Genomic DNA, 72,089 nt, shown 5'->3' with positions numbered 1-72,089 from the left:
TCTATACAATGTGTTTAAATCAATGTATAACTCATCTGCCACTGGATCTTCAATAGAAAAACAGTAAATTTAGGTCACAGTAATTAGTAATATCACAAGCTAACCACCTCCTATTGGCAATTTTATTAAAACTTTTACATAAATAATTACATTTCTATAAATATGTAACTTTATATACTTGTAATTTCTATTATTGTAGCCCACATGTAGATTAAAGATAATTAATGTGCAGTAATAAAAATCTGAGTTACTAACAAAATGCTTGTATTAAGCATAATTATATGTTGGACCAGTGGTCATAGACCCACATGATTCAATTCAATTAAATTTTATTTATATACCACCAAATCACAACAACAGTCTCCTCAAGGCGCTTTATATTGTAAGTTACACCCTACAATAATACAGAGAAAAACCCAACAATCATATGACCCCCTATGAGCAAGCACTTTGGTGACAGTGGGAAGGAAAAACTCCCTTTTAACAGGAAGAAACCTCCGGCAGAACCAGGCTCAGGGAGGGGCAGCCATCCTTCTCTCACCCGAAAGTTCTTTTTAGAACTTTCTGATAATAATGAATTACAGTAGTCCAGCCTAGTTTTTCAGCGTCACTCTGAGACAGGATATTTATAATTTTAGAGATGCTGCGCAAATGGAAGAAAGCAGTCCTAGATATTTGTTTAATATGTGCATTGAGGAACATATCCTGGTCAAAAATGACTCCAAGGTTCCTCACAGTGTTACTGGAGGCCAAGGTAATGCCATCCAGAGTAAGAATCTGGTTAGATACCATATTTCTAAGCTTTTCAGGGCCGAGTACAATAACCTCAGTTTTATCTGAATTAAGAAGCAGAAAGTTAGCAGCCATCCAGGTCTTTATGTCTTTACCGGTGAGTCGTTTGGTACCGGGCCGCGAGAGTTGAGGCTCAGGTGTGAAATGTATAGTTTTCAGGGTTTTTATCGGTTTTCAGCGTTATTTAGTTATCGTTTTTATCGTTTACTCGGTTTTCTTTGGTCTTTTCGCGTGTGTTATGAATAAATTTTATTTTTTTCGGTACCGGTACTAGTTTTATTTTTGTTGTATTTATCCGCGACACCTTAAAGGCCGGTCCATGAAAATATTGTCGGGCATAAACCGGTCCGTGGCGCAAAAAAGGTTGGAGACCGCTGGTGTTAACATTTTAGTTAATACAAGATTCATTTACTGTAACTAAGGGCTCATTTACTTATTTAGACACATAACAGTAACAGTGATGACATTATAGACAAGAACAACTGATGAATGTAAATGATACACTCACTCATATAGCTACTAAAATGTCCAAACGTATTAAAAGTTGATAAAATCTCACATTCACGTTCACAAAGCAGTAAAAACAGAAACAAAGAAATCAATATTTTACATATAATTCACAATAATCAATGCATATCCCTCGTTATACTACAGATAAGTATGAATCCCTTATTACTAGGAAGTGATAATCCATGAAATCATTAATGTACTTATTAGCACTTATTATGTGTTTCCTTTGACCAAAATTCAATCCTGTCTCAGCGGCCTGGAAAGAGGTAGAAGCGCTTGGTTAGAGTGCATCTGTCTTTGGTTGGCATCTGTCTCAGTTTCTCAGAGGGAAAATCTTCAAAGCGTTGCATGACCTGTGTGATGAAAACATAACCAGTGACTGCATCTGTTTGCCTGCAGCACTATCACCAAACGAGTTTTCAGGTACTTACTTTTCTGAAGAGCTCGTCGATGTCGTCCTCATGAGAGCACGTGTTGAATACCTCCTTGATGAACTGGATCAGAAAAGACCCACGGTCTTCCTGTCTGTATGAAACAGTGTCTGCAGGAAATCATGTGAAAACTGAGAATGAGACTATGCTTGTGTGTTATTGGTGCAAATTTCAGATGCTTATCTTAATAATGTCAGAAATCTTTTGCATAATAAAACCCATCAGCAGACAAACTGACCTGGGGTGCTGGACAGAAGTGAAACGAAGTCCTTTTCTTTGTGCACGTATCGAGTAGAGTCATCCACAATGCTGTTTTCATCAAAGCGGCTCTGTGACACATCATCACAGACCACTTTTGCACTGTCACTAACCATCACGGAGCCACCAGATTCTGCAACACACGCAGCATGCTTTTAATTCAGGTCCAAACTGTAGCTACGAGGACATTTGTGGATGTTGGTCAGATGAAATGATTGAAAGTCACCTCCTCTGCAGGCCTGGATGATGATGATCTTTGGTTTGTTTAGCAGTGCTGAGCATTTCTGTGAGCCCAAGTACTTGTAAATATTGTCAACAGGGAATTCATCTGGTTCCACTTCTTCTCTGTGATTGACACCGAGGACAATTCCCCGTTTCCCGTGAGACATAATCACCACAAACACACTGTCTGTCTCTTTGAGTTTGGGATGTTTGGAGAAATTCATCAGAGCCTCATCGATCATCTGATTGAACACAAAAAGTCCCAGCATCAGTTATTTTGTCACTCAGCCGTAATTTGCTAGGAAAGAATAAAAGATTAGTATTTAAATACCTTTCCAGTGAGATCTTTGTATTTGACCACTTCATAATGCAGAGATCGGAGAAGTTTATCCATGTTCTCCTCGTCAACTTCAGCTCCTTTTCGGGTTAATCTCTCATCAGAAAAATTTCGATTAGTGATTAGGAGGGCCACTCGACTGCTGATGGACTTTTCTGCCACAGGGTAAATCTAAAAATACAAATGTAAAGACAGAATATTTACTGTTATAAATGTAAAATTTAAGTGTATAAACTTACAAAGTATTCCAAATTTGAATCTTGTTTGTTAAAAGTGTTTGAACAGTCATGACAAACATTTTTATCGTTCAGCTTTGTCCTCCAGAAAGAGTCAGTTGTGGCGATGAGTTTGGACGACCAGCTTTGCTCCTTCTGAGACGCTGCAGTTGGAAAAAGCAAAAGCACTGTTCAGACTTTATTCTGTACGATTTCCTTCTTCCAAACAGGGTGAACTCACCAGGAGGCTGACCACAGGACAGACCCAGCTCAGAGTAAAGTGTAGGATCTCTCTTCTCCAGGTGTTCGATCATCTTCCTGCTAGCTTTATCTCCTTTCCTCTTCACCATGTCGATGAGAGCACGGGCCATGTCTGCTTTGTTGCTGTTGTCTTCGAGCACAGAGTCTGTCTCTCCATCATTCAGCAAACCCTCTTCTAAAAGGTCATCCAGGAGCTGTTTAAGAAGGGCTTTTGATACCTTTTCAACAAACCGTCCTCTCACTCTGGCAAGCTCCTTATCTAGAGGGAAGAATGAGATCAAATAATCATGTCAAAATCAAAATCTATCACACATTAACACTTGGAAAGTGCATGGATCATGATAACTTCTGTCTTACCTGCCATCTTTCATAAACTTTACTTCACAAATTTGCAACCTGTGTCCTCCAGCATGTACAAATGATTGTGTGTTTGCCAAGATGTTTTATCTATTAATAGTTGTGTGGAAACCACACTTCCATGGAAGTGGTTGTAATCAAGTCAAACTTGAAATGCAACATAAAATATTTTCTTTTTCTTCTGAGCAGTGGTCTCTTAGAAATGAAGTCATGACAAATATCTTTGTTTGCAAAGAACACATCTTTTATATTTTCTAAGAGTCATGTTCCTGAGCACCTCCTGCACTACTTGTGCTTTCTGTATGTTACCATTTGCAAACCTTTATGTGTGCTCATGTGTGCTGTTTTGGACAGCACTGCCTGATTTCCTAGGAACAAAGAGATGCCAATAAGTGGTTATAGAGCCGTTAATGAAATGTAAGATGTTTTTAAATTCAAGGATCAACTAGCTTTTGCATTTTTAACATTTTTATTTAAGCCTTAACTTGTATTGAACAAGAGTTCATAAACTCTTCTTCCTGTTTTAGTGCATAGGCAAGCTGCTGCTTTTGTGACAATGTTTCTTCTTACTTTCATAGGTTCATCTGCTGCACGTTAGGCATATAAACTCTCCAAAATTGCATTTATAACTTAATTTATTTTCAATTTATTTTCAGATAGTTTCACTCCTAACTTACACGCATTTTGTGTATACTGAATTATGATCAAAACAGCTTGCTTTAAAAAGAAGGCAGACATAAGGAACAGGAAGTAAAAGTGAAACTTGGGCTGCTGTCAAAGAAAACAGAAAGATGAGATAAAAGCAGTTTACCGACAGTATCAACATTTCTGTGTCCTTTGAATTACCACAACATGTCAAGTCATGTTTGAACTTGTCTGAACATTTCAACTCTACGATGTTTTAATGGCCAATATTATACGTTAATGACAAAAAATTAACAAAAAAACATAACCAGAGAAAAATCACCATCTCTCTTCATTTCATATAATAATTTTCTTTCCATCTACCGTTCCTTTGCTGAGTGTTTCCAATACACTGAACTATGCCTGTAGGGTTGACTGCATCAAGACCACAGATATTCTTATCATTGCAAGATCTCGAAGAAGAGAAGCAAGTTCAGTAAGTTTCAATTCACAAGTAATCCCCCTCCCTTCACCTGCCTTACTTGGAAGTGTCTGCTCTGGGAAACTATGAAAACATGCCTGTCTACAGGTCCTTCTCAAAAAATTTGCATATTGTGATAAAGTTCATTATTTTCTGTAATGTACTGATAAACATTAGACTTTCATATATTTTAGATTCATTACACACAACTGAAGTAGTTCAAGCATTTCATTATTGATGATTTTGGCATACAGCTCATGAAAACCCAAAATTCCTATGCCAAACAATTAGCATATCATGAATAGGTTCTCTAAACGAGCTATTAACCTAATCATCTGAATCAGCGAATTAACTCTAAACACCTGCAAAAGATTCCTGAGGCTTTTAAAAACTCCCAGCCGGGTTCATTACTCAAAACCGCAATCATGGGTAAGACTGCCGACCTGACTGCTATCCAGAAGGCCATCTTTGACACCCTCAAGCAAGAGGGTAAGACACAGAAAGAAATTTCTGAACGAATAGGCTGTTCCCAGAGTGCTGTATCAAGGCACCTCAGTGGGAAGTCTGTGGGAAGGAAAAAGTGTGGCAGAAAACGCTGCACAACGAGAAGAGGTGACCGGACCCTGAGGAAGATTGTGGAGAAGGACCGATTCCAGACCTTGGAGGACCTGCGGAAGCAGTCGGCTGAGTCTGGAGTAGAAACATCCAGAGCCACCGTGTACAGGCGTGTGCAGGAAATGGGCTACAGGTGCCGCATTCCCCAGGTCAAACCACTTTTGAACCAGAAACAGCAGCAGAAGCGCCTGACCTGGGCTTCAGAGAAGCAGCGCTGGACTGTTTCTCAGTGGTCCAAAGTACTTTTTTCGGATGAAAGCAACTTTTTCATGTCATTCGGAAATCAAGGTGCCAGAGTCTGGAGGAAGACTGGGGAGAGGGAAATGCCAAAATGCCTGAAGTCCAGTGTCAAGTATCCACAGTCAGTGATGGTCTGGGGTGCCATGTCAGCTGCTGGTGTTGGTCCACTGTGTTTTATCAAGGGCAGGGTCAATGTAGCTAGCTATCAGGAGATTTTGGAGCACTTCATGCTTCCATCTGCTGAAAAGCTTTATGGAGATGAAGATTTCATTTTTCAGCACGACCTGGCACCTGCTCACAGTGCCAAAACCACTGGTAAATGGTTTACTGACCATGGTATTACTGTGCTCAATTGGCCTGCCAACTCTCCTGACCTGAACCCCATAAAGAATCTGTGGGATATTGTGAAGAGAAAGTTGAGAGACGCAAGACCCAACACTCTGGATGAGCTTAAGGCCGCTATCGAAGCATCCTGGGCCTCCATAACACCTCAGCAGTGCCACAGGCTGATTGCCTCCATGCCACGCCGCATTGAAGCAGTCATTTCTGCAAAAGGATTCCCGACCAAGTATTGAGTGCATAACTGAACATAATTATTTGAAGGTTGACTCTTTTTTTGTATTAAAAACACTTTTCTTTTATTGGTCAGATGAAATATGCTACTTTTTTGAGATAGGAATTTTGGGTTTTCATGAGCTGTATGCCAAAATCATCAATATTAAAACAATAAAAGGCTTGAACTACTTCAGTTGTGTGTAATGAATCTAAAATATATGAAAGTCTACTGTTTATCAGTACATTACAGAAAATAATGAACTTTATCACTATATGCTAATTTTTTGAGAAGGACCTGTATGTGTCAGGCTGGGTCTTAGGCTTCACCTCCTTCTGAAAGTCTCGGGCATCCCCAGGTGTGGGGGCTATTTCCCCCACCACACTCCCTGTCAGTGGCTGGTGCCCCTACCTGCTGGGGCATTGTAAGGACTGAAAATTAAAAAAGATCCTTTAAAAAAAATCTTCTAAGCTATGACCATCAAGTGGAGCAGTATAGCAAAAGCCCTAAACCAGTATACCAGTTGTCACCTCAGGGCAATTTATATTGTAGGCTAAAGGTCCTATGATATAAACAAACAAACAAGCACAATTACAGTCAGATGACCCCCTTTGAACAAGCACTTAACACCAGTGGATTCTTTTTTAACAGGAAGATGTGGCGACAAGGGCAGAGATGAGAAGAATTGAGAGCAAGACACTGTAGGAGAGAGAGAGGCAGAGTGTAGTAACTCCTTAAGTTAAATGCAGCAGTGGTGTATGAATCCAAAGAGAGAGAAAGGCAGTGAGTGGAAAATAAAAGCAAAGCGCATTTTATTTTTATTTCTTTATTTTTGTATAGCATGAAAACACAGCAACAGTTATGTCAGGATACTTTACATGTTACTCTAGAATAATAGAAAAAAAATAATACAAAGAAAACAGAGAAAAGCTAACAATCATATGGACTCCTATGCAAACAAGAGGTTTAGCGACAGTGGGAAGGAAAAACTCCCTTATAACAGGAAGAAAGCCCTAGCAGAACCAGGTTGAGGGAGGGGTGTCCATCTTCTGCAAAGATGGTGTGAAGGGAGGAAGATAGGACAAAGACATGCTGTGGAAGAGAGTATGTCTGTCCCTCTCTGACCCTGTTTCTGCTGGACGTCTCTTCCAGTTCGTCCATCCAACCGTCTCCAATTGCCACATAGAGGATATTTCATGTTGATGTGTTTTGTGTGCATGGGTCTCACATGAAGCTAGAAATGTCATCAGGATTTTTTTTTTTAACAAAGGAGACAGACAGATGGCAGCTTTGTTTCATTCTTTTAAAATTTTTATTATCATTGTATTTTCCATCTGTTTGTAGCTATTTTGCATCTTATTGTGGCCATTTTTGTCTAACTGTGAGATCATATCATCTTTTTGCTTCTAGGTTTGCATCTCTTTGTAGTTCTTTGGAAATGATAAAATGACCTAACTCTGAGCACTAAAAACATCAATTGAAATGGCAGCAAAGTTGAGTTACATAACTGTAAAAATATCTCAGAGGCCTGGAAAGAAGTAGAAGCGTCTTGTCAGTGTGCATCTGTCTTTTGTTGGCATCTGTCTCCTGTTTTGAACACTGAAGTCTTCAAAGCGTTGCATCACCTGTATGATTAAAATGATGTACGACATTATCACAGTAATAATGTACAACATTATCACACTAATGACACGAGAACAAAGTAATTACTGCTTGACTATAGCAATACAACTTTCCACATGTTCCAGAAACATAAGTGACAGATATGGCACTTATTGATTCCTGTAAGCGTAACTTCCAGGAGATGAAAAATGCTTTGAAAGCCTTCTTTTGGGCCATACTCTGCAAACTTTTTAACCTTTTATTATTTTACTTTTAATACTGTACATGCACTATTTCCCAGTGATAATTGAAGTGTAATTTAAATATTGCTTTAACGTAACTGTCCACATAAATGTCACAAGCAGTATCAACATAGTTGTGAAGTAATGAGACTTGCTTCCAATAAGTATAAAACAATTTACACTTGCAGCGCTTACTTTTCTGAAGAGCTCCTCGACGTCGTCTTGATGTGCAAAGGTGTTGAAAACCTGAACAATGTACTGTATGAGGATAGACCCTTGATTCCTGTCTCTATATGACACAGTATCTGCAGAAAGAAAATTCAGAGACAGAAATTGGATACAGGTTTTTTTTTTGGGGGGGGGTGGGGGGGGGGGGGGGTGTTATCATTACAGATTCATGTGTGTCATCACTGTGTGTGTGTCACTAAGTTTTAATAATTGCCTAGCTACACTGACCTGGAGTGCAGGAGAGAAGAGAAATGAAGTCTTTTTCCTTGTGTACACATCGTAGAGTGTCGTCTTCTAAGCCCTCTTCATCAGCACATAGGGATGGACTTGGCTGTTTCACGTCATCACAGACCAGATCTGGCTTTGCACAGTCACTAACAAGCACACCTCCTCTCTCCTCTGAAACATATGCAATGTACTTGTAAGATAAGAAGACTCCAGCAAATCTATAACTTAAGCCTTTTTTTGTAACTGTAAGAACAGAAGGTGATCACCTCCTCTGCAGGCCTGGATGATGATGATCTTGGGTTTGTTCAGAAGTGCAGGACACTTGTCTGAGCTCAACTGCTTGTAAATGTTGTTCACCTCATACGCATCTTGTTCCTCATTATCACAAATGGGTTCTTTGCAGTCGACACCAAGGACTGCTCCTAGCTTCCCGTGAGACATTATAACCACCAACACACTGTCTGTATCTTTGAGTTTTGGATGTTTGGAGAAGTCAATTAGAGCCTTATTAATTGCCTGTAAGAACATAACAAAAAAAAAAAAGTCAAGGCATAACTTCCTGTATCTCAAAACAAACCAGACATAAAATTTTTCCCCAGATTTTCCCTTTTAATAAAAATACCTTTCCTGTGAGATTTGTGTATTTCACCACTTCATAACCCAGAGCAGAGAGCAGCTTCCTCATGTTCTCCTCATCTTTCTCAGCTCCATTTCTATTGAATTTCCCATCAGTAAACTTCATGTTAGTGATCAGCAGAGCTACGCGATTTTTAAAGGCGTCTTTGGTCACATGGTAAATCTGCAAAACAAAAATAAAGGGAAAAAAGTTGAAAAATCTATCTTGTGTCTCAACATTAACTTTAATAAGAAAACACTTTATTTCTTATTATCAAACTGAGATATTTTGCATGAGGTTTGTGAATGACTCACACTTTTATCATCCATTTTCATCTTCCAGAATTTCTCAGTCGTGTGGATCAGTGTATTTGACCATTCTGGTGGCTCCCGAGGATCTGGAGCTGAGGCTGACAAAACAGATTATTGCTTGAAATAATGTATTTTATTCTGTTTGTACCTGTGTGATCATTACATTATCTTCTGCACTATATTTTTTAATAAAAATATTTTTTAAGGTTTCTCACCTGCCTGAGAAGGCTGACTGCAAGACAAACCAAGCTTTTCGTAAAGAGAAGAGTCTCTACTTTTAAGGTGAACGATCATCTTGCTGCTGGCTGGGTCTCCTTTTTTCCTCACAGTGTCAATGAGACAGCGCGCCTTATCAGCCCTGCTGTCATTCTCTTCAAGTATTGACTCGCTCTCCATATCATTCAGCACACCATCTTCTACGAGGTCGTCAAGCAGCATCTTTATAACCGCTTTGGACACACTCGTCAGAAAGTCTGACCGTACCCTGCCAAGCTCCTTATCTAGAATAGAGAATATGTCATTTTAGAAATGTTTAGAAAGATTGCTGACCTTTGAAAACTTTTCGTCTCAAACTAAATGGGCGATGTATACATGTTGCTGTTTTTATTTAATATATCGAATACGTTGAGGGGGGGGGGGGGGGGGGGGGGGGTTGCTCGGTTTGAGCCTTTTCAGCTGTATTATCGTCTTTGGACGCTTCACTTTGTGGTGGGGAGCAGTAACGCATAACACATGTCAGCATCACTACAAACTGCGGTTTTCACAATGACTCTAAAAGTTGAATAGTCTTTTTTTTTAATTAAAAGCAAACATTGCGATCTATGTACAGATTTATTGCTTTGTAACAAAGTAAAATATATTAGTTGTATCTAATAATCCGGCATCTTAATGCAGTTAACGGTGAAAGACCCACATTTACAGAATGATCCCCTGAGATATTAGCGCTAATCTACAACATTTCATGTGCATGAATCACTTCAGCATTTCTAACGCTGGTTCCGTACAAAGAGTGAATGTTTGCGCACTACGTAGGACATCCTGCCTTGTTATAACGCCCGGTATTCTTCGGATTGACGGAGGAAATGGCTGATATGTCCTTCTTCCTCATAAAGTGCGGAGTAAAAACGAAGCTACTGTTTTAGTGCATAACGAAACCATTACCGATGCCTGTCGTCAACATACAAATTTGGATATTTTAATAAAGAACAAACAAAACAAAACAAACTTTATATGCTATCCTGTCGCACTTTGGAAATGTGTGACCTCCCATCTTTAGAAGTTGTACTTAAAGAACAGCCTCCGTGGATTCAGTGTGTATACATAACGCAAATAGTTGTCAACAAAGAAACTTAAACCCTCGCTCTCTCATCTCTGAAAACCTTCCACTAGAAGATTTTTTCAACAACAGACATCTGGGCGGGAATAGTTTTCCGGGGTGCAAAACGAAAGTATGGATCCAATCTGGCATAAACATAGTATGAAAATAACAAATGTCGAATCACACTATTCAAACTTTTCTCTGACAAACACTTTTGTTGCAAAACTGTCGAAAGTGTAAGAATACATATTTTCCGCCGCTGTCTTCCGCAAAACGTTCGTAACACAATCCAGTGGTGGTAAACACTTTATGCCTATTGTGCTGCATTCCTGCTCGCTGGCTAAACTCATATATGACAACGTAGAACAAAATGCATTTAGTCCGTGTGCTCTTACCTGCCATTGCTCAAAACGTGTGTGGCCAACCTGCTTAAATTGCTGCTGACTTTAACCTGATTATGCTTGCGTAATGTTTGCTATCAGAGATGAACGATATAAGGCTCCTCCTTTCCGCATATGACCTACATAGTAGTACCGCACAGTGCATAAATTTCTGTATAAAAGTCAGAGCAGGCCTGTGGTGCTCCTACTTTGATGTGAGTAACCCGGATCATTAAACTGTACCTTATAATGGCTAAAACTATACAGTAACATTATAAAACACCGTGGCACCCATGCTAACCATTCACTTGGGAGCCATAACAAACAAAAAAAACGAACAAACAAAAAACATAAACAAAAAAACCGTCATGCGCTATAAAGGGCCACATGTCATTGTACATGCAAATGAATCATACTATATAATAAACACACAAGCTCATTTACTGTCGTTGAGATTTAATTCAACTAGATTATAAAATGATCTTAACGTAAACAGATTGTAATTCTCATCCATCACATGCAAAAAATAATGTACAGAGGAACCTGGAAACATTACAGTTTTATGTTCATGCACATTTGAGAGCACAAATAGATTGTTTTTCTGATTGTCACGTTGGCAAAATATAAAAGCATCATATAATAGTGCTCTAGAGTGTAAAAAAAAAAATTAAGATACAGTATTGTATCTTTAGATGTGATCATTCATGTTGATATTATTGCTTTGAAAAGTAATGATGATGAAAGATGAGCATGTTCACTGCACATCTCTTTATTTCACAAAGTCTCGGCAGTAGGGATGAGTGTTCACGAGGTTTTCGTTTCCTCCTGTGGATAAAAACATAAATACGAAAAATCAGGTAACGGTAAAAAAAAAAACAAAAAACATGGTGCCAAACAACAATGCGTAGAGATTAAACATAACCTAAGTGGCATCAACCAAAGTCAAAGCCTGATAGATCCTATTTCTGTATTTCAGTGTCAAAGTACAACATCAGTTTGTGACTCTATAAAATCAGGGTTAAAGCCTCCTTTTGCTCATATGTGTTGATAAGCTCCACTGATGTATCCCATCTCACCTGGTCAGACAGTCAGACCCAGCTCAGCGAAAAGCATAGGATCTCTTTTTTGAAGGTGACGAATCAACTTGTTGCTGGCTAGATCTCCTTTTTTCCTCACAGTGTCAATGAGGCAGCGCGCCTTGTCGGCTCGGTTCTTGTTCTCCTCAACTATTGACTCTCTCTCTCCATCATTCAAGATGCCATCCTCCAAAATGTCATCCAGGAGCTGGTTAAGAAGAGGGTTGGAGGTCTTTTCAACAAACTTACTCCTCACCCGCACAAGCATCGAGCTTGCGCTTTCTAGGAGAAAGAAAATCCCATTTATCAGGTTTAAGATGATTCAACACAAACTCACGTAACAACTTGAATAATTTGCTCTCATTTTGACTTCTTAAGGTGACTTCAAGTGGTAAAAAATTAGTCAACACGCTTGTACACAGATTGAAACACATCTGTGATTTAGAAAGCTCAGTTCTCAGCTGTCTGACCAGTGTTTGTTTGAATTTTTTGGAAAACTGCAAGTTTGAGCAGTGATCTCTTTATAAAGCTCTGTTTGGTTTGCATTAGATTTTACAGGTGTACCTGATTTGAGATTTAATTAATATTTTAGTGCTGCATATTAAAAGCACTCCAGTGGCGTGCTTCCCATCTGAAAACACAAGATATTTCTAAAAATATTTCCTTTTCGAGATAAATGCAGCTAATTTATAACTAAATGTAACTTTTAAAATCTGTGTTGATATATTCTGGCCAGTGATCTTCATCCCGCGCTGTGTGGATATGTAAACCGATTATTAAAAAAAGTGGGTGGGCAGTACAAAAGTGAAACTACAAACGATTTCGCGCTGAAAAAAGGAGGGAAAAGAATACAAATAAAATAAAAAGCAGAACAATTAACAGTATCACGTCATTTCCTCTAAGGGCATCACTTGGGCCAATGCGTTTTGTGAAAACACAATCTCTGCGGATACTAAACAGGATTTAGATCGGAGGAGGATCTCCTTTGCTTTTCACTCTGCAGCTGTGCCAAAAAATGACAGCAGAGCTTTTAACCGGTGGTTTGCCTTACTACCAGGTCAAGTTTGATTTCATCCTGAGCTCTGGCAACGAATAATTAATGACTAAGAGAGAGAGAAGAAAAAAGAGAGAAAAAATGAAGTTTTCAATTAGCAGTCAGATCCGTGTTCGCTATAGCCATTCTCCAACTTCCTCAACCCGTGCTGCTTGTTTGTATTAATTGCGTGTGATTTAAAACTTCAGTTATGTGTTCATGTGTTCACATTTGAGTAGCTACAACTTGCTTTAGATGACAAATCGCCTTACCTGCCATTGCGCCAGAACCTCAAATCACTCGAGTTAACCTCCAAACAGATGAGCGGCGTCCCAGCACGCATAGGTATAGTACGAGTCAATACAAGTTCTTTCGAGTGCTTTTTTGCCTCAAGAGGTCGCCAAAGCATAGCGTTCTTCCTCACATACGTTACATTTTACGGTAGTGTATGTTGGCGCAACGTTGCATCCGGTCACATCCCTACTTTTCTACTGGTACCTATTCATAAATGCAGCATATACACTGACCACTTCATTTGGTACACCTCGCATGGCTGTTTGCTTTCTATTTTGGTGAACATTTGACATATTCGAAAACTTTTTGGAGGAAGGCGTGGAGTTAGGTTTTTTTTTTAAATTTTTTTAAATGGATAGAGATGTTTAATTTACGTGTGAGATGATTTTAATAACGAAACAACTGATTCCAGAAGTCAAACAAGCCACCATTTCTTTTCACTCAAATGGTGACAACATGGGTTTGAAGTATTTTGGCTCCATCTAGTGGACAGATACATTCAAAACATCGAAATGACTTTAAAGGAATACATTTCTACATTTTGAACTGGTTAAAGATAAGTTTTTGTTTGTTTGTCTGTTTGTTTTTTAAGTATTCATTAAAACAAAAAGTAAAAATATTTTCTTTTGCTAATGAAGCAGCTTCACACAAAGCATACAGGGAGTGCAGAATTATTAGGCAAGTTGTATTTTTGAGGAATAAGTTTATTATTGAACAACAACCATGTTCTCAATGAACCCAAAAAACACATTAATATCAAAGCTGAATGTTTTTGGAAGTAGTTTTTAGTTTGTTTTTAGTTTTAGCTATTTTAGGGGGATATCTGTGTGTGCAGGTGACTATTACTGTGCATAATTATTAGGCAACTTAACAAAAAACAAATATATACCCATTTCAATTATTTATTTTTACCAGTGAAACCAATATAACATCTCCACATTCACAAATATACATTTCTGACATTCAAAAACAAAACAAAAACAAATCAGCGACCAATATAGCCACCTTTCTTTGCAAGGACACTCAAAAGCCTGCCATCCATGGATTCTGTCAGTGTTTTGATCTGTTCACCATCAACATTGCGTGCAGCAGCAACCACAGCCTCCCAGACACTGTTCAGAGAGGTGTACTGTTCTCCCTGCTTGTAAATCTCACATTTGATGATGGACCACAGGTTCTCAATGGGGTTCAGATCAGGTGAACAAGGAGGCCATGTCATTAGTTTTTCTTCTTTTATACCCTTTCTTGCCAGCCACGCTGTGGAGTACTTGGACGCGTGTGATGGAGCATTGTCCTGCATGAAAATCATGTTTTTCTTGAAGGATGCAGACTTCTTCCTGTACCACTGCTTGAAGAAGGTGTCTTCCAGAAACTGGCAGTAGGACTGGGAGTTGAGCTTGACTTCATCCTCAACCCGAAAAGGCCCCACAAGCTCATCTTTGATGATACCAGCCCAAACCAGTACTCCACCTCCACCTTGCTGGCGTCTGAGTCGGACTGGAGCTCTCTGCCCTTTACCAATCCAGCCATGGGCCCATCCATCTGGCCCATCAAGACTCACTCTCATTTCATCAGTCCATAAAACCTTAGAAAAACTAGTCTTGAGATATTTCTTGGCCCAGTCTTGACGTTTCAGCTTGTGTGTCTTGTTCGGTGGTGGTCGTCTTTCAGCTTTTCTTACCTTGGCCATGTCTCTGAGTATTGCACACCTTGTGCTTTTGGGCACTCCAGTGATGTTGCAGCTCTGAAATATGGCCAAACTGGTGGCAAGTGGCATCTTGGCAGCTGCATGCTTGACTTTTCTCAGTTCATGGGCAGTTATTTTGCGCCTTGGTTTTTCCACACGCTTCTTGCGACCCTGTTGACTATTTTGAATGAAACGCTTGATTGTTCGATGATCATGCTTCAGAAGCTTTGCAATGTTGAGACTGCTGCATCCCCAAGATATCTCACTATTTTTGACTTTTCTGAGCCTGTCAAGTCCTTCTTTTGACCCATTTTGCCAAAGGAAAGGACGTTGCCTAATAATTATGCACACCTGATATAGGGTGTTGATGTCATTAGACCACACCCCTTCTCATTACAGAGATGCACATCACCTAATATGCTTAATTGGTAGTAGGCTTTCGAGCCTATACAGCTTGGAGTAAGACAACATGCATGAAGAGGATGATGTGGACAAAATACTCATTTGCCTAATAATTCTGCACTCCCTGTATAGACACAAAGCACAAATTATTTACACTCATGGGAAAAAGAAGATTTTCACAAGATTACTCACAGTACACCCTTACTTCCATATGAATTCAGAGGATATGTAGCAGTCAGGTGCTCTTAATCAGATTCACTTGATTGATCGTCAGTAAGTCTGAGCACATCAATAAAGACAGACATTTGCTATTCTGGCGCATTCAAGTGTGCGTCAACAAAATCTTGCCTGGAGTGGACATCACAGCATCACAGTCCTTAGGACTTCTTTTTTTTTTAACCTCATTCCATCCAGATTGAAGAAATTTTAATAAGTAACTGAGTTGTATAGTATTATCTTTCAGAGAAGCCAGTGGTTACCTCATTGATGCAAGGGTATGTTGTGCCTGTGGTATAGCTTGTATGGTAGTCTTTCTTGGTTTTGTATTATCTTTGTCTGTATACGGTGGCTGGGAAGTGCAAGTGATTACATCCTTGCATTACATACTTTAGGTTCATTTTCTGCAGGCAGGTTTCTGAAAGAGAACAGGCAGATTTAGAATATAACATGCAGCGTTCTATAGATGGATGCATTAAAAAAAAAGGAAAAATTACATGTATGTGCTCACTTTCTAAACACTTTGTTACATTTATGATAAATGGATTAGAAAGTAGATAAAACACATTTATGTCGGCCTTGGCTCATAGTTCTTGTCTTTAAATTAACTTTGTATGTTTCAGGTACTGCACTCTCAAAGACTGAATGAACCAGCATTGCAGCCATGGGTCATTGTGAGCATCACAGGGAAGGTTGAAGCCGCCCACTGCACCTGTATGGCCGGAGTCGTGGAGACCTGCAGCCATGTCACTGCTCTTCTGTTTAAAGTAGAAGCAACAGTGTTGATCCGTGGCACAAGGACTGTTACAGATGAACCTGCATACTGGGTTTTGCCTGGTAATATGACCAAGATACAGCCAGAGGTTGGCCATAAGATAGACTTCTCCTCTTCAGCTGCCCAAAAAAAGGCTCTCGATCAAAACATAAACAGACCATCCGTATTGAAAGGTAAAAGGAGCCGTCCTCAAAAAAGAAAAATCCCGCCTGCTACTGTGGAGGAGTTGTCACTGCTATTGGATACTTTGCTGGAACGCAGTAAAGCTGTGGGTTGTGGGAATGACCCATAATGTTTTATCTAGGGGTCTAGATTTATGCCTGTAGTGCACTGCTGTGTAAATAATTTGCATTTACTGAATATGTACTGACTGAGTACCACTGTTCAAAAGTTGAATAAAGAAACAAACTAATTTTTGCCTTTTTAAAAAAAAATTAAAACCACTTTATAGAAAATGACAAAATGTTTACACAAAATCATGACAGCGTTTACGCGATATCACCCACTACTAACACTACTTAATTTACTGTATCTTTTGAAAAATTACCGCTATTTATACAGCACAAGACTTAAGAATATTTAACAAGAGCAAGTTTCATTTTTCCCTGGTTTTACTACCACACTGTTCACCAAAATGCAGCAAACCTTCACCATCTTATCCAGAAGGGTCACCTCTTCACCCTCACACGGAATAAGTAATCTGATTGGCATGGTGGTATGTTTGAAGCAGGGATTTCGGAGTGCTCATTGTGTAGCACTGGAACCCAGTCATGATGTGTTTAATCCATTTCATAGGCTGGTTTGCCTGCAATAATGCCAAATAATTAGCAACTCTATAAATACAACATAGTTCTGCCAAATCACTCATTAGGATGTTTGTTCTAATTTCCTTCGCAAATAAAACTAATAGGCTATAAAGAGTCTTTCTGTGTGGAGTTTGCATGTTCTCCCCGTGTTTGCGTGGGTTCTCTCCGGGTACTCCGGCTTCCTCCCACCGTCCAAAGACATGCAACTTGTGGGGATAGGTTAATTGGATAATCCAAATTGCCACTAGGTGTGAATGTGCGAGTGAATGTGAGTGTGAATGGTTGTCTGTCCCTATGTGTTAGCCCTGCGACAGACTGGCGACCTGTCCAGGGTGTACCCTGCCTCTCGCCCTATGACAGCTGGGATAGGCTCCAGCGCCCCCCGCGACCCTGAAAAGGATAAGCGGAAGCGAATGGATGGATGGATGGCTATAAAGAGTGATATGAACATAGAGGGCCAAAACTTTCACTGGCAGCTGGTAGAAATAGAGCTCACTCTCTCTGAGGTTGAAGGCGTAGCCCCAAAATCTGCCAGAGGGGCCAAGGGGTTAACGGATGCTGGCTGAACCCTACAAAGATGGATTTGTGTGACTTGCGCTGGAGTCGCAGAACCCCTGTAGCTGGTTACAGGGGTCTGGGCGAGCAGGATCAGGTGGGCAGGTCTGGGATCCATGTTCTTAAAGAAAAGAGAGAAAGTCTTTTTTTCTTTTTCTGGAAAAAAAAAAGCTAGGGTTGATAACTAATTTATCAGTTAAATTTAAGCCTAAATGTTAGATTATGCAGCCTGTATGTCTTGCCATACTGAACGTTACAAAAGCACAAGTTTAACTAAGCACATTAGTAAGGTTTAACAGATTTTTCACATATACACACTCACATACACACATAGGCGCGTCCACGGGCGCAGGCGCGCACACACCCGTGGACCAGAACAGATGGCATTTTTTGGCCATAAAAACAAGTAAAAACTTTTTTCTTTTGCTTAAAATGAGAAAAGTGTTATTGATGATAAAAATTATATATTTATAACAATTAGATATTTTTTTGAAAATTAAAGAGTTATGAAATATGATAATTTTTATTAATATGATATTGTTTATTAATATGTTATTTTTATGGCTACCATATGTTTTATTGCTTCCTTTATTACTTCCGTGGTCATAAATACTTTTATTGGGGGTCATAAATCACTTATTTGACATAAGGGGTTTGATATCGATCTTAAATATGATCAACCTATCTCTAATGATCGGCTATGTACCACAGGCCTTCAAGCTAGCTGTAGTTAAACCTTTACTCAAAAAGCCATCTCTAGACCCAGCAGTCTTAGCTAATTATAGGCCAATCTCCAACCTTCCTTTCATATCAAAAATCCTTGAAAGAGTAGTTGTCAAACAGCTAACAGATCATCTGCAGAGGAATGGTTTATTTGAAGAGTTTCAGTCAGTCAGAGCTCATCACAGCACAGAAACAGCTTTAGTGAAGGTTACAAATGATCTTCTTATGGCCTCTGACAGTGGACTCATCTCTGTGCTTGTCCTGCTAGACCTTAGTGCAGCATTCGATACTGTCGACCATAATATCCTATTAGAGCGATTAGAACATGCTGTAGGTATTACAGGTACTGCACTGCAGTGGTTTGTATCATATCTATCTAATAGACTCCAGTTTGTGCATGTAAATGGAGAGTCCTCTTCACACACTGAGGTTAATTATGGAGTTCCACAGGGTTCAGTGCTAGGACCAATTCTGTTTACATTATACATGCTTCCCTTAGGCAGTATCATTAGAAGACATAGCATACATTTTCACTGCTATACAGATGACACCCAGCTCTATCTGTCCATGAAGCCAGATAACACACACCAATTAGTTAAACTGCAGGAATGTCTTAAAGACATAAAGACCTGGATGGCCGCTAACTTTCTGCTTCTTAATTCTGATAAAATTGAGGTTATTGTACTCGGCCCTGAAAAGCTTAGAAATATAGTATCTAACCAGATTCTTACTCTGGATGGCATTACCTTGGCCTCCAGTAACGCTGTGAGGAACCTTGGAGTCATTTTTGACCAGGATATGTCCTTCAATGCACATATTAAACAAATATGTAAGACTGCGTTCTTCCATTTGCGCAACATCTCTAAAATTAGAAATATCCTGTCTCAGAGTGACGCTGAAAAACTAGTTCATGCATTTATTACTTCCAGGCTGGACTACTGTAATTCATTATTATCAGGATGTCCAAAAAACTCACTGAAAAGCCTTCAGCTAATCCAAAATGCTGCAGCAAGAGTCCTGACAGGGACTAGAAAGAGAGAGCAGATTTCTCCCGTTTTGGCTTCCCTTCATTGGCTTCCTGTTAAATCCAGAATTGAATTCAAAATCCTGCTCTTCACATACAAGGTCTTAAATAATCAGGCCCCATCTTATCTTAATGACCTTGTAGTACCATATCACCCTATTAGAGCACTTCGCTCTTGCTCTGCAGGCCTACTTGTTGTTCCTAGAGTATTTAAAAGTAGAATGGGAGGGAGAGCCTTCAGTTTTCAGGCCCCTCTTCTGTGGAACCAGCTTCCAGTTTGGATTCAGGAGACAGACACTATCTCTACTTTCAAGATTAGGCTTAAAACTTTCCTTTTTGCTAAAGCATATAGTTAGGGCTGGACCAGGTGACCCTGAATCCTCCCTTAGTTATGCTGCAATAGACGTAGGCTGCCGGGGGATTCCCATGATGCATTGAGTTTTTCCTTTCCAGTCACCTTTCTCACTCACTATGTGTTAATAGACCTCTCTGCATTGAATCATATCTGTTATTAACCTCTGTCTCTCTTCCACAGCATGTCTTTCATCCTGTCTTCCTTCTCTCACCCCAACCGGTCGCAGCAGATGGCCCCGCCCCTCCCTGAGCTTGGTTCTGCCGGAGGTTTCTTCCTGTTAAAAGGGAGTTTTTCCTTCCCACTGTTGCCAAAGTGCTTGCTCATAGGGGGTCATATGATTGGTGGGTTTTTCTCTGTATCTATGTATCTAGGTGACTTATGTTGTGATTTGGCGCTATATAAATAAAATTGAATTGAATTGAATTGAATATCCCTCTTTCTGTGCAGCAAGCAACAGGCGCACCTCAGAAACGGAGGGTGCCCTTACTCGCAGCAAATGAGCGGGAGTAAAAAAAATGCATATTTTCCCCAATCATGCTGCACTTTCAGAAGTTTTACAAATGAATATTGCAGTGGAGGTTCTTTTTTTTCCCTTTTCTTTTCTTTTTTTTTTAATCAACCCTGACATCATGCCCTGGCATGATATTAGGGTTATTTTTAGTCACAAGGGAGGCGTGGTCTTAAAAGTATTTAAGCAGCTGTTTGCCTCTTCTTCTGCATCTCAGTGTCAGATAACCAAAAGGCTCCCAGATGATTCCGTTTTGGACTCTCGGATTTGGTAGGTGAATTTCCCACCTTTACTGAAATAGATTTTGAATAATTTGAATAATTTATTTTTCTTAACTTTACAGTAATTCTTATCTGCCTGTTCTTTCAGTTTGTTTAATTATTGACTTCAGCACTGCTCATGGTAAGTAGGTTTTATTTTTATTTATTTATTTAATGAGCTCAGAATAAAGGGCCACTGATGTTTGTTGTGAGCTTGCCTGTGTTAAAGAAAGTGGAGATAAAACAAAGCACCATGTGTAATTTAAAATGTAAATCATATACTCATTAAATTAAAGCATTATTATTTTAAAAATAAATGCTCTTTGTTTATGTGTAAAGCCTATTTAATCTATTTGAAATATTAATTTAACTAAATCTGAGTAAGCGGTGAGTGGATGCTTAGAGGGGGCTTTTTTTTTTTTCTTTTTTTATGAAAGAATTTCATGAAAGTACACAGAAAAGGTTTCCATAGCCAGGTACCAAACTATTATTATTGTTGGGTTTTTGCTTTGTGTTTTTCACTTTCAGCTGTGTTTGCAAACCTTTGTCGGGAATGCGCTGCCTGTGTTTCGTCATAAGATAATAATTTACAGGGGCGTTATAGAAAAGTGAAAGGTAATTGATTTGGCAGAGAGTTATGCGTGTATGCGGTAAACTGATACTGTACTCGTCTCTAAAGAAGAACTGGGGGGCGTTTTTGTTTTTCACCTTTTAAAGTCTGAACAATGCTGAATGTATTATATTCGTTTAGAACACCTGCTGACATATTAACACGTTTTAGCTTGTTAATGCCATGACTCACACCTTTGACTTTGCATCTGTTGGCAGAGCCTGCAGTTGGAGAAAATGCAGCCTCCAAAAACCACTGTTCTCGGTAAGTCGACTCTTTCTCAATTGTTTCTCAAAAGTTGTGTTAAAACAACCCCCCCAAAAAGTGATGTATTTCGACCATTATTAGGTCAAGCACTGACCTGGCGGCTCAGGGAACCCATGACGATTATGATGTTCCTCAGAAGAATAGGATAAACAAATAAGGGGGGTGAGGGGGCGGGGGGAGTCCAGCATCAATAAATATATAGTGTTCAAGTTAAAAGTTTAACTACTAAATAGACAAACAAGTAAATTATACATTTCACATCACATTGGTGTAAAGTGACTGTTGGACCAGGACTGGTTCATAAAGTATTTCTGAAAATTTCTCTGGAGCACATTTCAGTAAACTAAAGTAATCTAAACACAAGACACTGGAAATAGGAAACTATCAGAATCAGGGGCGGAGCGGGGGGGGGGGGTGGCTTACTGGGCTTAAGCACGGGTTGTTTTTTCAGAAGCCCAGGGTCTTTTGGAGTGTAATCTTTTCATAGTTAGATGCCTGGCTGACACTGTATAAAACAAAAACTTCACACAATATTCGAAGCACATAGTGCACACATCGGGAATTTATGACTGTGCGTAAATCCCCCCTAATATTGGTATGATCCGAGCTCAGACACTAAGCGGGGCGGGGCAGCTGCTGCCTGCGAGTGCGCTGTTAGAGAAACGCAGCCAGGCAGACAGAGGAGAACTGAAGTTCGACCAGGTACCAAAGAAAATCATTCGTACTGTACAAATAATGTAAATATGACGGTGTATCATGAAAGATTGATATCCAACTGATCACTTGACCAATATTACGTTACTTGCTCTTCGAGTGAATCAACAAATAATTAATAAATCAGTTTCAGTAATGTACTGATATACAAGAATGGACATAAGGGGCTTCTTTCAAAGAAAAAACTCTGGTAGTATTTTATATATTATGCTTTGGATGTTGTTCAGTATATTTCTGTGCAAAACAAGAGGAATTTCAATACACAGCAGTATATTCACAGTTTAAACCAGATATTTACATACACTTTATGGAAAACACAAGAACATTTTTTTACTGTACATCATCAATTTAGAGTAAACTTGTTTTGTTTTGGTTAAATAAATATTGAAATATCTTTTGAATTAGTTAAATGTCAGAATAAAGAGAGAGAGAGCTGTCTATTTTTATCACTTTCATCAAATTTAGGAGTACATATACACTAAGTTTATTGTTAATTAATAAGAAAACTCCAGACGATTCCATTCTGAGCTGAAGAAGCTTCTGATAGGTTAGTAGAGTCCATGTGAGTAAATTGGTGGCACACCTGTGGATGCATATAAGGCAAAACACAGAGCCTGTTTCTTTGAAATGGGAAAATTAAGAGATGTCAACAAAAACACCAGGAAAAGAAATGGTAAATGGCCTGTATTTATATAGCGCTTTACTAGTCCCTAAGGACCCCAAAGTGCTTTACATATCCAGTCATCCACCCATTCACACACACTGGTGATGGCAAGCTACATTGTAGCCACAGCCACCCTGGGGCGCACTGACAGAGGCGAGGCTGCCGGACACTGGCGCCACCGGGCCCTCTGACCACCACCAGTAGGCAACGGGTGAAGTGTCTTGCCCAAGGACACAACTGTCCAAGCCAGGGCTCGAACCGGCAACCTTCCGATTGCAAGGCAAACTCCCAACTCTTGAGCCACGATCGCCCGCTAGAACTGTGGAGCTCCATAAGTGTGGCTCAATTATGAATACAATTTGGTGCCATTTGCAATTAAGAAATACAGATAGTTTCTCTCTTTACTCTTAAAGTTAACAAATATGTTTTTTATATTTATCAATCTAAAAAAAATAAACATTTAGTCTGATTTGATGTTACAATTAAAAAAGTGTTTTTATCTCAAGAGTAAGTAAATATCTGGTTTCAACTGTATATTTGATGATTGTCAGCACAAAGAGGGAGAGAGAGGAACAGAGATGGAACAAGAGCAGGTGAGACACACATGTTAGTCAAATGGTTGTTTACCAAAAGTATCACCGTATCATAGGTACTCATGTATCTAGTACCTAGTGTTTCTTTTTAGGTTTGTTATTTTTCAAATTCTATATTTATTAAGTTGTGCAGGCTTGTTTCAAAGGAGCTTGCAAAGAAAAGCGTCTGGACTTCTTTAAGTTACTTGAAGACGTTTCACCTCTCATCCGAGAAGCTTCTTCAGTTCTAAGGTCAAATGGTGGAGAGTCCCAGATATAAACCTAGTGGGAGTAACTCCCCACAGAGGGACAAAAGGACCCCCTGATGATCCTCTAATCGCCTGAGCCAAGGTGTGAAACTGGGTGTGGGTCACAATCAGCCAGAGTTTCGGGTGAGTTCATTGTGAAACCTGGCCCCACCTTATCATGCGAATTCCTGAGGTCAGATGGCTCAGGATGTGAGTGGGCGTTAAGGGGTCTGGGAAGGGATCTCAAAACTGGATTATAGATGGCAGAGAGTTGGTGTCGTAAACCACCGCCTCTGTTCAAAGATGGTCGCTCACAGTGGACATAGATGGCTTCTTTCACTCCTCTTTCAAACCATCTGTCCTCTCTGTCCAAAATGTGAACATTGGCATCCTCGAAAGAGTGTCCTTTATCCTTAAGATGCAGATGGACTGCTGAGTCTTGTCCTGTGGAGGTGGCTCTTCTGTGTTGTGCCATGCGCTTGCAGGCTTGTTTGCACAACAAGGCTAAATGTTTGCACAACAAGGCTAAATGTTTGCACAACAAGGCTAAATAATTATAAAAACTTTTTTCAATCTAAATATTGTACTTTGGTAGAATTAAAAAATAAGTGTAGTGCAGGTCTATGATGATTTTTAGTGCTACTATCATCTAGTTCTGATTGTGGTTCTGTCTTGGTTAAGTCCTCAGTAGTCCTGGTTTTGAACTGTTGTAGTCCTGTTTTAATTCCGGATCAGTTCTGGGTCTGGTTGAATTGGGGTTTAGTCCTCGTGTCTTGATACAGCCCCGACTTTGTTCTGCCTTGCTGCTTAATTAAAAAACTAGTTTAAGGTGATACGTGATATGTGATATATATTTTTCCTATATGAAGTCATTCTTTTTTGAACAAAACTCAAAACAGAGCCCATTAATCTTTTTCATTCATTTCTACCCCCCCCCCCCCAAAAAAAAAAAAAAAATTCCCACATGCATACTACCCTTTATGGCTAAGCCCCGGGTGTTTCAAATGTTTGGCTCCGCCTCTGCTGCAAACAGGCAGAGATGTGTGTTATGAAACCCACAGGCATCAAACTCACCTGACTGAACAGAGAGCAACCTTAGTTTATTGGCCAATCTTTTACACACACACAGCAACTTCCAACATGGCAACCTATCCACCTCTCATCCAGCAGTCCACCTTTATATACTCTTAGACCACGCCTTCTCAATTCAAACTGGCCTATGACAGAATCCCTCCAGAGAGGAGGAAAGAAAAACAAAGAAGATTAGTTTTCCTAAAATGATCATTTACTTGTCAAAATGAAGCAGACATGTCATATATACATACAGAATTTAAAGGTCATTTCACATTTCAAATTACTTTGAAGTTCTGCAAATGGTTGAGCAACCAAGCACCTACTCTTCCTAGCTCACATCCTATAAAAAAGCTGCCTTTTTTATAGGATTTTCGGGCTTCCTGAGAAGCTAGAATTATGGGCAGGTTGTGGGGCATCAAATACTAATTTCACTTAATGTTATGTAAATCAATTTATGACATTTATGTAAAGTTTGTTTTCTGGATTATTGACTTAACCCTTCATGGTATACATTCAGCAAGTTGCTGGGAACATTCTTCAGAGATTTTGGTGAATAATGACTTGATAACGTCAAACATTTGCTGCAGATATCTCTTTGAAAGAGATCTCTTTCAATCACATCCCAAAGGTGCTCTGTTGGATTGAGAACTGGTGACTGCGCTAGTCATTTAAGTACAGTGAGCTTGTCATGTTCAAAAAACTAGTTTGATATGGTTTGAGACTCATCAGAATATTTTGTCAGTCTTCTGTTTTCCAATTTTAGTGAGTCCTGAATTCTAGTTTCAGTTTCCTGTTCCTAGCTGACAGGAGGAGCAGGCGTGCTCTGCTTAAAGGTTTGACATGTTATGTTCAGAGATGTTTTTCTGCATATCTTGTTTCTTGGTTGTAACAAGTTGTGATTTCAGTTTCTGAAATAGTCAGAACAGACTCTCCAGCATCAACAACCATTCCATGTTCATAGTCACTTCAGTTTCAACTATCAGCAGGTTTTCTTGAGCATGTCTACATGTCTAAATGCTCTGAGTCGCTCCCTTTTAATTAGGTGATTGGATATTAGCATTAAAAAGGAGCAGAACGAGTATACTTAATGAAATAGATAGTGAGTGTAAATGCACTGCTGTTGACATACAGTTATAGATTCTTTTTCTTTTTTTGACAGCTCCCTTTAGGAGTTGCAAAAACTGATCATCTTCCTCCATCTCACCCTATCTCTTCTATCCTCTTCTATCACACCAGCCCTCTGCATTTCCTCCTTCAATATATTCACAAATCTAATCTGGGATCTTTTCCTCTTGCCTGACAGCTTCATATTTAACATTCTTTATCCTTTGTCCAATATATCCTGCGTGCATTCTCTTCTTCACCTCCACCACCTGCACTGTCTATTGCTTTTGATTTAAACTTGTTTACCTTCACCAAATCTACTCTTATGTTATAATGTTATGTATGTGGAATAGAAATGAGTGACAGGGATAATATCCTGGGTTTTGTTATCTGTGTTTTTTTAGAAAAGACTGCAATGGAACACAGTATGACATCCAGGAGGCTGCTTGCTGTGAAAACAAACTTCATCCAGGTTCAAATCTGTTTTGTTGTGGAAAGGAGCCTTACAATCCTGCTACAGCCACTTGTTGTAAAGTTCAACATGGAAAGATCATCACAGGTAATGAATTTGTGAATTAGCTAACTAAAAGCCAATGTTAATTTGACTTTGTAAATGTGAAAGAACCAGAGTGACTGAATGTAAAGAAGCAGCTTCAGTGTTTTACTGGTTTGTTGTTTTCATTTACGCTTCAGGAATCAGAACGGTCTCTTTAAACTCCTGTTTTGGTAGCTGCAGTTTGCAGAGATGTTAAATTGCACTGCTTGAGATTAAAAAGGTTAATATTAATACTTTACAAATTAAACTTGCAGATGATTGTATAAACTTCCTACTTTGGTTTGAAAAGCTACATTACGTTTAACCCCCTTACCCAATCAGCAATGACTTTGATTCAACTTGAAGCATATATATTGTGCTTTATAAGACAAGAAACATCCATGTAGCAGCCCTTGGCATCAAGAACGACAGAAGAGTCTCTAACGGGTGCAGCCATTTATTTCCTCACCACACACGGCTCATTCTCTGGACGTTGAGCACCGTGAAAACTATAAAATAAGAAAAAATTGATACCCGTACAGTACCTTTTGAACTATAACAATGAGCAATAACAACAATGAGCTTAAGTTAATTCAGGCAAGTTCAAACAAGTAATTCTGAGATATACAGTCACAGATTAAATAAAACAAAAGGGGTTACTTCAAACAGCATCAAGGGATTACACAGTTCAGTTAAATAAAATATAACAACAGATCATCTCTCATCACATACCTCAGTCCGCTTGCCAAGGGTGCAAAACTCCGGTAAACACTTAAACACTTCGGCCCATTTCTCATGGGGTGCTGCTAGCTTGCATGACACACATGTCTAGCTAAAAAATAGCACATGGATGTAAGTAACGTAAATACAGAATAAAAAGGTTTTCAGATAGCTCACAATACAAACGCAGCAACATACCTTACATTAGAAACACACTTATCATACTTATCAAAGTATTATCGTAACTTACATGGACTTTGTTCAACTTATTCCTGCCGCGACAGACTGCTCTATACGCGTTACGGGGCATGCCTCTGAGCACATCTGTCCTTCGTGCGACTGCGCATACAGTTCCGACAACCCCCGCAAGGATGACTTATGGTACAGATCAGCGGTTCATTACACTCCGACCAATCATGCTATGATTTACAAACTAGCTAATCATACATGATTTGAACAACAACAAAATGAGACCACTTCAACCAATATACAGGTGTACAAACATCATAGAGCAGGTGCCACCTGGACTGTTACATTGTTTATGTCAGTTCCTCTCAGATAATAACATGGTTGTTATTATTCTCTTTCAACAAGAACCACCAGTTTTTGAATAGGCCGCTCGATGATGGGGGGCTTGAAAGCACGGTCCTGTTTCTTGGTCTGACTTTGGACTCCTACTTGAACTTTGACCCGACGGACTAAACCATCATCGCCTTCGATAGTTTCAACGATACGCCCCAGTTGCCACTGACACCTTGGTAACATATCTTCCTTGATGATAACAATGTCATTCACTTTTAGATTACGGCGGGTTTTGTGCCACTTCTGTCTTGTGGAGACATTCATGAGGTATTCTCTTTTCCACCTACCCCAGAACTGCTCAGTTAAGTATTGTACTCTACGCCACCTCTTCGCTGCATACAAGTCTTCTCTCACAAATTTCCCAGGTGGTGGTAGAGCAACTTTGGACTTCATCAGTATAAGATGGTTCGGAGTAAGAGGTTCAGGTGCCTTTGGGTCACAGATACTGCCCACAGTCAAGGGGCGGCTATTTACAATAGCCATGGCCTCATAAAACAAAGTTCTAAGAGAGGCATCGTCTAGTCTTCCTGCACACTGAGCAGTAGTGGCATTTAGCACATTACGAATGGTTCTAATTTGGCGTTCCCAGATGCCACCAGCATGACTTGCAGAAGGAGCATTGAAAACAAACTCACACTGTTTGTTTGCCAGGAAAGCCTCCAGTGCCTGCATGTCACATTGTTTGAGAGCCTCTCTGAACTCATTTCTGGCTCCTACAAAGTTTGTGCCTTGGTCACAGCGGAGTTGGCAAACAGCTCCTCTGAGGCTGATGAAGCATCTAAGGGCATTGATGAATGCATCTGTTGATAGATCTTCTAGCATCTCGATATGAACAGCACGTGAAGACAGGCATGTAAAGATAAGCCCATACCTTTTGTGGATGATTTCGACCACATATAGTGCATGTGTGCCTTCTTTTGCATTCTTTACTAGTGTGACCCTTTCTTAAACAGCCGAAGCAAAGACGGTTTTCACGAATGAAAGCTCTCTTTTCATCAGGAAGCCTTGTGGCAAAGGTTGGGCACTTGGCGACACCGTGTGTTTCATCGTTGCAGACGAAGCATGGTGGTCTTGGCTTTGAAATTAAGGTCCCTGGTTTACCTGCAGAGTGCTTAGCTTGAGCATTGGTGCTGAGTGCCTTGGTTCTCTTAGGAAGCCTTTCATCTGTTACTTTAGTGGTTAATAAGAAGGGAGAAGCAATGGGGTTGCAGGCTATTCTAGCTTCCCTTTGTAGACATTTGGTGAAATGAGCAAATGGTGGATACTCTTGACATCTGTCTAGTTCATCCACAACAACGCGACCCCATCTGCGTACCAGCCATTCGGGTAGTTTTTTGAGAAGTTTATGATTTTCTTCACAATCATTTAGAATTGCCAGCCCTTTAACATGAGGGATGGCCTCGGCACAACTTTGAAGGAAATCTGAAAACTCTCTGAGGGCTACTGGGTCATTGGGAGCTATTTTTGGCCATTTCATCAGTTTATCCCTGAAAGCCTTTTGGACGACAAATGAACTTCCATACCTCTCCTGAAGAATCTCCCAGGCACCCTGATATGCATCTTCTGAGTTTCGATAGAAGAATCCTTCGACCGCCTTCCGTGCCTCACCTGCAAGACAACTTTTCAAGTACAAAATTTTTTCGCCTGCGGGGAGGGGTTTGTGGCCAATCAATGCCATAAAGGATATCTTCCAGTCTATAAACTTTAAAGGGTTACCAGTGAACACTGTGGGTTCAGGTGCAGGCAGACGGTTGGAGACGAACAAGCTTGCAAGCTCCTGTGTTAAGCTGACCTCCTGTTGCTTTTGCAAAATCTCAGGTGGTACACACTGAGGTCGAAATGATTCAGCCTGTGGATTCAATGGATTCTGAGATTCAATGATTTGACTATCAAGTTGTGATTTGTCATCTGCTTCATACCTAAGGCTTTCCAATCCATCGTAGTTGTTGTAAGCTCTCACTCTGGCTGCTGCTACTTTTACCTCATTTTCTGCCTGTAGCTGTTGCAGTTTAGTTCTCTCTTCCTCTAGCTTTGCTGTCATTTCTGCAATCATTTGTGCTTCCTTGATTTTCCACTCATGCTCTAAGCTACTCAACTTGGCTTGCTGTTCATGTATTCGTTGCATTGCCTTCGCCTGTTCTAGTTTAGCTGCAAGGTCAGCTTCGGCATCCACACGTTTGCTAGAAGTCGTAGATGTGGCTCCAGAGTATGAATCTGAGCCCTTTGAATGCTCTGAAATAACTGTTTCTGTTTCAGTTTTCCCAAAAACAGATCCATACTCCTCCTTACTTAATATCATCCTTACACGCTCCTTCTCGAGCCTGTTATTAAAAGTCTTATCTATATCTTCTAGTCGTTTACCAATGAGATCACAAATTTCTGTTGTTAGGGCAACACACGCATCCATTTTCTTGACAACATCTGGAGTAGAAGTATGATTACGTCGGATAGGCTCATACAGTTCATGCATTAATGCTTCTTTAGCCTTAATGTCCGTTTGTGTTCTAACAAGGTCTTCGTTTGAGCAGAAACCTTTCAGCTTTGTTCTAACTCCTCTTGCTAACTCCTTCCAGGACTCATATGCCTTGCTAAATGACCTTTCATTTTTCTTGGCTTCCTGTTCATGCATCTCCTGCCCCTTTTCTGTTAGTCTTCGCTCTCTGGAGCTGGACCTGGCCTCTTGTGCCTCTGTAGATTTGTCTATTTCTTCAACAGTGGACAACATTATTATTAATTTTATTTTTGGCTTGTTGCACCTGCCCTTTTAAGTGTATATATCTGAACTCAAATGGGTTGAGTGGTGGTTTCAAACTTATGAACACTCAACTTAGATATTTACACCTTTAACCTCACAGACTGGCAACAAAACCCAAATAATACTGATGATGCCCTCAAATCAGACAATTTGCCACTTAAGTTTTTACAGAAGTACAACTGATAGCATAAAGCCCAGATTCAGTCTTAGACATTCTGATGTAAGAAATGTGGGATATTCAGCATCACAACTTTACATGCTACTGTGTTAAATACAGAAGAGGTCTTTCTTTCTTGCATTACTTTAGACTGCCATGTTGAAGATCATTTGCTCACACAGCTTACAAGATGAAGGTGTGCATGACATTGTATTTATAATGTCCTTATTTTGAGTCCTTTACTGATCCAGCAGTCTCTGGATGATGCGATACACTCCTTTACTCACAGTTCGACGAAAGAATAAGATGAGTGTAGATGGCTGCAAGGCAGCGATGAGTTTTCACTGTAGCAGCCCTTGGCATCAAGAACGACAGAAGAGTCTCTAACGGGTGCAGCCATTTATTTCCTCACCACACACGGCTCATTCTCTGGACGTTGAGCACCGTGAAAACTATAAAATAAGAAAAAATTGATACCCGTACAGTACCTTTTGAACTATAACAATGAGCAATAACAACAATGAGCTTAAGTTAATTCAGGCAAGTTCAAACAAGTAATTCTGAGATATACAGTCACAGATTAAATAAAACAAAAGGGGTTACTTCAAACAGCATCAAGGGATTACACAGTTCAGTTAAATAAAATATAACAACAGATCATCTCTCATCACATACCTCAGTCCGCTTGCCAAGGGTGCAAAACTCCGGTAAACACTTAAACACTTCGGCCCATTTCTCATGGGGTGCTGCTAGCTTGCATGACACACATGTCTAGCTAAAAAATAGCACATGGATGTAAGTAACGTAAATACAGAATAAAAAGGTTTTCAGATAGCTCACAATACAAACGCAGCAACATACCTTACATTAGAAACACACTTATCATACTTATCAAAGTATTATCGTAACTTACATGGACTTTGTACAACTTATTCCTGCCGCGACAGACTGCTCTATACGCGTTACGGGGCATGCCTCTGAGCACATCTGTCCTTCGTGTGACTGCGCATACAGTTCCGACAACCCCTGCAAGGATGACTTATGGTACAGATCAGCGGTTCATTACAATCCAAATATAGAAGACAACCACATCTAAATTTTAAGAGTCTGCCAAAAAAATATTCATCATTGATCGATCCATCTGCTAGCGCTTAGTGTTAGATGTTTCAATTTATTTACGGGGTTAGGGTTCGGCAGAAGAAGTTTATTTTAGTTTTTCGTTAAGTCATTCTTGCATTCTTCCATTTCTTTCTTATAATGGTTGTAGTACATGAAGAAATACAACAAAAGATTAAAAATTTATCGTCACAGTTTTCATCCAGCCCATAATTTATTCCAAGCAAGAGATTTTAAGCTCAAATATAAGAAAAACCTACCGGGCAAGGCAAGGCAAGGCAAATTTATTTGTATAGCACAATTCAACAACAAGGTGATTCAAAGTGCTTTACAGAGACATTAGAAACAAAAACAAATAAAAAGCATGATTTAAAATTGATTAAAACAAGCAAACAAACAAACTAACTAAACACACACATTTCACACCTGTTCGCGCGATCTGAACCCTTATCGTAAGGGGAGCTACCAGTCCTTCTGTGGACGAGCTACTTTCTATTTTAAATTCCCTGAATTTAAAATACTCTCTAGACCCAGTCTAGACCCAGTTGGGGAGCTACCCAGAGCTCTAAACCCACTTAACAAACAAACAAACAAACAAACAAACAAACAAACAAACAAACAAACAAACAAACAAACAAACAAACAAACAAACAAACAAACAAACAAAACAGTATATAAAATCAAAACAGATAAAATCAGAACAGTAGATAAAATCAGTAGTTAATGTAAGTTTTGACCGGGATACGTTTAGACTAAGGAGCTTGGAAAGAAAAAGCGTCTGGACAGAGGGACAAAAGGACCCCTGATGATCCTCTACCTAATCACATGAGCCAAGGTGTGAAAATGGGTGTGGGTCACAATCAGCCAGGGTTTCGGGTGAGCTCATTGTGAAACCTGGCCCCATCCTATCATGTGATTTCTTGAGGTCAGATGGCCCAGGATGTGAGTGGGCGTTAAGGCGTCTGGGAAGGGAACTCAAAACTGGATTAAAGATGGCAGAAAGTTGGTGTCGTAAACCACCGCCTCTGTTCAAAGATGGTCGCTCATAGTGGACGCAAATGGCTTCTTTCAATCCTCTTTCAAACCATCTGTCCTCTCTGTCCAAAATGTGAACGTTAGCATCCTCGAAAGAGTGACCTTTGTCCTTAAGATGCAGATGGACTGCTGAGTCTTGTCCTGTGGAGGTGGCTCTTCTATGTTGTGCCATGCGCTTGTGAAGTGGCTGGGCATTCCTCGCTGCACTGTACAGCATACACCACATTGTTACGTTTGTGTTTAGGAGTTTTGTCTTTCGGGTGAACCAGTTTCTATCTGAGTGTGTTGCTGGGTCTGAAGTACACTGGGATGTCGTGCTTGGAGAAAACTCTCCTGAGTTTCTCAGATACACCAGCTACATAGGGGATGACAATGTTGTTGCGTCTGTCTTTCTTATCCTCCCTCGCTGGTGTCTGATCTTCTTTTCTGTGCATCTTTGCTGATTGTGACCAACACCCGCTTTCACACCTTGGCTCATATGATTAGGTAGAGGATCATCAGGGGGTCCTTTGTCCCTCTTTGGGGGGAAACTCCCACTGGGTTTAAATCTGGGACTCTCCACCATTTGACCCTTAGAACTGAAGAAGCTTCTTGGATGAGAGGTGAAACGTCTTCAAGCAACTCAAAGAAGTCCAGACACTTTTCTTTCCAAGCTCCTCAGACTACGATGACCTATCTGACTGAGAACCTTCACAGACAGATACTTTTAGATTCAACTGTTTGCTTCTTTAAACTTCTGAACTTCCTTGCAGTGATTTCATTACCATAAACCACTCGCCATAACAAATTTTCTGTTGTTTACAATAAGTTATCTTGTTTTTACAGCTAGTATTACTCAGGGTCTGAGTGAGAAGGCGTCCAAGTGCTGTGACCTGAAGGCCTACAACCCAGTCAATGAAATATGTTGTCAATCAACCATCATATCAAAACCTGGACCAATGGCTGAATGCTGTGGTAAAGGTGAGCAGACACACAGTTGGAAAAGAAGACTAAATTACATCTTCATTACAAATCATTGCTGTCAGTGAAATGTTATTAATTAAACACAGAAACATTATTGTTTTTTCAGTAGAACAATTTTACAATTCTGTGAAATGTACTCCATTCAAACATTTTGAGGATACTGGAGCAGCTTCTCAGTTGAGTTATATTTGAAGTAAAAATTTTAAAAATGACAATGATCTTTTCCACAGATGTTTTTGATAAGGACAAACAGTTGTGTTGTGGTCCAGCTGATAATAAGACAATTCTGGTGAGGAATTCCCGTCACCATGAGTGCTGCGGTCACAGCCAGTATGACACTGAGACTCAGTGCTGCTGTTCAAATGAGGAGAAGTTGGAGATACAATCGAAGGATTCATCCTGCTGTGTCAGGAATTTCACTCCAGGTCAGCTCAGTACATAATAGCATGTCATACTTTGCTGAATGGATTTCATGACATTTTTTTGTAGTTTGAGTCCAACTTTACATATCAGTCTTTAGGTATGTCAAACTGTATGTATGGTTACATTTGCTAAAAAAGAAAAAAAAAGAGCTTTCGATTAGTTTGCTTGCAGCAAATTTTCCCTTTTCCATTTTCCTTTGGATGGTTAAAGGAAGCTTATGCTAATTACTGTGAGTGAAGCCTGTATGTTGACTTTGTCTTTCCCTCTACAGGCCTTTCAAGTGGAAATACCAACTTCAACAAACCATCACCAAAGAATGGAAGTTGTGGTGAAGGTGAGTAGAGCTGATAAGACCTTATAATCCTGAATGAAAAAGCAGTCTTTAATGGATATCATTTATGAAAAACATGTAAACCGAGCATTTAGTTTAAAGAGCTGATCATTTACTGAGATTAACATATTTAATCTTAAAAACAGAGATTCCACAGAGATTTACAATATGGAAAATAAGTTGTGTTGTGGTCCAAATAATGATAAAAAGATCCTGACAAGGAAGTCCAGAGATCATGTGTGCTGTCATCATGGCCAGTTCAACGTCAAAACTGAGTGCTGCTGTTATAAGAATCATAGTGCTGAAGTACAGTTGACGAATTTGTCTTGCTGTGAGTCAACTATATTTTAATATCAGAACTTGTCATTTATTTTTAACAAAATAAAAACCTAAACACTTATCATACCACACTGTGATTCTCAAATTAAGTATAGTACTTTTATAGGGGTTTTATAGGGGTTTTTGTTTGTTTGTTTTGGTTAATGAAAACTCTTTGTGCTTTATATCCACAGGTATGAAACAGAAGGTAGGTGTTGTGTTTCTTGGGAAGTCCAGGGGACCTCTGGAAGTAACAATAAAAATGTCAAGTTTGAAAAAAGGGACAAGGAGGCAAATCAGGAATAAAATCCTATTTTTTAAAATTAATTATTAAACAGAAATCTGTTTGTGTGTGTGTGTGTGTGTGTGTGTGTGTGTGGGGGGGGGGGGGAGGGGGTACAATTAGTGTCAGGGTTACAATTAGGTTATGGTTAAGTTTAGACTAAGGGTTATGATTAGGCGTTTATTTTTGATGAGTAGGGTAAGCGGCTAGGGAAAGCATTATGTCAACGAGATACCCCACGAAGATATGAAAACAAGACTCTCTCTCTCTCTCTCTGTGTGTGTGTGTGTGTGTGTGTGTGTGTGTGTGTGTGTGTGTGTGTGTGTGTGTGTTAAATCTTTTATTTTATTTTTCAGATATTCAAGCTCCAACCCAAATGGTAAGTTAATGAAAACGTTTGGTTGTGGTTCCTCGTTTTTCTTTTCTTTTGTTTTGTTTATTTGTCTCTTTTAATTCTATGTTGTTGTACTTTTTTCAACATGTTCAAAATAAAAAGTTTTAATCAATCAATATAGTTCCACTTTATATACCGTCAGTGCACTTTACATAGTTAAGAACCTTATACAGATAGAAACTCAGCAAGCCCTTTTGAGCAAGCTTTAGTGTGAATGAAACACTCCACTGAAAGATGTACAATCATGCAGGTAACTTACAGACATAACACAAAGTATGACTATTTTACAAAGTAGCAAAGGATTGTTTTGACTATTCATTTAATTTTCTTTATATTCTCAAACGGTCAAAAAAATTAAGTTCAGGTTTTTTGGAGTTAAGAAAGTTAAGAAGTTTTCTGTTTTCCACATTGTTTCGCTTTGTTTTTGCTCCCTGATTACTTTCACTTATACATGATGGTTAAGTTTAGACACTAAAATATTTGGTTAGGTTTGGGAATACATTTTTTGTTTGTTTATTTCGATCAGAATGTATGTCTTTACAATAACCTGAAAGATTAAAAATAATGCTTAGGACACTTAGGAGATCCTTTCCATTTCCACTGACTCCCAAAAAAATATAACTATAGCATGATTGGAGGTCAAGGATTAGAAACCAACCAAACTTCTAGAAAATCATTAAATCCATTACTGCACTGAAATGTGCATAAAATTTGAATATAAGTTGTGCAGCCTACATTATAAAACAAATTGTTTCCATACTTCTTTTCTTTTTTTTTTTTTTTTAATTTAATGTGATATGGACTGTTTTGTGTTGATTGTTGCCTGTTTTACACACATCCACAGCACTGAACCAAACACACATCTCTGTGGGTCGTCGTGTTACAATCCAAAGCAAAATCGTTGCTGTGAGAGTAACCACAAGCCTCACTCACTCGACAACTCAGGTGTCACTATCTATTTGTTTGTTTGCCTTTGTTTTGTAGTTTTTTTGGTTGTTACTACTGTATTACATCACTCTGTGGTGTATGTAGTATGTAGTAGAGTAAGTTGAACAAGTAACCTCACCCCAACAAGGCAGTTAGAGCTGAGTGAGCAATTGTGTCTTTGTCATGTTTGTCTTATGTGTATCATTGTAAAAAAACAAAGAATTACTTGAACGCGTCATTTGTTTCTGTGGTACTTATAATTTTGGAAAATACCTCTAGAGGTAAACAGTTAAAACAAAAGAAAGAAGATTGTTTTAAAGAACCTTTAGTGGATTTAGTGGAATGTAGTATTGAGAATGCAAACCGACATGATACCCAAAGAAGCAGTAGCAGCAAAACATAAAAAGAAGGATTTTACCTTCCTACCTGTGTTTGACATATTCATCCACCCCCCTTCTACAATCAGCTGAGCCATGCTCTAGGATTTCTAGCCTTTTTTTTTTTTTTTTGGTCCAAGTTAACAAACTATGAGATCACAATAATGTGATTTTGTCATGATCATTCTTGTAGGAACTTGCATTGATAGTCATGAAACATTAATATGTTATTGTAGCAACAACAGGAAGAAGAAATTGCTCATATAGTTATCAGTTATTATACACATTCTTGAGCTTATTCCAGCTCTTGACAGGTCACGGGTCTAATGGTAAATTAAGAGATGATGAGATCATGACTATGCAAGAAATAAGAGGGGGGAAATCAGAAGAATTCTGGGTGTCTGTCTGAACTCGTTCATTGTTAGCGGAAATCAAAAAGTGTAACAATGTTTTTACATCACTTGAAATTCAGGACTGTTCAAAGGATGTGAAAACACATAAGCTCTGACTTCAAAGAGTGAATGAGTTAAAACTTGCTCGCTATATCTCCTTTCTCCTCTTTCTATTCTCTAAACCACCCTGTTTAGGTCAAAGGAAGGCCACAGCTACAGTGTATAACCCACATACTCAGGTCTGCTGCGATGGACGTGTATCTCCGTGGAAGCCTTGGATCGATCAGGTAATGTACTAATTGCTCCCCAGCCCCTACAGGGAAAAATGATCAAACCACCATTTCCACTGAAAGTTGAAAATCTAAAGCACTGTTTTACTGAAGCAGAAAAATGTTTGAAAGCATACATACCTTTTATTATTAAATTCAATCATATAGCTTTACAATGTAGAAAGTTGGCAAGAGTGCTACTCTTTGACAACAGAATTCAGAGGTCCAGGCCACTGCTTTCACACAGTGCCAGAGGCTGGATTCTATCTCTGTTTTCTACGTGTAAAATTCCCTTAACACCGTCCGTGTCACAAGCAATGATGGGAACTCAAGCGCAGAGCAGAGTTCAGTCCCAAAAACAGAGTTTTTGTTTTTACACAATCACCAGGTGCAGAATATTTACAGTGGAGGAAATGCGGGGTTCCTAGGGTCCAGGGGGAAAATCCGGGAAGGGGAAGCTCTCTCACACACGCTCTCTTCTTCACACACGTCCACACAGCGGGTAGTTTATGGGTCCGGGAAAACTATTCATAAGAGAGATTGGTTAAGCAAAATCACAGATTTACACACAAAAGTTCACTGAGGCTAGAGTCTCACTAACGTGTCTTGCACAATCATCCAGTGATGAGACTGTCTGCGTCCTGGCTTTAAATGGCAAACACATAATGGCAGCCTGATGGGCAATAGGTGTGTGGACCAAGGGCGGGAGCCCGCAGAGAGCTCCGCCCATGCAGCAGGGCAAGAGAAAGAGAGAGTAAACAAAAACACATGTAACCTTGCGGGGCCGGCCGGGCAGACACGGGGACCATGATAGTCCGTATTCATTACTGCCAATGCAAAAGGATCAAAAGTCTGGTAAGGCTAAAAGACTGTAGAAACATAATGCATGGATGTTACATGTATGTAATGCAGAATTTTCGCAAGTGTTTTATGTTCTTAATTTGCATTTTTCATCTGTTTTTTCTTCATAACTCATGCATTTCTCTGTTTAGCTTTGAATGTGTAAACTAGAGAGTCTGGTTGTGTCTGCTTGCACAGTTTACTGTATTATATCTGATTCTTCAAGTGCTGTGGAGAGACGCCGTATGGCTCGGCACAACGTGGAGTTCTGTGTTGTAATAAGAGCTTGTACGAGGGCAGAGATGATGGAGAGGAATGTTCAGAGATGGGTATTCCTTACAACCCGGCTAAAGGGACCATGTGTTGTTCTCAGTTTCACGGCAGCCCAGGACAACACTGCTGTGGGATAGAAATTTACCAGCCTCATACTGAGATCTGCTGCAATGGACACAGGTGATTGTGTGCATGTGTTCTGTTTACTTGCTTTACATTGGGGTCAAAGGAGCTTGCAAAGAAAAGCGTCTGGACATCTTTAAGTTACTTGAAGATGTTTCACCTCTCATCCGAGAAGCTTCTTCAGTTCTAAGGTCAAATGGTGGAGAGTCCCAGATATAAACCTAGTGGGAGTTTCCCCCCACAGAGGGACAAAAGGACCCCCTGATGATCCTCTAATCGCCTGAGCCAAGGTGTGAAACTGGGTGTGGGTAACAATCAGCCAGAGTTTCGGGTGAGTTCATTGTGAAACCTGGCCCCACCTTATCATGCGAATTCCTGAGATCAGATGGCCCAGGATGTGAGTGGGCGTTAAGGCGTCTGGGAAGGGATCTCAAAACTGGATTATAGATGGCAGAGAGTTGGTGTCGTAAACCACCGCCTCTGTTCAAAGATGGTCGCTCACAGTGGACATAGATGGCTTCTTTCACTCCTCTTTCAAACCATCTGTCCTCTCTGTCCAAAATGTGAACATGTGAATTATTGACCGCCTTACATATCACCGCCTTTACCCAGGGGATGCCATACCCTGCATTTACGGACTTCCTAAAATCCACAAGGAAGCTGTCCCACTCAGACCCATAGTCAGTAGCATAAACTCAGCCACTTATAACATTGCTAAACACCTTGCTACCATCCTTGCTCCTCTCGTGGGGAACACCCCACACCACATCAAGAACTCCACCGACTTCACCGACAAGGTCCAGAAACTTACCCTGGATCCAGATGAAACCATGGTGTCCTTTGATGTAGTCTCTCTCTTCACTTGCATACCCACCACGGAGGCCGTGGAGACTGTCAGAAAACGACTACAAGAAGACAGCTCCTTGGAGGACAGGACCAACTTCACACCCGATCAGATTTGCACACTGTTAGACCTCTGCCTCACCACTACATATTTCAAATACAACGAAGGCTTTTACAGACAAAAACATGGCTGTGCTATGGGCTCCCCCGTGTCACCTATTGTAGCCAACCTTTACATGGAGGAAGTGGAAAGGAAGGCTCTTGGCTCTTTCAAAGGAAGAGTACCCAGCCACTGGTACAGATATGTAGACGACACCTGGGTCAAAATCAAGACACAAGAAGTGGAATCCTTCACTGCGCACATTAACGCTGTGGATAAAAACATCAAGTTCACCAGGGAAGACACAAAGGATAACTGTTTGCCTTTCCTGGACTGCGCTGTGCACATTTTTTTTTTTTTTTTTTTTTTTTTTGCCTGTCCCGTTTGGCTCTTTTGCCATCAGAATTGTTGTCTAAAGGCAAAGAAAGATGCCCAACGGATTTACTTTACCAAATTGACCATCCCAGCCTTGCCATAATGGTCCATTTGATTCACCTTTTATTGTTTATTTTATTTTCACTTACTGAATACGGGACAGACTTGACTGGGGGAAAGAAGGGGAGAAGAAAGAGGGAAAGAGAAACAGCTGAGAAGAGGGACGGGGGAGAAGGGCAAAAACCAAAAACCAACAGAATGAGCAGAAAAAGAAAAAAAAGAAGAAAAAAAGAAAAAAAAATGCATATATCAATCACCTGGGTCACCTGCTGAGAAAGAAAAAAGAAAACAAGCAGAAGAGAACAAGAGTGATAGAATAAACAACATCACAATGATATATGGGAATATGACAGTAAATACTAAATATTAAACATTATTGTGCAGCACATAAGATCAACAGAACACAGTGTGCTTTGAGGTAGGAGCCAAAAAGGGTGTAGTTTGTGGGTGTGATCACCCGTGTGTACACCTGTGAGCATGGACGCGTTTGTTTTTTGTTTTTTAAAAGGTTCCTTCATGTAATGATCTGCTAGAGGGTGTGGGGGGGCCACAGCCCCGTCCTCCAGGGCATGAAGCAGGTATGGAGGAGATCAAAACTCCAGACATCCAGAGGCCCCCAGAACACAAGAGACCAAGGAAGACCAACAGAGGGGCAGCCGCGCCACTGTCCCAGAAAGAGCTGAGGAGAGTCCCAGATGAGGGCTCACTCAGCAGCCGCGGAGCAGAAGCCAGGGGGAGTTGCAGTGACGCGCCCGTGAGCTCCGCCGGCAGCCAGCCGTGCCTGAGTGACCGAGCCCCAGGCCGAGAGGCCGGGGGCACCCCACCTCCGAAGTGGCCCGAGCAAGCCCCAGGCTCCAGGCCGCCAAGGAGTGAGCCGGTGTGTACCTGGACGCCCATCCCCGGACACAAAGAACCACCAACGCACCGATGTCTGAGGGAGTCCGCCACTGGCAGGGGAAGTGGTGGTAGGGGGAGATAGGCCTCCATACCTTGGAGGGCCTAAGATGTCCCCAGAGAGGTGACGCCTGACACCCGACCTGACATATAGACACAGAAATACAGGCACACACATTTACAAACATCCATTCCCACCCTCATGCTCTCATATACACTTACTCCACACTCAACCAACGTGGAGACAGACATAAAGAGACGCTGTACACACGATCACACTCCCCAAGCGTACTCTAAACCCCGGGTCTAGGTACCCTTGCCCCTGGAGGGGGGGAACTGCACCCAGACCCAGGTGGTGTTACCCTTTTCCCTAGATGAAAGGTTTTTAAGCAAATCTGAGACCAGAAGTTTAGGTCTAAGCTAACTGATAAATCCGCTTCCCATTTTGCAATAGGAAGTGATATTGATTCATCTGTTTTAGAAAGCATTCTGTATATTTTGGATAGTAATTTGGGGGTTTTAAGAGTAAGAAATTGAACCACACTTGGTGGTGTTTGTAGTTCAACTTGACCCGGTTTAAATTTCTTTTTTACTATGGATTTAATTTGTTGATATTCTAAAAATCTTTTCTTGTTGATCCCATATTGTGTAACTAGTCTGTCAAATGAAATAAATTCTGTTCCTTCTAGTATATGTTCTAAATATTTGATTCCTTTACCACTCCAATCTGAAAAGTTTATCATATTATTGTTTTGTAATATGTCAGGGTTGTTCCAGATAGGTGTACGTTTGCATGGGATTAATGAAGACGCTGTCAATTCTCTTCAATGTGCACAGCGCACATTGAAGAGAATGGCAACCTCAACATCGAAGTTTACCGGAAGCCCACACACACGGACCAGTACCTCCTGTTCGACTCCCATCACCCTCTGGAACACAAACTTGGAGTAATTAGGACCCTACACCACCAGGCAGAACATGTTCCCTCTAAGCCTGAAGGAAAAAAGAAGGAACACACACATGTAAAGGAAGCACTCAAAACGTGTGGCTATCCTAAATGGGCGTTCTTAAAGTCAGCAAAGAGGCACAGAAAAGAAGATCAGACACCAGCGAGGGAGGATAAGAAAGACAGACGCAACAACATTTTCATCCCCTATGTAGCTGGTGTATCAGAGAAACTCAGGAGAGTTTTCTCCAACCACGACATCCCGGTCTATTTCAGACCCAGCAACATGCTCAGACAAAAACTGGTTCACCCGAAAGACAAAACGCCTAAACACAGACTTAACAATGTGGTGTATGCTGTACAGTGCAGCGAGGAATGCTCAGACCTCTACATTGGAGCGACCAAACAGCCACTTCACAAGCGCATGGCACAACATAGAAGAGCCACCTCCACAGGACAAGACTCAGCAGTCCATCTGCATCTTAAGGATAAAGGACACTCTTTCGAGGATGCCAATGTTCACATTTTGGACAGAGAGGACAGATGGTTTGAAAGAGGAGTGAAAGAAGCCATCTATGTCCACTGTGAGCGACCATCTTTGAACAGAGGCGGGGGTTTACGACACCAACTCTCTGCCATCTATAATCCAGTTTTGAGATCCCTTCCCAGACGCCTTAACGCCCACTCACATCCTGGGCCATCTGACCTCAGGAATTCGCATGATAAGGTGGGGCCAGGTTTCACAATGAACTCACCCGAAAATCTGGCTGATTGGGACCCACACCCAGTTTCACACCTTGGCTCAGGCGATTAGAGGATCATCGGGGGGTCCTTTTGTCCCTCTGTGTGGGGAAACTCCCACTAGGTTTATATCTGGGACTCTCCACCATTTGACCTTAGAACTGAAGAAGCTTCTCGGATGAGAGGTGAAACATCTTCAAGTAACTTAAAGAAGTCCAGACGCTTTTCTTTGCAAGCTCCTTTGACTATGATGGCCTGGATGACTGAGAACCTTCACAGACATATTGCTTTACATTGCTGATAAAATCCACTGAAAAGGGATTTCTTCTTTTGTTTTATCTGATTAGTATCTAATGGCTCCTGTTTTGAATTTAGTCAGTCAGAGCAGCTGGGAGCATGGAAACTAGTTTAATGTATTGTCTTCTGAGTGAGAGAGAGAGAGAAGAGAAGTAGAATGAAACATTTTTCATAGCTGATGATTTCATATGGTTTCTAAGACACACAGACAGTTGCGTAACAAACTTTTCCCTGCCTTCGTTTGGTTCCCAGGACTCTTAAAATACATTTCTTTCAGTCTGTGTGGTGTCTCATTGTGTTCCGTGTCTTGTTTCTGTGTGGTCATGACTCATCTTAGAGCTAAAGTATTTAGCTATTGCATCATTAAGTATTTTGCAATTTGAAGTGACACATTTGAATTTAATATATAGATTATTGCCCAACTCACCAGGTATTTTTACTCAGGATTCACTTTTATGGTTATGTCTGTTGGAGTTGAACTGGTTGACTTTTTGGCTGCTCTTGAGTCTGTTTCCAGTTGCAGTAGCTGTCAAAGTGCATTTGGTATAAATGCATTCTATGTAGACAATGACTGAGAGCTTAAAGTGGAGCTCTGATGTTCTGCTTTCAGTGCACAGCTTGTGTAAAGACTGTTAAATGAAGAAGTTAGCTTCCAGAATGACATCCAACACTATACATAAAGACTCTGTCACAGGATAACCCATGCCTCTTGAGGACTAAGACTGAGTATGGCCCACAAAACACTAAGATGGCAATTTCTATTGTTTTATATCTAGCCGAAAGAATAGAGTTGTCTCAGTGAATGTGACACTAATGCTGCTGTGAACCACTTCTTTATTAGTTTGTTTCAAGTGGTAAGTAGGTTAGATAAAATACATATTTCTGGTAATGTTAGCATTTCCCAAGTCATCATCTTCATACTATAACATAATTGTGCAGGGGGCCTATGCATTCAAAACTATTTATTGCAAAGTTAAATTGTCAGTATTGACAATTCAACTTATCTGGGATGTTTGAGGTTTACAGAGTAAACCTCAAACAGGAAAACAGTAAACAGGTTTACTCTGTTCCATAATGCAATCCACTTTGGAGATCCAGACTGCCAAACAGGCAATGATAAGTTCCAAGCCCCTTTATAGTAGGGGGGATTGGGATCTTACCAGGTAAGCCTTTTAGAGTTTCATGTAGTTGATTTATAGTTTTCCATAGTTTTTTTTTTTTTTTTTAAATCTTAAGTTTGTTGGCACAAGTTTCTTCATTGGTTGTTCATTCCACTAACCTGGTAATCACATTTTTTTGTAAATGAACTGCATGCAAGAATTCCAGCCTCAAAGTGTGTTTCCTCCATTTCATCTGTTGCCTCCTTACAGACTCATCTAACTCAGCCTCTTACAGACATAATTATTTATTTTTGTCCTTATTTGATATTAATGTGTCCCGCTGTTTTCCAACCAGACATCTGAAATCAGAAAACATTCACTGCTGTGGGGTCAAAGCCTACAACATTAAAGACCCACAGATGAAGTGCTGTGCAGGAACACTGTACAATCTGACATCATTAGACAAGCATGGAGGGGATGCGCAGTGCTGCGGATCCATTCTGCAAAAGCCACAGGTAGAATTAGTAATGATGATGAAAATCTGTTGTTTGTTCATCTTATTCGTGTATTCCACTGTATTATGTCATTAGATTTAACACAGCTAAGTTGGCCTCCCTGTCCCATAACTTTTCACACTGTGTGTCTTGTTTACAGTGGCCTATCATTGTTAAAGCGCCTCTTTCTGACTGGTGCCTTCTGCCTCTTGGTGTCATATCAAAATGACGCATAAACCATGATTTGACCAATATGAAAATGGAAAAAATAAACAACTGTTGAAAAGTTAGATTTCTTGAGCTTTTTAACTATCTCAGAGTCCTGTCTGTAATTTTGAAGCAACATGAATAACACTGGTAAAGTAGAGAAACTGATATGGGCCTGAGGGGTAAACAGGAAACCGCAACTCTCTCTCTAACTGCATAACTCTGCATAACTGAACTACAAATCAAAAATATATTTAACTTAAGCACAGTCAGCATAAAGTGAATGAAAACAGCATGATGTAACAAGTGACTCATCACTGGAGCTACTTGGCCAACTGTTAAAAACTTTTCATAAACATTTAGAGGCTTTTTTAAAGCAGATTAATCATCTTCTGTGTACATTTTATGATTCCTTCTGCAAAAGCTAGATTCACAACAATTCGGTAGAGATTATTAGCAAAAGAAGCCATTCTAATCTGAACCAGCAATAATTATCAGGGTTGATGAACCATTCTAATCACTTCCTTTCAAATGCTTCATCTCTCTATCTTGAAACTGTTTGCTGGAGGTATTTACTGTATATTTGACAGTCAGACTGACTTTAGTCAAAGTAATATTTTCTATTAATCTCCAAAAATGTGCCTGATACCAGCTCTGTATCAACATTACAGGCTGAAGTTGACTTTATGGCTTGCCTGAACTAACACAGTGTTCAATGAGTCCAATCAATCATGCTTTTATTTAACATAAAATGCTATATATCTTTTCAAAAACCAGGACATTTGCTGCTCAAATGAGGACAAAGAGGTGCTCTACTCTGCCAAGACAGGGTTCAGATGCTGTGGTCACCTTTACTATAACACCACCCTGTGGTCATGCTGTGCTGGGGGGCTGAGAAGAATCCATGAACCAGGACAGGATCAGAGAAAGATGATTAATGGTCTGTTGTGTCTGATGAGCTGTTCTCTCACAAAGTTTATCTTCAGTGTATGTCATATTATCTCAATGCCTCAGCCCAGATTCTGTATTTAACCAATAATGCACCTACAATGTTCTTTTTTTTTAGGATCCAGACTTCTATCTGTGGATAATCTGAACAAAATCGATCTTTGCAAAGAAAGTAAGATATCATCTGTTATTTAGATTTTTTTTTAAATATCAGAACAAATGCTGTTTACAAGTATATGTAAAGTACTTGTGTGTCTCATTGTTTAGTGCACATTGGGACTGTGGAAAGTGTGTCGCTGCAGAGCATTGTGTTCAGGAGTGTGCTGAAGGTCCATGGGATGGAGGCCAAAGTGAAAGCTCTGCCTTTGCCTTACATCCTGGAAAGAGATGATCGCTGCAGCTCCCCTAAACTGATTGCTGGGAAGACCTACTACTTTAACAAAGTTAATGTTTTCATTGATTTCAATCATGACTCTGTTCTTCAGTCACTCCATTTCATTATTTCCAAATGTTCATGACTAGTCACCACTGGCTGATGTATACGTGGTCAGTGTGGATCTGTTACTCTCGTCTTTGAAGTTCTTTTTTCCCCACATATTTACTCACAGTGTTGGCTTTATCACTCAAAAAAGTAATTAATTACAAATTACATTACACTGGTTAACATTATTTTACAAAGTAATTTGTTACCATATTTATTATGGTTGCATTGCAACCTAATATACTAACCCCAAATCGCTCTCTGATTCACCCATCACAGTGTGAATGTTAGCTCGAACTTAAACACAGGAAGAAGTCGTTGTATGAATGTGTGAATGAGGGACGCTATATAAAGCGCTTTGAGTGCTCAGGTAGGGTAGAAAAGTGTTATATAGAAGAACCTGTCCATTTATCAGTAGTATACAATACTTCACATGATGTGTTGTGCCTGTGTCCAGCCAAACCATGTTGCTCTGTTGTTTAACACATCCCAAGATGTCGTATCACAGACAGAATTTAGGTACTTTAAGTAAAGAAAACAAAAGACAACGTAGCTTTTCACTTCAGTTTTACGGGGATTCACATTGTAGTGATTCACACAACTTGACAATAATCAATACTGTAACACAGCAAGCTGGTGCACAATGTTGTTGCTCAAATCTAAATTTGAACAAAATCTAAATGTAACTTTGTTTCTTGCACTGAACTAAAATATAAGTGACAACTGTTTGCACGTCCTTGAACCATACAACTGAATACTTGCAGTAAAGTCCATGATGTACTGTGATTGTTAATTCTAATGAATGATAAACACTTAGTGCCAATATCAAGAATACAAATATGTTAGAAGGACCCACTAAAAATTCCATGAATTTCTGTTTCTTTGAATGTGATTCATGTAAAATAGTTGTGGAAATGGTAAGGATAGGTATGGGAATTTAAGAATGGTAAGGAATTTAGTAAGGATTTGAGGGACATTTAAGCTATAAGCAAACATAAACACTGCCTGCTTGATTTAGTGCCTTGTTGTTAATATAATATATTGCATAGTTATATTGTAAATGTTTAATATTTGACCGGACCTATTGTCCTTTAAGGATTCAAATAAATAAATACAAACATTTATTTAACCTGCTTTGTTTTCTCTTGTATTCAAATAGCTTCCTGTTACTAAAAAGCAATGTGAGCAAGCAATCTAAAAGGTCTAAAATGATCTACATAACCCTGTGTGTCTCCTTCAGTATCAGTTTAGCTTTTTCCCATTTTAGTTTCATTGTAGTTGTGTATGCTTTCCCAATGTCTGCCAATAAAGCTGTGGCATTTTGAGTTTATCCCTCGTGTCTGCGTTTGGCTCCTTCTCCTGCCTGCACACAGCTGAATCTTGGCATAAAGTTGTTAAGTGTATAAATACAACTGGCGGGATTGCCCCAATGAGTAATTGCATAGACGTTCACTGTGTATGTTTTTCCTTCCTTGCAAGTAAAATATATACGTGTTGAAATTCACTACTCTGTGTGTCTTACTTCACAAGATTTTTTTTTCTAAAAGATTCCTAAAATTCCTAAATACATTTTTTAAAGATTATTTTTATTTCACTTTTTGTACTGGATGCCAAAGTAGAAACGATTTATAAATAAATTAATGCATATTTTGTGTGCAACTTTTAGAAAGACAAATATGTTCACCTTCAGACAGTCTCTATATTGAAATGATCCACTCTCTTTTAGCACTGTTTTTTCTTTCTCTATAAAGCTGGTTGTTTTAGAGCAGCCCCCAGTTCTCAGGACCACAGACTGTCCTCAGCAATTTCTAACAACGTGTTCCGTCTTTATATCAGAAGCACGATTCTCCTTCAGCTGCCTCTCACTGGTTTGAATTGTGAGGCTTTTCAAATCAATGGGAGGCAGAAAGAAACTCGCTCCTTCAGCCTCATCATGGGATTGACTTGATGTACGAAAACATAGCCAGTTTGTTTTAATAGTCATCAGTGTAATCTACCAAAACTGACTTTGATTAATGAGTTACAAATGAGAACCCCACGATAGCGCAGTTGGTGTAAGTGTAAGATCAGGTTTTGCAGATCTAGGATCAAGCTGATGCTCTGTTGTACCAAAACAAACTTTTTTCAAGCCAAATGAATAAATAATAATTATAATAGCTTATTTATTTATTCATTTATTTTTCGGACTTGCATTTAAAGGAGCTGACAACAGAAATTTAGGTATCACTTTCTGTTTATATTATGTTATAACTAAGACTATTATTTCACTTTATAATAATAATAAAAATTATAATAACTATTATTATTATTACTTTCTGAAATTAGTGTGCCACTTACATTTCATACACATGTTCCTTTATATAACAACAATAATATATAATTATATTTGTATACATTCGTATTTGGGGTCTGGTCTCTCTCTTTCTCGCTCTATCTGTCCCTTGCTTCCTTTCCCTCTCTCTTCTCCTTCTGTTCCCTGGGTTTCGTCTGTCTGCACCATACTTCCTGTTTTAGTTTGACAGGCTCGTGCCCTGTGTGTTCCATGTTCCGCTTTGCTTCCCCTGTCTCCTCATTTGATTGTGTTCAGTCGTTCAGTCCTGAACTTTATCAAAAGAGTATGGCTTCATGCATCCTAGCTAATTAGGTTCATATCTTTGGTTAAATAGTGTGAATGTACAACACATTTGCGCCTAACCATTTAATTGCGTTATATAGATATGCTAAACATAAGAGCTCTGTTTATTATTATGTTGTGTCTCAGAAAAAAAGCACAAAAAAGGTGCAGCATTCAGAATGAAGACACTTTAATACTGTGGCTACTTCTTAAACTATTACATTCATATCAACTTCTAGGTTAAATCTGGTATACTTGTCAAATAAAGTTAATAAAGTAATCAGGTATGTCGTGTGACATTACCAAAACTGTTATCAGATTACAAATTGTCTCTTGACTCACCGGAGTCTTAGCCTACAGGTACCACATAGCAGAAATTGCCTGCTGCATTCCGTATTGGCCTCTGTGTCATTACGCCCTAACATCTTCAGTCCTGGCTTATGCAACTAGCATTTTCCAAAGAAGATAAAATGCAGGCTCTATCATGTAAAGAGCAATAAGTACACAAAGCGGGTAGAAACAAGCAGTTTCCCTGCAGGCTCCGGGATAGGCAGAGTATGAGTCTTTCTTCATTGTCATATGCAGAAGTTGTGGGCTGATGTCACTCTTTAGCTGTGTCCCAATTCAGGGTCTGCACGCTTGAAGTACGCGCACTACGTACGGTGCGTACTATAAGTACGAGAAGTGCGGAAGTGAGAGGCTTGTGAAATGGGACGGTATACGCTTCGTCACGCTGTTCAGGTTGCCTAGCAACCATGATACTAACCGCGAGACACGTTACATACAGCTTTGTGTGTATGTATGTATGTGTGTATATATATATATATATATATATATATATATATCTCAATCACTGACTTTCAGCTTGTTGTGTTTGTGGATATATGACTGACTTTAATTATTAAACATTCGCACATAAATAAGTGACGTCATATTCAGTACTTTTGACAGTTCACTCTTCGGCCGCTCCATCTTATTAGGGAAATTCCATATACATAAATGTAAATTTCAAAACTCAACCCCATCATTTGATTTGTTTTTGATTGAAATTGAATATTACTTAAACTTTCTTAAATTAACTTCCAATAAAAAAGGTTTATCATTGATTGAAATTCATTCAGAAATGCTTAACGAATGAGCTGTCACAACTTTCAAGTACAAAGTTGTTATGAAGTCTGTCACATTCCCCCCCTTTTTTTCTTTTTTTATCCTTTATTTATTCAACCTTATTTCATTGTACTGTATATTGTTACTCTTATTTGCCTTGTATGTCTACTGTACAAACTGAACTGGAATGACTGACTGTTCGCTTTATAAGTTCAATAAAGTTTGGAAAAAAAAAACCTCTTCGGCCGCTCCCTTCTGCCGTATTTTGCGGCAAAATTATCCACACCCACCGCCGCGCTATGAATTGTGGGATATATGGGACCACGAAGCGTGCACCGGACCACGCTTGATATTTGGGGAAATCAACGGCGCATTTGGAGTATGCATTTGAAGTACACTTCGAATTGGGACAGCCGTCGTTGCGTGGCGGTGACGTAACCGCACTTGAAATGCGTACTTCAAGCGTGCAGACCCTAAATTGGGACAGAGCCTTTATGTGCTGTAAAATCTATGGAAATGGCAAACAGGCAGGAAACACAGCTGAACATAATCACACGAGACGAGACAGGGAGGGAGCAAAACAGAATAAACTGGTGCAGGGCACGGGACTGTCAAAGGAAATGCTTGAACGTAGGGGACAGAGGATCAATTCTGCGCAAATAATCCCTTGTGTTTCCAATAAAAATCCAGAAAATTGGTCATTTGTGTCTGGCTTTGCTGTTAAGTAGGTTTCACCATCATTGTTGTAAAGTTTTTGCAATTTCAAAATATGGATTTGCAAATGCAAAGTAAGATTTTACTAAATGAAATCCTCAAACGCACACATAACACACAATAACAGGTTTAAGGAACACTGGGAGGTAATTGGAGTTATGTATCAGATGGTTTGGTCAATGTATCTGTTGTCTTCTACAAGTAGTTACCAACAACTTACCAAGACAAACACATTTAAGGACGAACCTCTGTTGTAACCTCTGTCATCAACTTGAGCTAGCAATTTTATATATAATTTTAAAAGAACTTTGACAAGTCAGTGTTGATGTGTAATCAGTCGTTTGAGTTTTAATAAGGAGCAGTTGTTATATGTCAGTGATGGACAATAGGCCAAAGACACATATGACAGGTTAAATATTCTACTGGGTGATTAGGTCTCTATAGCATCAATTTTTAGACCTTATAGACCAGGGATCAGCAACCTTTAAGACCCAATGAGCCGTTTGGACCCGGTTTCCACGGAAAAGAAAACACTGGGAGCCGCAAATACTTTTTGACATCTAAAATGAACATAACACTGCATACATTGTTTTTTTACCTTTATGCTTTGTATAAACAACTATAAAGTGTTGCTTATGAAATCCATGAAGTGCTACAAAGAAAATGAAATTTTATTGTAATGAACACATTTTGAAATCTTAAAAAAAAAAATTACAAAAAAGAAAGACATCCAGTTGAAGGTCTCTTTGAAATTAATTAAAAAAGCTGAACTTAAATTATCCATGTAGCAAACAAAAACTGAGCCGCCATCCTTATTGGCCTACAGTGCCTCTGCAGAAGAGGTGGACGCACCTGAGTGTCCGCAATCACGCCTCGCCACCTTAAAGTCTGTGCTCTCTCCACTGTTGTGTTATGTGTCGGGCTGTGTGCTGGAAAGCTAAAGCTAGCTGCATGTGTACAGCAACTGTGTGTGAAAAGTAGTCAATAAAGAGAAGCCGAAAAGCATGTTCATGCAAACATCATCGGGTCTGCCGTGACAAGTTTTCCATGGGACTTTTGCTCCTGAACCTCTGCACACAGCGTGTGCAGACCGGGGCTGTACGAAGTCACTTTTGTCTTTACGCAGGACTGTAAGCTGTCTTCTGCGAGGTGTGAGCGGTTTTTGTTTTTAATAATAGTTCATGGTGGAGAATAGCTGCTCAAATACGTATGTGGATCTGAAGATCGACAATCCACAAATTAGGCATACTGGTAGGCTGCTCTCGTCAGAAGTAAACGCAAATAAATCTGCCCAGGCATCATTAAATGTTCTATTTTCTTCAGATATTTTTCTTTTCTTACATTTCTCCATACCTGGCCTACCTGGCGTTTCGGTGAGTAGTGTATCCTTATTTTGAGCGACGAAAAATAATAAAATATCATTTTATTTTTATATTTCAATATCATGATAATCTTCCAATTTAGAACAAGTTAAACAACACAAAAAACAAAAAACAAAAAAAACAAAACAAAAAAAACCCCCACAAATGAAATACACTTCAGCTAAATACTTTTACAATTTATTTTCCCAAACCACGGAGCCGCAGTGTAGAGACAAAAGAGCGGCATGTGGCTCCAGAGCCGCAGGTTGCTGACCCCTTTTATAGACTATTTGGTCTATGTAGGTTTCTAAACATGATAGTTCAGTATATTGGTTAAAATAAACTAGAAAGGTATCTTACTATAATATTAGGGTTAGTTTGAAAATTATATGCTGGTGTCCTTTTAAAGTCTAAATCTTTAAAAGGACATTATGTCCTGTTAACTATGCAATATAAAATTGTAACCAACATATTCAAACAGGCAGTTTTATCAGTTTCTCCTGCTTATAGCGTGAATGTCCCTCACATATTCACTAAAGAAACACTTCCACTACTATATCATCCATTACATCACATGAATCACGTTCTCATGTAAAAATAACTTCTCCTTAAACTAAGGTGACCGAATAATAAGTAGTTACCAGTGTTGGTCAAGTTACTTGAAAAAAGTAATCAGTAACTAATTACTTCCCCAAAAAAGTAATCCCGTTACTTTACTGATTACTTATTTTTCAAAATTACTTAGTTACTTTTTAAAAACACGATTTACAACCTGAATAGGTGATAAAGTGATAGATCTTTCAGCCCAATTCTACTTTTTCTACATAATCCATCATACAAAATGTAATCAAATGGAAAGGTCTCTTTTTTTAACTTGTTTTATCAGTTTTAATCTTTTAACTTTATGCATCAAGCAAAAATTTAATTATATGCAACATTCTCCGAGTTGAATAAATTTGTTTAACATTGAAACCTATTTTCTACACATTCCAGCACATAAAATAAAATATTTTGTGTTTACACTCACTCTTTCAAATAGATGCAAGTAAAACACAGCAGAACATAAATAAAGTCAAAGACTCAGCGGTCCTGTTGCTCTATTTTCACCTGTAAAGCAGGACTGCGGTAGGCGGAGGTTTACCCTGGTGCAGGTGTGCCGCGGTCAGTTGAAGAATCCGCGAGTTTCTCTGTGAGTTTCCCATTACGTCGTTGGGCACTCTGTGCTTGCTTGGAAGTTCAGGGGTTTTTTTCGCTGTAAAAAGAAGTTCTTCCCACGCACGATGGACGCTAATGTTTTTGTCACTTTTTATAGAATCAAACTCAAAGTAAGGTCAGTACTTCCACGCTTTAAACGCTGCACGCTCATACTCTCTCCCACAATCGATATGTGATCCACTGTTGATCTACACACAGCTGTTGTCACTAATAGCGCATTTGCTTATGTCACTGTCACATTCTTGCAAAAAAAAAAAAAAAAAATTTTCACGGTTTTAGTAACGCAGCTTTCCTACGGGAAAGTAACGGTAATCTAATTACCGTTTTTGCAATAGTAATCCCTTACTTTACTCATTACTTGAAAAAAGTAATCAGATTACACGTTACTGCCCATCTCTGGTAGTTACAAGTAGAAATTAATTCTTAGTTGGACCTCTGAGGTAGTGTTTTGGGTCTTTATAGCATGTTTGTGTCCATGATGTTGGCAATTAACTGTTTATCATTCACTGGTATTATTCATTTATTAATTCAGGGCCTTTACAGTACATGTATACATTCAATTGTATGGTTCAAGAACATAACCAAGCATGCCATTTAAAATTTAGCTTATTGCAAGAAAGTAGCATAAAATTAATAACTTTCATGCATTTTAAATGATAAACCATATTAGCTGATAGCAGTTTAGCTTATGTTAACATCAAACTTTATGCTAATATTCTTGTATGCTACCTGCTACAATGACTGCTAAGTTGTTATGAACTTTCCACCCCAAACACATGCTGGCTTGGATAAACTTTGTGCTGCTTTTACTTTTTTCCCCTCATCGTCTAAACATTTTGAGCGGTGACTTATCAAAGTGTTATCTGCAGACAAAAAGGTAGGCGTTATGTCGGTTGTCATAAGACTCACATATTTGCCACACACACACACACACACACCGAGTTTTTGTTGTGGACACCATTGTTAAGGTGGTACAGAGGTGACAGTTGTGCCCAACTTGTTATGCCAGTCCTGTAATACCACAGCCGCTCAAGTCCCAGCAAAAGAGGATGACTTACTTACAAGAAGCAGTTATATATAGTTAGAATAGAAGCCTACTATGATGCATTAAAAGATCTTTGGATGGTAGATTAAAATAAAACTTTAGTAAAATGATTAGCTATTGTATCTGGAGCAAACCAGCCACCACTCCTTACCTGTTTAATACATCTCTACAGTGAAGTATGGTGGTTTCAGTGTGTCGCTGTGGGGATGTTTTTTGGCAGCAGGAACTGGGAGACTGGGGTCAAGAGAAAGATGAATGCAGCAATGTATGGAGACATCCTTGAAGATAACCTGCTCCAGAGCGTTCTGGACCTCAGACTGGGGAGAAGGTTTATTTTCTTTTTTCCCAACCTGAGGAGCTTTAAGCTGTTCACAGAAAGTCCCTCAGTTTCACTCATGTTAGATGCTTCTTCGGTTTTCTGCACTGACTGCCATCTAAGATTACTTCACTATACTCACACAAACCCTCCAAGACACTCTGACTGTTACTTAACCCTCCCGTCACTGCCAAATGGGAAATAATGGGTAAAAAAAAAAAAGCTTCACTTGAACAGCAGTCAATACCTGCAACCACTGTTACACATTCATAATTATTTTCTGCCTATAATAAAATGTTACAGCACCTAATAAAACGATACACCAGTACAGAAACAGTATCACAATGACGAAATAAATACTCATTTAAAAAAGTTCCACCAGCCCAACAGGTAACATTAGTCAGTCCAAACCACGTGGGAAACAACCCAGCACAGGAAAACGTCAGGAAGGAGTACCCACAGCTCACACTAATCACCTGACTTTTGTTTGTTGCTTTGTGATTGGCTGTTCCCCTGTTAGGCGTGATCCCTTGTGGTGGACGAGTTTCCTTCATACGAATTCTGTGGTTTGGGATGAAAAAAACAGTACACCAAATTTAACTGAAAGTGGCAGCTATATTACTGGAAATCACTATGACAAATACAAAACAAAAGGACAAGGACTGTCAAAAGAAAACAGGCTCTCAGAAAAGAAGCAATGAGAAGCTTGAGAAGGTGCCTGTGCTTCCCAAACTGCGTATGCGTTGATGCTCTTTTCATCCTCTGACCCCCTGCTGACCCCCATTGAGGGGTCTTTTTCACCAGACAGAGAGTCAGTGACAGGATCTGTGTGCGAATATGTCAACTGTGAACAAAGCAAACTTGTCAGGATTTGTAAATGAGCTTAGGCTACAAATGCTTGGGTGTGGGAAATGATTTACTTAATGTTACACCTTTGGATTCACTCCTGTGGTTGCCAACCCACAGCTTTCCACTATCTCTTTTCACTTAATGATGACTTTGTAATTTTGAAGCACTTTGGCTCCATCTTGTGAACAAACAAATTAAAAAACCCTATAATAACCTTAGAGCAGGGTTGCCCAATCCCAGTCCTCGAGAGCTACCGTCCTGCAGCTTTTAGATGCGTCCATGTTCCGACACACCTGAATCAAATGAATAGCTTGTTATCAGGCCTTTGTCAAACTTGATGGCATGCTAAAGAGGTAATCAAACCAGTTGATTCAGCTGTGTTGGAGTAGGGAAGCATCTAAAAGCTGCAGGATAGTTGCTCTTGAGGACTTAGAGGAACAACTCTTCTCTGAGAGAAAAGGTTTCTTCATTTTCTCAAAGTTCGATACATTTTCAGATCTTTAACTACAATTTAATATTTTATTATTCATGTGGCTGCTTGAAATAAAGTAAAATGTAAATATGGTTCATTGACAGTCATGTTAGATGGAGAATGAGGCCAGCAAAGTACTAAAAGGGGACAATTAACAAGTAACACAAACTGGTTCTGATGTGCAAATACTATTAGAGCAAATATAAAAGGTTCAACTTGTCTTTCTACATCACTAACCTACACAGAATGAAGCAACAGTTGGTATTTCTAACCAACTGTTTTTTCTTGGTATTAATCTCTGGCTCTCTTCCACAGCATGTCTTTTTCCTGTCTTCCACCACTCACACCAACCGGTCGCAGCAGATGGTTGAGTTTTTCCTTCCCACTTTTGCCAAATCACTTGCTCATAGGAGGTCATCCAAGTTAGGTTTTTCTCTGTATGTGTTACTGTAGGATCTACCTTACAATATAAAGTGTCTTTGGGCAACTGGGCCCTATTTCAGGAAGCCGGTTTAGAGCAAAATCTGAGTAAGTATACCCTGAGTTAACGAAAACTCTGGGTTTTCAGTTTCACAAAGCGAGTTTAGATAAATTCTGAGTGAGTTACTATGACGACACACTCCGTGAAGCTAACCTGCCCCCTAGCAGGTTTACTTCAACTAACCCTGACCTTCTCCGCCTCTTTGTCGGAAACCTGACTGTAGGAAGTGTCAGACATGGCGTGCCCCTTCCTTGAAGAGCCAGTAGATGTTGAAGCACAAATTCTCCGCAGAGCTCTCCGCTGGGAGAGAGTGATTAGAGCGCGTTCGGACATTTTATCATTTCCTGATGATTTCCTGTGTGAATGTTACCGTTTTTCAGCACAATCTATAATTTATTTGAATAACATCCTCAGGCCTAATATTGCTCATGTGACACATCGCGGACATTCTCTCAGTTCTGTACATATTATTTGTATTGCACTTCGGTTTTTTGCAAACGGGAGCTTTCTGTATAATATTGGTGATGCTGAGCACGTTTCCAAGGCTACCGTCTGTCGGGCAGTCAGGAATGTTACAGTTGCACTGAAACGTCTCCTGTACTGGTTTGTGGTGTTCCCCGGTCATAGACCCACAAGATTTATCAAAGAGGGATGCCACAAAATTGCAGGTGTCAGGATGAACGAAACTTAATACATGATGTGGTGATACTTGGACTACTACTTAAATTTTACATTTATTCTCACGGTTCCCAGGCGTGATTGGCTGTATAGATGGCACTCACATTCCAATCATTGCTCCTTCAGTAAATGAAGGAGACTATGTGAACAGGAAGTCTTTCCACAGCATTAATGTACAGGTACATAGTTCCCTGTAGCATTTCAAACTAACAAATTATTTCATTATAGTAATGGATGCTAATTTGTGTTCTCTGCACTGTGAAGATCATATGTGATGCTGCCAACATTATCACAAATGTGGAAGCCAACTGCTCAGCCTCTGTGAGTGGTGGTGGTGGTGGTGGAGGACCCCCACCTGTTTTTCGGGCCTCCACTTTTTTTCTAGTGGCTATAACGGGTCGCATATGAGCATACAGAGTAAGCAAATATGTACTTGTAATGCTCAGATAATTTCAATAAGTGCTTACAGAGGGGAAATTAATGTAGCCTCTAACTGCAATTGATTTACATCGGACAAACAGACCAAGCACTATGGCTCATAATACAATTACACCATACCTGTTTGGACTATATTTTTATATTTCATTTTTACTTGCTGCCAGGAACGTTTGGGGCCTGTTGGGTTGCACCTGCGCTCACATCACATCACAAAATAAAATGTATGAAATAAAAAATAAAATATAATAAAATAACGTGTTAAATGGGTGGGAAATCCCTCGATCAATGTTTAAATTAACACTCACGCATTGACTCTGTCGGCTATGTTTTGCCATGCATGCTCACTTTCTTTTGCAGCTGAGGCTTTGTTACTTTTTTCTGCAAAATTTGCATGTTATCAGCATATGCTGCCATCAGAATTTCGGCCTCAAGCGCTGTAAGATACATTGACCGCGCCTTCTTTCCCTCCGTCTCCATGGTGACTCGCTTAATCTGTGCTCCACTAATCAGGGCTTTATGTATCCTTGTGCGCGCGCTTAATTTGGGGTTAAAGCAACTCCGCGTTGATTGAACTAATTGTTATCAGCCTTTCTGAAACCGAATATTCCGAGTTGGACAGTTCGGGGTTACTCAACCCCGTGTATCATTTTTAACTCTGAGTTTTCTAAACCGGCTTCCTGAAATAGGGCCCTGTTGTTGTGATTTGGTGCTGTGTAAATGTCAGGGACCAAGCAGTAAAGCATAAAGGACACAGGTGTTTTAATTCAAAAAAAAAAAAAAAAAAAAAAAAAAAAGGGTTTTATTGACCCAAAAATATGAAAATATATTTAACAAAGCCAAAACTTAAACAGGCAGACCAATAAAAGAGGTCAACTCAATAAACTAAACTCAAACAAACATGACAAACTGACCTGCTGAAATGACACACAGGGGAACTTAAATACCGGTTTAGCTAAACCAAATGACACACACGGGGGAAAACAAGATGGCTGCCATATAACCAACTAATACAAAACAATGAAACAAACATGAAACACCCCCCAGGCAATGAAGCATGTGGTGCAATCCAATTAGGCTGTCAGTGGTACTTCAGGTCTCGCAGCCCTTTGCCATATCTTTTGCCAGACAGGAGAAGCCAAACCCCAGGTAACTCAAACAAAGAAAGATGTATTAATATAACATAAAACAGAACTTTGACCTTGCAAGGTTAATATGTGTGTACACCATATAAACATTGGAAGGTGTGATGGAAAAATAAATACATTTAAGAAACAATATTGAACAATAAATAGAATATTTTAAAGTAGTGACTGTAAATTAAACTAAAGTGAATCAACGGGTGGTGAGGTGTGGAGCTTACCATGTGTGGCATGCCATCACAGTAAATAAAACTGAATTAACCAATCACCTTTATAATTGAACCACAGAAAAACTAACAAACACCTGTATCTTCAAACCAACACTCAGTAAAACACACAAACATGTTTTCACTACATCCACAAAAAATACCTAAAACGTCATTTACTAAAAACAAAATCCTGTTTTATTTTCCAGTTCCATAGATTGAAAAAAAATGCAGTACTCCCAGAAATAAAAAAAAAATCAAACTTAAATGCAATTTCTCTTGAAAATTGAGCTAAATAATGTCAAAGAAAAAAAGAATGCATGATAATAAAAAAAAAAAAAAAAAAATCACTTACAGAGCGTCAGCATGATCCTAGATCTGCCTCTTGAACACGTAAAACCTGCTCTTACACTAACTGCGCTATCGTGGGGTGTGCTCGTTTGTGACTCATTAATCAAAGTCAGTTTTGGTAGATTACATTGATCATTATTAAAATAAACTGGCTATGTCTTTCTATATCAACGAAGAAGCGAGTTTCTTTCTGCCTCCCATTGATTTGAAAAGCCTCGCAATTCATATCAATGAGAGGCAGCTGAAGGAGAATCGTGTTTCTGATATAAAGATGAAACACTTTGTTCGAAATTGCTGGGGACAGTCTGTGGTCCTGAGAACTGGGGGCTGCTCGGACAAATTACGCCTATTTATTTTCACTTAATCCTTAAATACCAATGCTGCAACGTTATTGTGATTTGAAATTTTTAAATGCAGAACAAAAGCGGGAAGAAATTTACAGCGAGAGATATGTTTCCTACTGTTGTTGTTCTTGACTGGAAAATAAATGTAATCTTACATGTAAAAAACAATTTAACACATGAATTTAACGTCGTCCCGGACAAAAATAAATGAAATTTTATTATAGAGACTCTCTGAAGATGAAGATATTTGTCTTTCTAAAAGTTGCACACAAAATATGCATTTTTTTTTTTTTTTTTTTTTATAAATCGTCCCTACTGTGGCATCCAGTACAAAAGGTAAAAATAAAAATAATCTTTAGAAAATGCATTTAGGAATTTTTCGTAGTGAAATTTTTGTTTCCGTTCAAGCCAAAACTTAATTACTGTTTGTTCAATGGTTGAGAGAGCGTGACGTACATCTGCAAAACCACTGTGACAGTTATGCAATCACAAATTTCACCTGATGTTTCTTCGAAAAACTGTCATTAATCAAGTTAGTAGTGATGTGATTTCCGGCTCTTTTTAGAGAACCGGCTCTTTCGGCTCCCAACCGGATCTTCAGGTTGTTTCGTTGCTTTAATTAATTTATTATTAACAACCAGTGTTGGTCAAGTTACTTGAAAAAAGTAATCAGTAACTAATTACTGATTACTTCCCCAAAAAAGTAATCCTGTTACTTTACTGATTACTTATTTTCAAAAGTAATTAATTACTTAGTTACTTTTTAAAAACACGATTTACAACCTGAAGAGGTGATAAAGCGATAGATCTTTCAGCCCAATTCTACTTTTTCTACATAATCCATCATACAAAATGTAATCAAATGGAAAAGTCTTTTTTTTTTTTTAAACTTGTTTTATTAGTTTTAATCTTTTAACTTTATGCATCAAGCAAAAATTTAATTATATGCAACATTCTCCGAGTTGAATAAATTTGTTTAACATTGAAACCTATTTTCTACACATTCCAGCACATAAAATAAAATATTTTTTGTGTTTACACTCACTCTTTCAAATAGATGCAAGTAAAACACAGCAGAAAATAAATAAAGTCAAAGACTCAGCGGTCCTGTTGCTCTATTTTCACCTGTAAAGCAGGACTGCGGTAGGCGGAGGTTTACCCTGGTGCAGGTGTGCCGCGGTCAGTTGAAGAATCCGCGAGTTTCTCTGTGAATTTCCCATTATGTCGTTGCGCACTCGGTGCTTGCTTGGAAGTTTAGGGGTTTTTTTCGCTGTAAAAAGAAGTTCTTCCCACGCACGATGGACGCTAATGGTTTTGTCACTTTTTATGGAATCAAACTCAAAGTAAGGTCAGTACTTCCACGCTTTAAACGCTGCACGCTCATACTCTCTCCCACAATCGATATGTGATCCACTGTTGATCTGCACACAGCTGTTGTCACTAACGGCGCACTTGCTTACGTCACTGTCGTGAGACATTCTCGCCAAAAAAAAAAAAAGGCTAGAAATCCTAGAGCATGGCTCAGCTGATTGTAGAAGGGGGGTGGATGAATATGTCAAACACAGGTAGGAAGGTAAAATCCTTCTTTTTATGTTTTGCTGCTACTGCTTCTTTGGGTATCATGTCGGTTTGCATTCTCAATACTACATTCCACTAAATCCACTAAAGGTTCTTTAAAACAATCTTCTTTCTTTTGTTTTAACTGTTTACCTCTAGAGGTATTTTCCAAAATTATAAGTACCACAGAAACAAATGACGCGTTCAAGTAATTCTTTGTTTTTTTACAATGATACACATAAGACAAACATGACAAAGAAACAATTGCTCACTCAGCTCTAACTGCCTTGTTGGGGTGAGGTTACTTGTTCAACTTACTCTACTACATAGCTACATACTACATACACCACAGAGTGATGTAATACAGTAGTAACAACCAAAACAACTACAAAACAAAGGCAAACAAACAAATAGATAGTGACACCTGAGTTGTCGAGTGAGTGAGGCTTGTGGTTACTCTCACAGCAACGATTTTGCTTTGGATTGTAACACGACGACCCACAGAGATGTGTGTTTGGTTCAGTGCTGTGGATGTGTGTAAAACAGGCAACAATCAACACAACAGTCCATATCACATTAAATTTTAAAAAAAGAAGTATGGAAACAATTTGTTTTATAATGTAGGCCGCACAACTTATATTCAAATTTTATGCACATTTCAGTGAAGTAATGGGTTTAATGATTGTGGCGGAGGTGTGGTCCCGGGCGCGGCTGCAGGGGAGGAGTGGTGCAGTGGGCTCAACGGGGCGGTGCTGGAGATGCCGGTGAGAACAGCTGATGGCGATTTGGACTGATAATGGTTTCCTTCCCTTTTTATAGTGAGACGGAGAGGAGCGGAGAGAGAGGGAAATCAGCTGGGACTGACAGCTGTCAGACTGTGTTCAGTCATAACCGGGGAAAATTGTAAATAAATGTGGAACCTGGTGATAAAGACCTGTGTGTGGGCGTACCTGTGTATAGTGCATTTCACAAGTGGTGCCGAAACCCCGGCCAATTCGTGCCCAGAATTAGGGGATGCGACAGGCGCGGGCTAACCGCAGCCGTTACTCTGTGCGTTTTGCCCTTATACTTTAATAACAGCGGCACTATGGGATACCTGTGAACATCACCATGAACACACTTCACCTCCACCCATTCCGCCTCCAGCAATGCCCCGGGGCGAACCAAGCCTTGGTGCACGAGGGTCTGCGTGCAGCCCGTGTCCACCAAAGCATGGCGTATACCCCCTCGAGTCCTTACCGGAATGCTGTATGTCCCTCCTGGACCGGGAGAGGGTGCTGGGGCACCGGCAACGCGGAACACCTGCCCCACTTCCATCAGAGGACAGTCCCTCCTCAGGTGTCCCAGTTGCCCGCACTTCCAGCACTCCTGCCCTGGCGTCTGTGCTGCTCTCCGTGGCTCAGGGGCGGCACTACTCATGTCTGATCCCCGGGAAGGCACAAACGCAGCAAAAGGATTAGTGGGGCTCAGCGCCGGCTCTGCCTGCCCTGGCGCAGGTACCCGGCGCCTCGGTGCCGGCACTGGGGCTTGTTTGCTCGGCCTCCGGCGGCTGTCCCCGGGCTCCCCCGCTCTAGCGGCAAGGTGGTCCTCCGCCAACGTCACCGCCACCTCCAGACTCGCAGGACGGTGGCACCGGACCCATCTCGCCGTCTCCGCAGGCAGCCCCTCCACGAACTGCTCCAGCACCACCTTGTCCACCAGCAGCGTCTTGCCCTCCGACGATCCCGGCTGCAGCCAGCGCACCGCCGCGTCGTGCAGCTGCCGGGCCCAAGCGAACGGTCGATCCGCCGCGGCTAGCAGACAGGCCCGGAACCGCCGGCGATGATCCTCAGCGGTGAGCCCCAACCTGTCCACCACCGCCCGGCTCACGTCCTGGAAGCTGCTCCTCGAGGTCGGCGGCAGACTCAGGGCCGCCGTCTGAGCCTCCCCCGACAGCAGAGGAAGCAAACGTGGAGCCCACTCCACCTGCGGCCACTGGCAGGCCTCCGGCGTGGCACAAAAAGTCTCCAGGAAAACCTGGGGGTCGCCCCCGTCCCCCATCCGGGGCATCGCCACCGACAGCGGTGGAGGCTTCGGCGGAGCAGCGGCACCAACCAGCCGCTCCAGAACCAGCGTCTGCCGGTCCGTCTGCTCCTGCAGCGCAGCCAGGTGAGCCCGCTGGGCCGCCGCCTGGTCCTGGCTCATCTTCGCCAGCTCCGCCAGCATCTGCGCCAGAAACTGCAAAGGCTGGGCGGGCGGCGCAGCCTGTGGGTCCGACATCCCCACGCCGGCTGGACACAGGGTTTCGGCACCACTGTGGCGAGAATAAGGCACGGCGGGACCACGGAGTATCATTCAGAGCCATCTTTATTTACATCTCACCACAACACATTCCCAAACCCCTGAGTCCCAGTGTTTTTAACTAGGCGGGCGTGATTAAGGATGCCGTGCAGGTGTGTCCGCCCTCCCTGCACGGCACCGCAGACCACGCCCCACCACAATGATTTTCTAGAAGTTTGGTTGGTTTCTAATCCTTGACCTCCAATCATGCTATAGTTATATTTTTCTGGGAGTCAGTGGAAATGGAAAGGATCTCCTAAGTGTCCTAAGCATTATTTTTAATCTTTCAGGTTATTGTAAAGACATACATTCTGACCGAAATAAACAAACAAAAAATGTATTCCCAAACCTAACCAAATATTTTAGTGTCTAAACTTAACCATCATGTATAAGTGAAAGTAATCAGGGAGCAAAAACAAAGCGAAACAATGTGGAAAACAGAAAACTTCTAAACTTTCTTAACTCCAAAAAACCTGAACTTAAATTTTTTGACCGTTTGAGAATATAAAGAAAATTAAATGAATAGTCAAAACAATCCTTTGCTACTTTGTAAAATAGTCATACTTTGTGTTATGTCTGTAAGTTACCTGCATGATTGTACATCTTTCAGTGGAGTGTTTCATTCACACTAAAGCTTGCTCAAAAGGGCTTGCTGAGTTTCTATCTGTATAAGGTTCTTAACTATGTAAAGTGCACTGACGGTATATAAAGTGGAACTATATTGATTGATTGAATCTTTATTTTGAACATGTTGAAAAAGTACAACAACATAGAATTAAAAGAGACAAATAAACAAAACAAAAGAAAAGAAAAACGAGGAACCACACCCAAACGTTTTCATTAACTTACCATTTGGGTTGGAGCTTGAATATCTGAAAAATAAAATAAAAGATTTAACACACACACACACACACACACACACACACACACACACACACACACACATATATATATATATATATATATATATATATATATATATAGATAGATAGATAGATAGATAGATAGATAGATCAATAGTGCCGGGTGGAGGCAAGCTGATTTAAAATATACATATATATATTTCAAGTTTTTAGCTCAAACAGATTCTTGAGCAGAATCCGTAGGAATAACCAGTGTGCACCCTAATGTACATCTTTTAATTGTATGTTAATCAGTACATGAAGCGTACCTCTGAAAAGAGTCCATCATTTGTGAATTTACTGTTTTTTTTTTAACTGCAGTTTTCACAAACTGCGGATGATGAAATCCTCTGTATTTTAGAAAATATCTTTAAACTATCGCTGTTCCTACTTACTGAGTTCCCTAGCTACTTCTTTACTATGTGAATAAACAATTTGAACAAGCAAGGGTTTAAAGACACATTGAAGCAAAGGCGAAAAATTTGTAATGAAATTTATGTGACTGTTCTTCTGAAATCCGGCAGAGAGTGAAAATCCAAGAGCTGCTGCAATCCTCTGCATTAATGATCTTTCTGTTTCTCTCTTTTTGTGTGTGTGTGCTCACACAGAAGGGAGGTTATGACAGGAGTTCCCTGAGTTGACACGTATGAACCATAAAGTCAGTTTGGACTGAGGAGCAGTTGGTAAGCTACATTCAGTCTTGACAAAATTAGTTTTTATCCAATGCATGCACAAGAATCCAAATCTCTGTATCAGAATGATTTCATTAAAGCCATTTTATTTTATGGGGGCAATATCACAAATTACCGTAGATCATTAATAGGGAACAAATCAAATTCAAATTTTATTTGTCACATACACAGTCATACACAGTACAATATGCAGTGAAATGCTTAGACAACTGCTCGTGGCCTAAAGAAAAAAGAAAAGGCTATGAATAAGATAGGAAATCAATATGAAAATTAAAATGAAGGGTAAATTTAGCTAAGAAGGAATAAAATAAAATATAAAAATTTAAGTTAAAAATAAAATAACTGTACAACAAAATACACAATATAGAAATATATAAGAATATATGAAGAAATATAGAACAATAACAGCAGCTGTACAAGTACTAAATGGTATGAAGAAATATAATGTCCAGGGTTTTGCAATCCATGTGTAAGTGTCTTGTGCAGTGCAAATATGCTTAAAGTGATTTATTTAAGTCACTTGTGATAAAGTGATTTGATTAGATGACCACGCAGTGTAGTTGTGCAGTGGCCACTAGTGTAAACAAATGTCCAGAATGTCCAGTGTGTGTGTAAAAACCATACCATACCATGTGTGATGTGGTGTGATTGAGAGACCGTATCGCCTGCGGGAAGAAGCTCCTCCTCAGTCTATCTGTGTTGGTCTTCAGGGAGCGGAATCGCTTTCCTGACCTCAACAGAGAGAACAGTCCATTATTGGGACGGCCTAGGTCCTTCACGATCTTCCTGGTCTGAAGTGAACTGAGCGAAGCTACATTATAAAGTGGGGGGGGGGCTGTTGTTGTTTTTTGGGGGTTATGCTTGTTATGTGTATGGGTCTTGAGATATTGATTTTGTGTGTGTGTGTGTGTGGGCAGAGACTGGTTCTCTGCGGTGTCTTGTCTAGTGTGGACCTGGTAGGGGGAGAATTCGGGTTGGGGGGGTTGGAGGGTATAGTGGACATACAACTGTTCTGAAATCAAGATTGACTTTGCTGTTGCTAACTTTGTATGTCATCGTTGAAATCCATAAAACAAAGTTGGTAAAAAAAAAAAAAGCTTCAGGATTTGCAAATGAGATTTGGCTACAAGTGCTTTGGGTGTGGGAAATTATTTACTTAATGTTACACCTTTGGATTCACTCCTCTGGTTGCCAACCCACATCTCTTTTCACTGAACGATGACTTTGCAAATTTGAAGCACTTTGGCTCCATCTTGTGAGCAAACAAATTCAAACACCCTAGCTGAAGGGAAGTTATGAACTGTTTCTGAGATACAAATAACACCAGGATCCTTTTCTACATAGCTGACAACTGTGCATAATATATATATATATATATATATATATATATATAATCTTATGTATATGGTGTATAGGTTTTATTTGAACCTAAAGGTATATGTATAGGTTCAAATAAAAAGATTGACTGTGTAACATTCAGATGGGAACCAGTGCAAATATATGCCTCCTAATTGAATAATCTGATTAGGTTCATACCATTGTTTACATAGTGTTGTGTTGCAAAGTCAGTCTTCAAAAGCCTTTAGTTAGGTTTTACTTTTTGGATTTACAGCATTCACTCACATCCTCACACTCAGGCACACCCTACACAACTGATCTTAGGGATTAGCACACCTCATTAGTTTATTTCTGGGTTCTTTTTAAGTTTGCGTAAGTTGGTAATAACATCACTTCATTTGTTTTGGTTGCATCCAAATGACGTCAGTTGAATATTTTGGTATTTCTAAAAGCTTCCTGTGTTATTGAAAAGTCCCCTTTCTTTTTATATTCTGCTCTGTAATATTCCCATGAGAAGGATTAACAGGACCAAAACAAAATAAAAGACTGAGTGTCAGTTCAAGCAAAATTGCATTCATACACTTTCCTTTGTACCCCAGAGGAGGTCAGTCATTCTGGATTTTGTTTTGCACAGTTTTTTTTTCTATCAAGCCAAACCTCTCTAGTACAAGAGAAGAAGAGGGCCTTTTCTGCTCATTCTTACAAGGTGTAATTTAATGACCTTGTAATGTACGAAGAATAATAACAGAAAGGGCTAACCTTATTGATTTTCATGAAATGTGTTAGGTGCTTCTGTGTTGCATTGTTTTTGCTTTTTCATATTTTGATGTGTCAGGTGTATAATTAAGTTTATTTTTTAAACAAAGCTATTAGATATGAATATTTTTTAAATTATCTGATTTTTAAAGGGTACAAAGCAGCCTAATATTACTTTAGAGTAATCTGGTACCTTATGAAGCTACCAGATAGTCTTAATCTATCTAGAACTTAATGTCAGAAATTTTTTTTTACAATAGTCTTGGGATATCAAGTTATCAATTAACCTCCTAGGACCTGAGCTCTTCCACGGCATGCATTTTTAATTTCTCTTTGATATTTGGGCTGATTGGGACCCAATGAATGTAAAAACAAAGAATTACCAGATTTTTTTTTTTAACCTTATTTTTGTTTCTAAGACAAATAAGAGCCACACATGAGGATATTTAAAATTTTGATAGAACAGTAGCAGCATAATGTCCTCGTAAGTGGATATCAGGCCCTTGTAGAGCAAAATTGAGTATTTTGGGCTAAATAATCAAAAATGTGATGTCCACATATGTGGACGCCAGGTCCTAGGAGGTTAAGCAGTCTAAATGGGTGTACACCAGAGGCGGAGCCAGACATTTGAAGCACCCGGGGCTTAGCCATAAAGGGTAGTATGCATGTGGGAATTTTTTTTTTTTTTTTTTGGGGGGGGGGTAGAAATGAATGAAAAAGATTAATGGGCTCTGTTTTGAGTTTTGTTCAAAAGAGAATGACTTCATATAGGAAAAAAATATATCACATATGCAGGACACCCCCAGGCAAAACAAAGTCGGGGCTGTATCAAGACAGAGGACTAAACCCCAATTCAACCAGACCCAGAACTGATCCGGAATTAAAACAGGACTACAACAGTTCAAAATCAGGACTACTGAGGACTTAACCAAGACAGAACCAGAATCAGAACTAGATGATAGTAGCACTAAAAATCATCATAGACCTGCACTACACTTATTTTTTAATTCTACCAAAGTCCACTATTTAGATTGAAAAAAGTTTATATAATTATTTAGCCTTGTTGTGCAAACAAGCCTGCACAACTTAATAAATATAGAATTTGAAAAATAACAAACCTAAAAAGAAACACTAGGTACGAGATACATGAGTACCTGTGATACGGTGATGCTTTTGGTAAACAACCATTTGACTAACATGTGTGTCTCACCTGCTCTTGTTCCCTCTCTGTTCCTCTCTCTCCCTCTTTGTGCTGACAATCATCAAATATACAGTTGAAACCAGATATTTACTTACTCTTGAGATAAAAACACTTTTTTAATTGTAACATCAAATCAGACTAAATGTTTATTTTTTTAGATTGATAAATATAAAAAACATATTTGTTAACTTTAAGAGTAAAGAGAGAAACTATCTGTATTTCTTAATTGCAAATGGCACCAAATTGTATTCATAATTGAGCCACACTTATGGAGCTCCACAGTTCTTTTCCTGGTGTTTTTGTTGACATCTCTTGATTTTTCCCATTTCAAAGAAACAGGCTCTGTGTTTTGCCTTATATTAGGGCTGGGTATCGTCACTGATTTCTAGAATCGATTCAATTCCGATTCACAAGGTCCCGAATCGATTCGATCCACGATTCGATTTAATTCGATTCGATTCGATTTAAATCTGGGAAATTTTGACAGTCAGAGATATAATTCAGATCAGGATATTTACATATTTTTGTATCTATAAAAAGGAAGCTGACACTCTCAAGACTTTATCCAAGGTGTGAGCATCACAGCAGATGCCTTTGTGTCAAAGTAGCTGAAGATAAAACACAGAAAAACATGTAGGTGATTTTCCTGGCCTGGGATTTTATAAAAATATTCTGCAGTACATCAAAAACGAAAGAAAACCATTAATTAATCAACATTACCTCTGACGTTACAGCGGTTTTATTAGAGACGTGGCTAAGCATTTTTCATTTTGAATAATTTTAAAAAGTTTCAATTTGTTCAGTATTGAACAGCAGAAATGAGGTTTTCTTTTCGGAAGAATGTAAAAGGGGAAAAAACAGCGGCCGACAGCGCTGTAAGCAACAGTAGACTTGTGTAACAAGCAAGCGAATAATGAAGAAAGCAAAACTGTTTGAGAGAGAGGGTGGGGGGGGGAGAGAGAGGGGGAGGGAGAGAGGGAGAGAGAGAGAGCTGCGCATCGCAATGGAAGCAAAACAGTAAAAGAGTGAATTCATGACAATGTTTATGTGAAGCGTTTGGATCTTCTTTTGCTGCTGATTCGGTCAATATTGTTTGGAGAGAGATCAAACTAACAGCTTTAGAATCAGCGCATAAAGGGCGTGAACACAAAGCGCGGACCCGGATCAGCGAGCTGTCAGCTTTCACTTTCAGCCCCGACTGTGAGAAAGGCGACATCTAACTGATTCTGATCCGCGGGTCGCGCTGTGTGTTTAAGTCTATGTGCAGAATCCCTGTACCTGCTCTCATTTACTGTTTGGTGGTTCTTGAAATTTTGTGAGATGTCACCAGAGATTCTGGCATTTCGGACAAAATAAATTTATATTAAAAAATCGATTCAGGATTTTAATGAATCGATTTTACGTTATCCAAGCCAGAATCGATTTTAATCGATGAATCGATTATAAAAACCCACCCCTACCTTATATGCATCCACAGGTGTGCCACCACTTTACTCACATGGACTCTACTAACCAATCAGAAGCTTCTTCAGCTCAGAATGGAATCGTCTGGAGTTTTCTTATTAATTAACAAACTTAGTGTATATGTACTCCTAAATTTAATGAAAGTGATAATAAATAGAAAGCTCTGTCTCTCTTTATTCTGACATTTAGCTAATTCAAAAGATATTTCAATATTTATTTAACCAAAACAAAACAAGTTTACTCTAAATTGATGATGTACAGTAAAAAAATGTTCTTGTGTTTTCCATAAAGTGTATGTAAATATCTGGTTTAAACTGTGAATATACTGCTGTGTATTCAAATTCCTCTTGTTTTGCACAGAAATATACTGAACAACATCCAAAGCATAATATATAAAATACTACCAGAGTTTTTTCTTTGAAAGAAGCCCCTTATGTCCATTCTTGTATATCAGTACATTACTGAAATCGATTTATAGCCGTGGAGGGTAACAACTGAAAATATGAAATAAACACACATGTAAGCTAAGACTCTCTAAAGAAACAGCATTGTTGTTGTTCGGCTTTTCATTTCGCCATTTGTTGATTCACTTGAAGAGCAAGTAACGTAATATTGGTCAAGTGATCAGTTGGATATCAATCTTTCGTGATACACCGTCATATTTACATTATTTGTACAGTACGAATGATTTTCTTTGGTACCTGGTCGAACTTCAGTTCTCCTCTGTCTGCCTGGCTGCGTTTCTCTAACAGCGCACTCGCAGGCAGCAGCTGCCCCGCCCTGCTTAGTGTCTGAGCTCGAATCATACCAATATTAGGGGGGATTTACGCACAGTCATAAATTCCCACAGTGTGCACTATGTGCTTCGAATATTGTGTGTAGTTTTTGTTTTATACAGTGTCAGCCAGGCATCTAACTATGAAAAAATTACACTCCAAAAGACCCTGGGCTTTCTGAAAAATCAACCCGGGCTTAAGCCCAGTAAGCCACCCCCCCGCTCCGCCCCTGGTGTACACTAATGCTTGAATACCACTTTTCTGACCTAAAACGTGTACCAGATGTACCAGTAATACATTTATAGATGCAGCCAAAGTCCCATGTTTTTAATGAATCTGATCTGAGAAAGGTGCAGAATCCTCTTTAACATTTATTGTGGACTATTTAAAAGTTCAAAACTAGTTAAAATAAATGTTTCAACTTTTTTGCAAACATTGCATGTTAAACATAAAGTCTGTAATGAAAGCACTTTTTTAGTAAAAAAAAAAAAACCTCTGCCAATGGCAAGATCATCAACTCAATGAGCGGGTGGAGGGAGGTTTGGAGTCTTCTCCCACCCCCATTCTCTGCGGCCTGCTGGAGCGGGGGGGCTAGGAGGAGTTGGCCGTCCGACTGCGGTCTGGAGTGTGGGGCCTCCCTGCTGCTACGGAGTCGGGGCGGTCTGCCTCTCCCCACCGCAGGGAAAAGGGTAACACCACCTGGGTCTGGGTGCAGTTCCCCCCTCCAGGGGCAAGGGTAACTAGACCCGGTTTGTAGAGTACGCTTGGGGAGTGTGATCGTATGTACAGCGTCTCTTTATGTCTGTCTCCACGTTGGTTGAGTGTGGAGTGAGTGCATATGAGAGCATGAGGGGGGGAATGGATGTTTGTGTCTGTGTGTGCCTGTATGTCTGTGTCTATATGTCAGGTTGGGTATCAGACACCACCTCTCTGGGGACACCTCAGGCCCTCCAAGGTTTGGAGGCCTATCTCCACCCCTCCACCACTTCCCCTGCCGGTGGCGGACTCCCTCAGGTGTCGGTGCGTTGGTGGTTCTTTGTGTCTGGGGGTGGGCGTCCAGGTACACACCGGCTCACTCCTTGGCGGCCGCTTATCGGGGCCTGGAACCTGGGGCTCGCTCGGGCCACTTCGGAGGTGGGGTGCCCCCGGCCTCTCAGCCTGGGGCTCGGTCACTCAGGCACAGCTGGCTGCCGGCGGAGCTCACGGGCGCGTCACTGCAACTCCCCCTGGCTTCTGCTCCGCGGCAGCTGAGTGAGCCCTCATCTGGGACTCTCCTCAGCTCTTGCTGGGACAGTGGCGCGGCTGCCCCTCTGTTGGTCTTCTATGGTCTCTTGTGTTCTGGGGGCCTCTGGATGTCTGGAGTTTTGATCTCCTCCATACCTGCTTCATACCCTGGAGGACGGGGCTGTGGCCCCCCCACACTCCCTAGCAGATCGTTACATGGAGAAACCTTTGGAATACAAGCGCGCTGATCCACACAGGTATGCACACGGGTGTTCACTGCTCGTAGACTTAAATTACACCTTTCTTGGCTACTACTTCGAAGCACATCTGTCCTGCGTACTGCACAACAACATTGAATATTTAGTATTTACTGCTGTTTACACTTAGCTAGATTAATGCGATGGTGTTGTGTTTAGTATGTTGCTTTGTTTTTTTTTGTTTTT

The 72,089-nt window shown here is 39.9% G+C and overlaps 3 protein-coding genes across 4 annotated transcripts; 1 reads left to right on the top strand and 2 right to left on the bottom strand.

The window, feature by feature from the left end:
• Positions 1-527: 527 nt before the first annotated feature.
• LOC101463887 (caspase a-like) lies at positions 528-3,435 on the bottom strand. Its single transcript, XM_023152734.3, has 8 exons — positions 3,384-3,435; positions 3,007-3,285; positions 2,847-2,929; positions 2,545-2,721; positions 2,218-2,455; positions 1,972-2,124; positions 1,734-1,843; positions 528-1,655 (listed from the first exon to the last, which is right to left on the bottom strand). The coding sequence occupies exons 1-8, from the start codon at positions 3,388-3,390 to the stop codon at positions 1,551-1,553; spliced, it is 1,152 nt and encodes a 383-aa protein (XP_023008502.1). The 5' UTR covers positions 3,391-3,435; the 3' UTR covers positions 528-1,550.
• A 3,267-nt stretch (positions 3,436-6,702) lies between these two features.
• Positions 6,703-10,966, bottom strand: LOC101464464 (caspase-1-A). Its single transcript, XM_004543649.6, has 8 exons — positions 10,837-10,966; positions 9,339-9,623; positions 9,127-9,221; positions 8,819-8,995; positions 8,463-8,712; positions 8,197-8,367; positions 7,936-8,045; positions 6,703-7,521 (listed from the first exon to the last, which is right to left on the bottom strand). Exons 1-8 carry the CDS (start codon positions 10,841-10,843, stop codon positions 7,417-7,419), a joined length of 1,200 nt encoding a protein of 399 aa, XP_004543706.1. The 5' UTR covers positions 10,844-10,966; the 3' UTR covers positions 6,703-7,416.
• A 9,536-nt stretch (positions 10,967-20,502) lies between these two features.
• On the top strand, positions 20,503-47,417 carry LOC112435872 (uncharacterized). 2 transcript variants are annotated; one of them, XM_024804830.2, is made up of 16 exons: positions 20,503-20,545; positions 20,645-20,677; positions 21,364-21,409; positions 26,193-26,347; positions 33,514-33,648; positions 33,882-34,076; positions 34,346-34,408; positions 34,918-34,931; positions 35,363-35,385; positions 36,245-36,345; positions 37,292-37,383; positions 38,579-38,658; positions 44,313-44,472; positions 45,436-45,598; positions 45,725-45,778; positions 45,874-47,417. In XM_024804830.2, the coding sequence occupies exons 1-16, from the start codon at positions 20,518-20,520 to the stop codon at positions 46,122-46,124; spliced, it is 1,593 nt and encodes a 530-aa protein (XP_024660598.1). In that variant the 5' UTR covers positions 20,503-20,517; the 3' UTR covers positions 46,125-47,417. The 2 variants fall into 2 exon arrangements, with proteins under 2 accessions (XP_024660598.1, XP_024660597.1); XM_024804829.2 differs by having other exon boundaries at positions 38,432-38,658.
• Positions 47,418-72,089: the final 24,672 nt, after the last annotated feature.

This window comes from Maylandia zebra, linkage group LG14 (genome assembly GCF_041146795.1).
Source record: "Maylandia zebra isolate NMK-2024a linkage group LG14, Mzebra_GT3a, whole genome shotgun sequence".
Classification (NCBI taxonomy): Eukaryota; Metazoa; Chordata; class Actinopteri; order Cichliformes; family Cichlidae; genus Maylandia; species Maylandia zebra.
The sequence above is the reverse complement of the archived record's forward strand: the minus strand, read 5'-3'. Positions and strand labels throughout refer to the sequence as shown.

Bases quoted from the DNA above. Each gene is read 5' to 3' on its own strand.
- LOC101463887 (XM_023152734.3), bottom strand. The intron at 2,930-3,006 runs GTGAGTTCACCC...TTCCAACTGCAG, and splicing joins GTCCTGTGGTCAGCCTCCTG to CGTCTCAGAAGGAGCAAAGC. The intron at 2,125-2,217 runs GTGACTTTCAAT...CGTGTGTTGCAG, and splicing joins CATCCAGGCCTGCAGAGGAG to AATCTGGTGGCTCCGTGATG.
- LOC101464464 (XM_004543649.6), bottom strand. The intron at 8,368-8,462 runs GTGATCACCTTC...CATATGTTTCAG, and splicing joins CATCCAGGCCTGCAGAGGAG to AGGAGAGAGGAGGTGTGCTT. The intron at 7,522-7,935 runs GTAAGCGCTGCA...TTAATCATACAG, and splicing joins TCGAGGAGCTCTTCAGAAAA to GTGATGCAACGCTTTGAAGA.
- LOC112435872 (XM_024804829.2), top strand. From the start codon at position 20,518: ATGATTCCGTTTTGGACTCTCGGATTTG. The intron at 44,473-45,435 runs GTAGAATTAGTA...TTCAAAAACCAG, and splicing joins CCATTCTGCAAAAGCCACAG to GACATTTGCTGCTCAAATGA. The intron at 45,599-45,724 runs GTCTGTTGTGTC...CTTTTTTTTTAG, and splicing joins TCAGAGAAAGATGATTAATG to GATCCAGACTTCTATCTGTG.